At 52.7% G+C, this 70,355-nt stretch overlaps 1 protein-coding gene and 1 long non-coding RNA gene across 3 annotated transcripts; one reads left to right on the top strand and one right to left on the bottom strand.

The window, feature by feature from the left end:
* Positions 1–13,391: 13,391 nt before the first annotated feature.
* Positions 13,392–59,925, bottom strand: TSPAN15 (tetraspanin 15). The gene is made up of 8 exons (XM_002913725.4): positions 59,688–59,925; positions 35,152–35,337; positions 33,845–33,919; positions 22,822–22,917; positions 20,092–20,208; positions 16,247–16,294; positions 14,735–14,851; positions 13,392–14,212 (listed from the first exon to the last, which is right to left on the bottom strand). The coding sequence occupies exons 1-8, from the start codon at positions 59,781–59,783 to the stop codon at positions 14,063–14,065; spliced, it is 885 nt and encodes a 294-aa protein (XP_002913771.1). The 5' UTR covers positions 59,784–59,925; the 3' UTR covers positions 13,392–14,062.
* Positions 43,781–46,477, top strand: LOC105240959. 2 transcript variants are annotated; one of them, XR_004626141.1, is made up of 4 exons: positions 43,781–43,982; positions 44,753–44,951; positions 45,057–45,125; positions 46,089–46,477. It is a non-coding gene; the product is annotated as an uncharacterized LOC105240959 (long non-coding RNA). The 2 variants fall into 2 exon arrangements; XR_004626140.1 differs by lacking the exon at positions 46,089–46,477 and having other exon boundaries at positions 45,057–45,235.
* Positions 59,926–70,355: the final 10,430 nt, after the last annotated feature.

The following is a 70,355-nucleotide window of genomic DNA, read 5'->3' as shown; positions in this document are numbered from 1 at the left end:
TGGATGCAATGAAGGCAAAAAGTGTGCCGTGGGTACCAGATAGCTCAGGTCTGGGAGAGCCCGGTGTAATGGGTGGAGAGGGGGGTTCAGAGAGGCTGGGGCTTGCCCAGAAGGAGCTGGGGGGCTCCTGCACCACCCACGTGGCTCCAAAATGGAGGCCTGGCTGCCCAGAGACTCCAGGGACCCGGAACTTCCCAGGCAAATCCTCTGGCAGATCGGAATGAATTAGAAGCCCCCAGTTCTACTCTCCTGCCTGCTTACCTATCCCCCAGGCTTCCTGGGTCTGAGGGCTTTGTTTCTTCCTGGCTTGGATGGGAGCCTCCCGACACTCACACACACACACACACACACACACACACACACACAGCCCTCTCCCGAGATCTTCCCCTCCCCTTCTCTCTCTAGGCTGTGAGGCCCCTTCAGGAGCCCCTTTGTAAGGTAATTGGATTTCTCCCCTTGTTAGTTTGCAATGAAAATGTCATCTATTCCGGGCCACCGCCAGGGAGGGGCCAAGCCCCCATTCAGTGAGGCTGGCGGAGCTGTGAAGCTATTCAGGCCTCCCTGCCTCCCAGTCGGGCAGCTGGCTGCTTCCCTGACAATGCCCCCTTGCGCCCTCACCCCTACCAGTGTGCCCAGCCCCTCCCGGGAGTGGCCCTGACAGGCCAAGGGCTTGGGGGGCTAGAGTCTTAGGTTCCGAGGTCACCACCACCTGCCTCCAGCAAGTAGACCCTGGAGGTATTTGATTTTCAGAGTGTTCCCCAGCCCTAAGTGTGGGCACTTGGGAGCGGGCAGGACCAAGGGAAGGGGCTAGGCTTCCCCAGGGAGAAAATGCCGTGAGTTCTAAGATGTTAGGGCACTCGTAAGGCAGACTGAGAAAGTGCACAGGGCAGGTGCTGGGGCAGAAGGGTGGACACCGTGACCTCCCTTGGAGAGGTTCTATGTCTAGCAGAGCTGACCAATCCGAACACCGCCATGGTGTTGCTTCCTAACCTCAGCTGGACGCACGTGCACGGGGCACACTGCTCAACCCCAGGGCTCCCAGCTGGAAACACAGCAGGGGAAATGGCTCACGATTGGTCCAGGCATCTTCCAGTCCTTCCTCAAGAGCTTGTGGACAAAGTGAAAAAATGGGGGAAATAAGATGAAGGGCAGTCATATGACTCTGTAACCTGTTCCCCCAAAGGGAACCTCCCACCCTTACCAGCACTATTCAAGTGTGGAAACTGAGGTCCGCAGTGCCTTCGTACTTGCTCAAAATTGCACAGACCGCAGAGAGGGCAGAGAAAATGTCAGAGAAGGGTTTCAAATCCGCATCTGTCCCATTTTTAAGCTTACTGTTGATTTTTTTTAAAGATTTTAAGTCATCTCTACCCCAATGTGGGACTTGAACCCACGACCCAGAGATCAAGGGTCTCACGCTCTACAACTGAGCCAGCCAGGTGCCCTCTAAGCTTACTGTTGACAAGCAAACTCAATTTGGGGTGGCATCGACATTCCCTTCCCCCACTCCCAGGAGCCCCCCATCCCTTTCATGAGATCATGCCAGGACTATTGCCAGAGCTTTCTGGGTTGGGCTGAATGGTGACCGCCCAAAATTCGTATGTTGAAGTCCTCATCTAAATACCCCAAAATGTGTCCTAATTTGGAAATAGGGTCATTGCAGATGTCATTGGCTAAGATGAGGTCATACTGGAGCAGGGTGGGCCCCTAATGCAACATGACGCATGTCCTTATAAACAGGACAAGCACACAGGGAGAACACCGTGTGAAGATGAGAGGTCATGCCACGGGCCAGCAGCTACCAGCAGGGAGAAAGGCCTGGAACACATCCTCCCCTAATGTCTATGGAGGGAACATGGCCTGCCCATGCCTGGATCTCAGACTTCTTTTTTTTTTTTTTTTAAAGATTTTATTTATTTATCTGACACAGAGAGAGACAGCCAGTGAGAGAGGGAACAAAAGCAGGGGGAGTGGGAGAGGAAGAAGCAGGCTTCCAGCGGAGGATCCTGATGTGGGGCTCAATCCCAGAACGCCAGAATCACACCCTGAGCCGAAGGCAGATGCTTAACGACTGAGCCACCCAGGCGCCCCTGGATCTCAGACCTCAAGCCTCCGAAATTGTGAGACACACGTCCGTAGTTCTAAGGCACCCCGTGTTTGGTGCTTTGTCACGTCAGGCTGGCAAACAGTTATGCTCCCTAACGGGGTCCTTGCTGCCCTTGATCCGTCTCCTCACAGCTGCTGGAGGGGTGGGCAGCAGTGGAGACCTGACCTGTCACCCTCCGGCTTCCAAAGTCATCTGTAGCTCTCATTACATTCAAGTGTAGATTCCAAGGCCAGGCCTAGCCCTGCTCACCGCTCCAGCCCGGGAGCTATTCCTTCCTCCTTACATCTTATTCCTTAGCCACCAGCAAAGTCTGGAAGTGTTCTGGTGTTTCTCACTGTCTGCAAAGCTGGAGTGCTCTTCTCCTCTGTCCAGCCCACTCGTTCTCTTGAAAGATGCCTGCTCAGTGGTCTGGTGAAACTTTCCGAGACTCACCCTCTCTGGGCAATGACCTCGGAAGCTATCTGGAGTGTGATTGCCTAGTTGAAAATCCCAGTTCTGACACTTGCTAACTGTGGCTTGGGCAATTTATTTTCCCTTTCTCTATGTCACAATCTCCTCATCTGCAAAGTGGGGCTATTATCTCAAAGGGATTGTTGGAGGATCCAATGAGTTTGGTGGTGGCTGGTTTCCTAAGACAGGTGCCAATAAATGATGGTTCTAGGTAGTCTCCTGCAACATTGAACCTGGGCTGGCCTGGGACTGATAGAACATAGAAGGAGGTTTTCTGTGCCAGTTCTGCGCCTCGTCTTCAAGATGACTAGCAGCTCGTGCTCCTTCCCTTTCGGATGGCATGGCCTTGAGCTGCTAGCCTGCTGGAGGGGGAGCCATCAGAACGGGTCATTGAGGAGGAGTCCTGAGAAGGAGTGAGGACCCGCCATGCCAACATTCAAGAATTGTAGTCGAGCCTCCAAATGACCTCAGGCCCAGCTGTTACTTGACTGCATCTGCATGAGACACTCCAAGGAAGACACACAGAAGAACTGTCCGGCTGAATCTAGTCATCTCACGGAACTCTGAGGGATAATTAAGCCACTAAATTTTCGGATGGGTTGTGACACAGCGGAAAATAGCCAAAGCAGAGTTAAGCAGGTAATAGGCTAAGAACTGTATCTGGCTCACAGTAAGTGTTGGTTCACTGCCACTTGCCCTAGAATTCTGACGGCTGTCATCTACACCCAGCTCTTTGGGACCGAGGCAAGAAGCCAAAGGAGGAGAAAATCGGAATTAGGAATGGCACCCTGGGGACAGTGGTTCTTGATATGGGTTTTGTTGGAGAGCTGATGCCTCGCTGCTAGAGGCCGTACAGCTCGAGTTACTTTCTTCCAAAATGGTGTGGTGGTTGGTTTCGAGGTCACTCCCACCCTCACTGGTGACCATGATGCCCTGCGCCCCCCATATTTCCCTTACTGACCGCAGTCCCCCATACCCATGGGGGCTTAAGACTTTCTCTCCTGGGCATCTCTAGGCCTGTGGATTCTGTGGGGCATGTGCCAGCTCTGGTGCCTTGCATCCAGGGCTGGTCTCTGACGGAGGCATTTCAGACACTGAGTAGGTTAACCGGGAAAATGTTTGGGGGAGGTGGTTCTTCAGCTTGGTGTGTATTTCTAGATGTCTTTACCCTGCTTATTGAACTGCTGTGTAGTTCAGCACATGAAGGTTTACAACCGTTTCATGTTATTCACGAGGAAGGAGTTTCTCTTTTAGAAATGGGTGTTGAAATTGATCTACTGACACTGTAACTAAAGCTCGTTAAGGCATGACTCCCAAATGAAGCCGTCCTGAGCTCTGATACGTGAGCTTTGGCTCCTTAATTTTAAGTGCTGTGTAATTTTCCACCGCAGGAACGTGTCATCAGGTGTCTTCTCACTCTCTTTTGGTAAACACTTCGGAGTTTCCCCATCTTTCACTATTATAAACAGTGCTGCAAGGGGCGTCCTTGTGACCACTCCCAGGGCACCTATGTGAGCGTCTCCAGGGCCTGTTTCCTTTATTCCCTCCTCCCGCCCCTCCATGTGCGTGCGTGTGCACAGGTGCGTGTGTGTGTGTGCACGCGCACACGCACATGCGTGCATGTCCGGTGGAAGGCAGAGGATGCCCATCAGTCAGGTGAGCGTCCTGCGGCCCTCGTCCTTGTCTGTTCTCAGTACTGCTCTGTCCTTAGGCTTTTCCTTTGCATCCTGGGAACGTTTCTCCATCTGGTCCTTTGTATCTTTCATTGGAATTTCACACTTTCCGTTTTCCGTTGACTCCCTATTGCATCAAAGCCAGCCGCGGTATTTTTGTTCATCACGGTCTCCCCCCATGAATTGCCCTTACTTCATAGAAGCAGTATTCTCTTGCCCCTTATATAGAGCCTGAAGTACAAACATTCTAACTTTGCCAGTAGAATGTTGCTGAGGAGGATGGTCCTCTGGGCTAAGTGTTCAGCTGCCCTCTTCATTGAGCACCCGCTCTGTGTTTGTGAGGTGCTGGAGTGACAGTGATTACACAATGCAGCCCCAACCTTCTGGACCTTCTTTCCCCTTTGCTGCACCTTTTTCCATGGGCCCATATTTTCCTCCTGAGGACTCCTCTTCCGGTGAAGAGTTCTTTCTCTGTCCTTTGTCAAATGTGTGGATTGCCCCAGCTTCCTCATGGGACCCTCAGACCCTGATGGAATCTTCCCCCCAGATCGAAGGTGGGAGATGTTGGGGTATGTGGTACTCAGCCAGGCTCCGGCCAGTATTCTCCACAAGCTGGTTCCCCTTCTGGGCATGAGACCTTGCGCTAATCTCCAGGCAATGTCAGCTATGAGCCTTTGGATGGGATCTGTGTTCTGCTCGCACTACCCACTCTCTGATTGGGTAGCTCTCCCCACTGAAGTTGGTTCTGAGAGCCACTTTTGCTGTCACAGGGTCCACATGGTTCTGAAGGGACTTCTACTGGCTCGTTCCAGAGGCTTCCCAGCATCGCCCAGGTCAGCATCAGGACAGCTAAGCCAGTCACAAAACCCCATCCAGGTGGCCCAGCTCTCACCAGCCCCTCACTAATGGTGTCTTAGTCTGGGTCCTTGCTAGAAGCTGCTACACGATCTGCCCCAGGCACTGCCCAGTTTCTTAAGTTGATACAGATACTGTTTTTATTTGCAGCCACCCGAGTTTTTCATTAGGTATTGGAAAGGCGGGAAGCAGCCATGACACGTTTACTTTGGAGATGGAGGAAAGGACAGGGCTGCAGGAAGTGGGAGGGGACAGTGCAGCCACCTGCAGGGGGCAGGTGGGGTTAAAGAGCATCCTCACATCTGGCATGGCTACTTCCTGAGCCATTACATCTAGAAACCCTTCAATGTTCCCTCTGGAGAGGAGAGAGGAGCCCTAAGAGGGACTCAGATTTGACCAGGCTGACAGCCCTTGGCCCCCTGGAACTCACATGTGGAGTGTCCAGGGCCCACTGAGTCCTAGTGACTTGTCCAGCTCACGTGCCCTGTGCTCCTGGCCATTTCTGCTCCCTCAGGCTGCGCTGGCCGACTGGGCACCCACCAAGCACAAGGCGCCATTGGCTAAGCACCAGGGGAGAAAGCCATGCCTGGAGCAGAGCAAAATCCCGCCTGCCAGTGAAGGAGACCACAGAAACCAAAATAAGTCAGTAAAATAGGTAACACACTCAGTGACCACCATGGTACGACTGTCGCTTGTTGGCATGGCCGGCTCAGCAAGTGGCAAGGGCTTGGGTGGGGTTGGGTACCGAGCCCTCACATGGCAACAGCTCTACACACAGGGTCTCCTGTCACCCCACAGTGACCTGGCCACGTGGGAGTGATTATTCCTTTCCCGGACCAAGAAACTGCCCTCCGGAGCCCAGGTGCCCTCACTGGCTCGTTCTGACAGTTAAGCCCCTGCCACCCTCCCCAGGCTCATTCCAGGCCTTTCCGTTGGCCTTCCGGAGGCAGAGGCTTCCCTCCGGAGGTTGCCTGCTGTGCTGCCTGAGCGGGGGAGGGGTGTTGCACCTGAGGTCCTGTTTGGGGTGGGGAGGGGGAAGCACTGGAACCACCAGGTGACCCTGCTCAGACGCAGGCAGAGCGCTTCATGCCCCAGCTCCTCCTTCATTCACTGAACTGGCCTCTCTAAGCCCCGGTGTCCTCACCTGCAAACGGGAATAACGAAGCAGCGGCCTCATTGCTGTGTCCACTCAACGGGATGAAGAATAAGGTACACGAAGCGTAGTGGACGACGTAATAGTAATAACCAGTTAGTAATGATGGCATCTGGCCTCAGTTTCCTAGTCTGTAGGGTTGGAAAGAATCGTCTATGTCCAGCTTCACGGAATGGTCCCTCACTTAACGACCATTTATTGAGCGCCTACTCTATGCAGGCGCTTCTGGTATTTTAGGCTCCCTCACCGTGCAGGCTCATTCCTTGGAACGGGATGGGAGGCACGCTCCAGCTGCTGCCCCAGCGCCCCCGCGGGGCTGCCCGGGCTCTGAGGGGTGGAGACGGTGAAGTTTGAGCGCTGGGCTTCAAGTCGTGGCTGGCGGCGCCACCTGGTGGCAACATGTAGCCATGCCGCAGGACTTGTGCCTTCTGTCTCTATGGGCTCTCAGGACTGCACGTCAGGCTCCCATCAGGGGCTCACAGACTATGGGGACCCAGGACCTGGTGCCAGAGCCAGCGACCCCATATTATTTCTGGGCGCTTCCCAGACCCCAAGAGGGTGGTATGCAGAACAGGGGCTTGGCAGGAGCCAGGATCCGGGGTTGCTGGCAAAGCCTCTTGGCATACAACTTACGAAATTAGTCTGGTCTTGGTTTCCTTCAGGCTGGCACAATGTGTGGGAGCAGGGGCTGCCTGGAGTTTATCTCCCCATGGAATGTATCTTCCTAGCTCATTCTTTCCCCTCATTCAACCATTCTGAGCTGCGACTGTGTGTCAGGCACTGGGCTGGGTGCTGGGAATACAGTGGGGACCAGACACCGCTCTGCTGTATTCCATCCAGGCCTGCCTTACCTCCAGCCTGCCCTGGGGCTCCTCTGGGGCCAAGGATCTGAAATGCCTGCTTGGAACTCTAGCATACACAATCTAGCATGCAGGGGAGTTCATCCCTGAGGGGGCCTCTCTTCGCTATTGGGAGCTGATGGAGAAAGGTTTCCTGCTTTCATCCGGGGGTGGAGAGTTCATTCCCAAGCCTTTTGATGGGATCTCAAGGGAGTTGGTGACCCCACTGTGGTGGGATGCAATAATACATTCTTGTATTAGCTTTCTCTTCTTCCTTGTCTCTCTTCCCCTTATTCCTTAGTCCTGCTCCCAAATAAATTACCTGTATGAGGCATTTGTCTCAGGATCAGCTCTCAGGAGAACCCAAGCTAAAACAAGCAGTCAACAAAACACACAAACATTCCCACCTTCACTGAGTTTCACTCCAATTGGCGACAGGAAATAAACAAGGCCGATACACACAGAGCAGTTCCCTAGTGATGAGGGCTGGAAAAAAGACAAAGCCGGGCAGGGGGCAGAGAATGAAGGAAGGGGACTGCCATTTTATCAATGGTGGCCAAGGATCTCTCACCAAGCAGGCGACATTTGACCAGATGAAACTGAGAGCCAGCCGTGCTGACATCTGAGGGCAGAGCCTTCCAGGCAGAGGAAGCAGCAAATGCAGAGGCCGGGTGCGTTCCAAGAGCAGTCAGGTCTGGCTCCAAGGTCATTGGCCTAAGTAACTGGAAAGATGGAGTGGTCATTCCCTGAGATGCAGAGGGACAGCTGCAGGTATGTGAATGTATGTGTATGTGTGTCTGTATGTGTGTGTGCACATATATGTATGTGTGTGTGTATATGCACGTGTGTCTATATATGTATGTGTATGCGTATATGCATGCATGCACGTATATATGTGTATGTGTGTATATAAGTATTGTGTGTGTGTGTATGTATATGTACACACACACACACACACACACACACTTTCTCAATGAAACATTATTCAGCCATAAAAAAAGAAGGAGGGGTACCTGGCTTGCTCAGCCAGAACATATGACTCTTGATCTCGGGGTTGTGAGCTCCAGCCCCACGTGGGGTGTACAGATTACTTTTAAAAAGTTAAATCTTTAAAAAAAAAAGAAGAAGGAAAGCTTGCCACTTGCACAAACAGAGACGGACCTTGAGGGCTTTATACTAAGTGAAATAAGGAAGAGAAAGATAAATACCGTATGATCTCACTCAGATGTAGAATCATTAAAAAAACAGCCTGAATTTATAGAAACGGAGAACAGATTGGTGGTTGACAAAGGTGAGGGTGGGAGTGGCAGAAGGAATGAAGGGATCAAATGTACAGACTCCAGTTAAAATAAGTCAGTCCAGGACAATGAACTGTACAGCACGGTGACTGGTTAGTGGCACGGTGTTGCGTATTTGAACGGTGCTAAGAGAGTAGATCCTAAAAGTTCTCATTACAAAAAAAAATGTAATCACGTGTTGTGATGGATGTTAACTAGACTTACTGAGTTGCTCATTTTGCAATATATACAAATAGCAAAGGATCTCCTACCTCTGAAAATAATGTTATATATTGCTATATATATGGAATATAATGCTAATATAATATTATATGTCAATTCTATCTCAATTTTTTAAAAAAGATAAGTAAGTGAGATGATGGATGTGTTAGTTAACTCAATGGTGGGGATCCTTTCATAGTGTTTATCAGATCATCACCGTGTGCACTTTAAACATATTAGAATTTTATTTGTCGATTACACTTCAATACAGTTAGAAAGTAAAGTTATTAATAGAATGAAGAAATAAATAAGTGAATCTGAAAAAAAAATGAATGAGAGGCGAGGAATGAGACAGAGTATGGACACTCTTTCAAAGTGGCTGTGGTGGAGGGAAGGCCAGAAATCGAGGGGTGGCTTTGGGGAAAGTGAGATCACGAGAGGTTTGCTTGTTTGTTTCCAGATAGGACTAGCATAGCTTGCTTGTACACTCATGAGAATGATCCAGCTGGTTCTTTGAGAAGATCAATAAAATTGATAGACCCCTGGCCAGACTCATTAGAGAAAAGAGAGAAAAGTCAAAGTACCAATATCAGAAATAAGAAAAATGTGATCAGTACGTATTCTGCAGATATTAAAAGGAAAATAAGGGAAAGTTCTGAACAATTTTATGCCAATAAATTTGATATCTTAGATTAAATGGACAAATTCCTTGATGGACTAAACTGCCAAGCTCTTAAAAAAGAAAGAAAGAAAAAGAAGAAAGAAAGAAAGAAAGAAAGAAAGAAAGAAAGAAAGAAAGAAAAAGTAAAGAGCCAAAATAACCTGATATCCATTAAAGAAATTGGAATTACTACTTTTTTAAAGATTTTATTTTTAAGTAATCTCTACACCCAACATAGGGCTCAAACTCATGACCCTGAGATCAAGAGTTGCTTGCTCTGCAGACTGAGCCAGCCAGGTGCCTCAAGAAATTGGAATTATTGTGTAAAATCTTCCTACAAAGAAAGCTCCAAGTCCAAGCTTCACTGGTGAATCCTATCAAACTTTTAAGGAAAAAATAACACCAACTCCACACAAACTCTCCCCGGAAATTGAAAAGGAAGGAATACTTCCTGACGAATTCTATGAAGCCAGCATTCCTTTGATACTAAAACCAAAGACATTACAGGAAAATTACAGCCCAACATCCCTCCTTAACACTGGCGCAAAAATCCTAAACAAAATTCTAGCAAATCAAACTCAGCAATTATTAAACAGTGGGTGGAACTTATTTGAGGAATGCGAGGTTGATTTAACATTTGAAAATCAATCGATGTAATTCACCATGTTAAGAAACTTTAAAAGATGCAGCAAAAGCATTTAACAAAATCCAACATCCATTCTCAATTAAAAAAAAATTCTCAGTAACCTAGAAATAAACAGAACTTCCTCAACCTGATAAAGGACATCCATGAAAAACCCACATCTAACATTATATTTAATGATGAAAGACTGAACGCTTTCCCCATAAGATCAGGAGTAAGACAAAGACATCTATTCTCACACGTTCTATTCAGCAATGAATGAAACAGAACAGAGAATCCCGAGCAAACTCACACGTGTGGACAGCTGACTTTCAGCAAAGGTGCAAAGGCAAGTTGGGGGAGAGAGGACCGCCTCTCAACAAATGGTGCCAGAGCACCGGATGTTCATCTGTCAAATAGATGAATTTTGATCCAAAGCTCTCACTATATAAAAAATTAAGTTAAAATGGGCCATTGACCTAAATGGAAGAGTTTTACATAATTACAAAACCTCTCAAAGAAAATATAAAAGAAAACCCTTGTGACCCTGGGTTTGGCAAAGATTTCTTAGATGTGATACCAAAAACACAACGCACAAAAGAAAAAAAGTTAATAAATTGGATTTCGTCAAGTTGAAAATGTCTCCTTTTTGAAAGCCACTGTTCCGAGAATGCAAAGATAAGCCATAGATGGGGAGAAAATACTTGCCAATTGTCAATCTGCTAAAGACCTCGTATCTAGAATATAGAAAGAATTCTCAAACAATACAATTTCTAAAGAAAGATTTGAACAGATAGATCAAAGAAATTAGTGGATGGTGAATACAAACCCATGAAAAGATACTCAATATGATTAATTATTGAGGAAATGCAAACTGAAACCGCAATGAGGTATCACCACACACCCACACCAAATACCGGCCAGGCCATGAAGGAGCTGGGACTCCCCACGGCTGGGGGAGGTATAAAATCACGCAACCACTTGGGAAAATACTTTGCCAGTTTCTTACAAAGCTAAACAATACACTTACCATAGGACCCAGCTAGTCCACTCCCAGATATTTACCCAAGAGAAATGAAAGCCCATGTCTATATGAAGACGTGTATCCGAATGTTCATAGCAGCCTTATTTGTAATAACAACAACACAAACCTGGAAGCCACACAATGCCCATCAATAGGCCGATAGACAAACTGTGGCACGTCCATTCAATGGAATATCGCTGAGGGATAAAAAGGAATGTACCACAGACACGTGCTACAAAACAAGCAAACCTCAAAATAATTGTGTTGCGTGCAAGAAGACCAACACATGGAAGAGTAGGCAATGTATAAACCCACTGGTATAAAATGTTAGAATATACAAAATAATGTACAGAAATGGAAAGCAGATCCATGATTGCCTCAGGGACGCGGTGGGGAGGGCTGTAAAGGAGGGATTCCCAAGGGGCAAGAGGGAATTTTTTTTAGTGTGATGGGAATGTTCATTATCCTGATTGTGGTGATGGTTTCCTTAATGATACCTTTGTCGCTTTACACACGTGCGGTTTATTTAATGTTGAGTACACCTCAATAAACTGTTTGAAAAAATCAGTTTGGGGAATACTGTATTTGGAATTTTTATTCAAAGCCAGACTTCCTGAATGTATTTGATTGTTTTGTTTTTCTTATAATTATATAACAACAGAAAAGTCCAAAATTAAAGCCTACACATCCCCTCCAGCTCCCCGACTGTCGTGGGCTGCAACAACATGGCCATTTTCTGTATGCGCTGGGGCGAGGGAAAAGGATTCGTCCTCAAGGTCAGTCTTCCGTTCTTGTGAGATGAGGGGTCAGGAGGGTGTTGGCTCTGAGCTCCAGGAGAGCGCAATAGGAGAAGCATCCCAACCACAGGACTGAAAAAGTCCTCTCTGTGTGTCCCGTTTTGCTTTCTAGAGAGGTGAGTGGCCGAGGTTTGGAAGAAAGAGAGCAAAGTGTTGGCTGGAGCTCAGCCATCTGTGACCACCCACCCGTGACCTCTGCCCCACGACAGCAGCAGCGTCAGGGAGAAGGGTGTCTGCACTGAGGTGGCGGAAAGAGGGAGGACAGGTGACCAGAGGTGTTCAGGTTACAGGGTCATATGACTTCTGATCAACACACTCAGCACAGTCCCAAAGCTGTTCAGTGCCTCTGCCATCTTGCCACCCCAAAAGCAATTGCCCCCCCCCACTCTGTGCCCAGAGAGAAACCTGAGATTTAGCCTGAGCCAGACAGCCAGGAGGCCACCAACCAGAAGCAGAGTGCGACCTGGCCTTGCATGCATAGGTCAAAATGGGGACCAGGTGGCAGTTCCAGCAGGAGCTGCAGTGGCCACGACATGCACGGGGACAGCTGCGCTGGCAGCCATCGGTGATTTGCACACCCAGTTGCACACCTGTGTCCACACCAGGCGACAGAGGCAGTAGGACAGAGGGACTGAACGCCAGGGAGATTCCACCTGGGTTCCCATCATGGCTTTGTCGCCTGCCAGCCAGGTGCTTTGGGCAAGTCTCTTAACATGCCTCCATCTCTCCAGCAATAAAATGGACACAACAAGAGGGATACCCCCACACGGTTGTGAGACTTAAAGGAGCTGCTAGCTGTGAAATGTATACACGAGCTCCCAACACAGAGCTCGCTCGGGGATGTGCTTGCTATTGTGACATTAGTCTGCACTTCGACAAACCCCTCTCCTGCCCTTTCCCACGCCCATCAGACGACTCAGGCCCCTACACTCGCAGAGCAAGCATCCGACCACTTAGCTTCTGGGCGTGATGGCAGCTCTCTAACACCCTCAAACTGAGCTCTTCAGGTCTGGGGGCTCGTGCTGTTTATTTCCATTGCTCTGACTGCTAAGAACCTCACAGGAAATCTGGAGCCCTAGCCTTGGGGCAGGGAGGCTTGGGTGGGCTGACCTATGCAGGTCCCGCCATGTCCAGCAGGGGGCGATGGGCACCAAGCTTTGCCGGGCACTGAGCTTTCTTCCTCCCCTTCCAGAACCAGGAACACCCCGGGGCTTACTGTTGCAGGGAGAGCATTTCAGGTTCCAAGGCTGCAGGTGGGCTTGTGGGCACAGCTCTCTCCCAGACCCCTGACTTTCCTAGTTCCTGTCTGCCCCACTTCCCGAGGGAGGAGCCTCCTGCCATTGGTGGCTTTGCCTCAGTTTCCCAGTGTATAAAATAGGTATGGTCATCTCTGCCTTCTCCACAGATTTCCCACAGGTGAATCCCTACCAGAAAGGGCAGGCTGGGGGACGGCAGTCCAGCCCACAAGCATAGCTGGGAAAAGCCATTTCTGTCAGAAGCAACACCAAAGAATGGGAGAGGCCGTTCCAAACCCGGAGCAGGCAGCCCCCACCAGCTGCCCATCCTCCTGGGCCGTGGGGTCCCAAGCCACCCCAGGTCTTGGCCCCAGCGTACCTCCTTCAATCCTTGCACCAATGAACGGCTTCTGGGCCCAAGCGGAGGACTTCCCCACCCCCTGCTGACCCAAACAACACAAATGAAACACCAAAAAAAAAAAAAAAATCATGTCTTTATTGTTTGATTAATAAACTGGCTTAGAGGGGCAAGAGTGGGGCATGTGGGGAAACACCCAGCTTTGATTAGTCGGAAACTCCTGTTAACTGTGTACAAAATAAATGCTATAAAAATCAAGTAGAAAACAGGGCCAGCAAAGCAGCAGCCTTGGGGAGGGCTCAAGGTCCCTGGGAGGGTGTGAAATGGGCCCAACCTGGCCTCTGGAGCGTGGCTGAGGGACTCCAGGGGGGCCCTGGGGGCCACACACTTTGCTCCCCATCACGGCACACACCGTCTCCCCCATCCTCGCTTACAAATCAGTACAAAATTGCCCTCAAAGGGGCATAAACACCACAGTCCATGGCATTGCCAGAAATGAATGCACCCTGAGCGGAGCGCTGAGCACCCCCTTCCCCTGCGGCCCCAGCCTGGAGAAGGGGCACCCTTGTTCCCCACGCGGAGGAGTGTGGGCAGGCACAGGACCCCAGAGCTGGGGAGGGGCTCTGCTCCCCAGGGAGGCAGTGGCCGTGGGAGGCCTGAACAGGCCACCAGAGCAAACACAGCCAGGGTTTTGGTCAGTGCCAAGTGTGGGGAGAGGATCCACAGTCCTGTCGCGCCTCCGTGGTGTGGCCTGAGCGGCGCAGTCCCGGCACGGTCCAGACGGGGGCGCTAATTGGGATAGCACATGCAGCATCCGGTGCCTGCCGCCTCCACGCTGGGCTTGGAGCCGGGCCCCAAGAGTCCGTCCGTGACAGAGTGCTCCATGATGATGTCCTCTACCCGGGTGATGTACAGGAATGTCAGCAGCACCCCCAGGAACTGAGGAGCAAGGGCAGGGTGGGTGAGGGGATCTGGGTGGCTCTCTCTGGCAGCTGGCAACCCGGGCCCTTGTCTACCCCTCCCAGGAAATCCCAGGGACCCTCCCTGTGCCCCATCAGCAAAGGCCCCTCCATTCTGGGACTCCTGTCTCCACCCCAGCTATGCCACTCACTATCGAGGGGACCTTGGGCAAGTCACTTAACCTTGCCAAGCCTCAGTTTCCAATCCTGCGTAAAATGGGCATGATAATAGTGTCTACCTCACAGGATTGAAGATGGCCGTGCCTGTGAAGCACTCGAAAGAGCTTTACAAGCAAAGCTCTTGCCATTCGCCTTCTCCTTCTGGCCCTGCAGCCCTCCAAGGGTGAGCCCAGACTGATGGTACGAGAACCTTCTTCACCCCACCCCTCTGTACCTTTTCTGCCCTCTGTAATCACCAAGCCACCTCTCTGAACTGACACCTTGCCCACCATTCCACTTCCAGTTCCGCTCCCTGGGAGATGCCGGGGGGGGGGCAGCCCACCTGGGGGAGCAGGATGCCCAGCAGGAGGCCCGCCATGCTGGTGTAGTTGTCCATGAACCAGATGAGCACGGCGTTGGTGCAGCCCCGCACGTAGATGACGTCCTGCACGCTGAGGCGCTGCACAGGGAGGAGCCTGGCTGACCCCTCGCCTGGCAGAGCCCCCGTTCCCAACTCTGCTGCTCGCTCGGGGTCCAGGCCAGTCCTCAACCTCTCTGAGCCTCAGTTTCTCACATGCGATAGGAGCAGATGGCTCTAGACCACCCGGTCTCCGTGGGCGGCAGTGTCCCCTAGAGCGCACTGAGGACATTGTGGTGGCATTTCTGGTGGTCGCAGCAGCTGGGTTTGGGGACTGAGGGGCTGCAGAGCTAAGAGCGACCCTACTCCACAAACAGCTATCTTGTCTACCCGCCTCTCAGAAGTCCCCCGGGACACCTAGACGGCTAAAAACCCAGCCAGAATTACCTGAGCCAAAAGGCCAACTCCAGGGACTCATAAAAACCGAAGTGTTTTCTGCGTGGTTCTACTAGGCGCAGATACACAGCACACACGTGTGTGTTATACACTGTGTATCATTTTGCAGAAATACTACTGAATTAAGAATGTAAATTCAAGAAGGATTATATTGTATTTTGTTTGGAATTTTATCAAGAATTGTCCATTTTTAAAGACCACGTCCACGGCAAAGATAATGCCCATGGTATTCACATTACCAGCACAACCCCGCCTCCCATGTGTGCGGCAAACACCTGACTGCTTTGTTGTGTCTTCTGTGGTGTCTCATGCCAAGCATTTCCATGCGAAACAGGCTATATGACTGTAAGTTGTTCTATTTCTCCTTTTATCTCAGATCTGTCACTTGTTCTGAATTGAGGTGTGCCGGTAGATTATATTATCTGTGAATTTCATTTCGAGATACTAACTAGCATATTACCAGATGATTATGATAAAACCCGGCCATTGGGTCCGATGGCTTGAGAACCTCTGCTGGCCCATGGCTCTCCAACTGAAACATGTGTCAGAAGCACCTGCTGGGCCCCACCCCCGGAATGTGCATTGCTAGCAAGTTCCCAGGGGTGCTGTCACTGCTGGTCCAGGGACCTCACTTCGAGAACCACTACTCACAGGCATCTCAAGTTGTCATGAATTTTAGCTCCCTTCTCAGCACCACCCCAGTGTCACTCTTAGCCCAGCGGAGTTGCAAAACAGGCCGGTGCTGGGCACAGCTGGGCACACGGGCATGCGGGGTGGTGGGGGGTACAGGCAAGGGCTCGGTGGTCTAACACGGACAAGCCCACAGTAAGTGCTCAGCAAACACAGGCAGGCAGGCTCTCCCAGCCTGGGGGATTCTTGGCTCCCTGAGTCCTTTCGTGTGTGGGCCCAGGTGGAAAACCCTGGCAGTCCCTGACTCCTGTTCCGAGCCAAGAGCCCCACCCCTGGGAACCCTTCCCATCACTCTGGGGATGGGACAGGAAGAGCAACCGTTCTCAAGGAAAGAGATTGCAAAGACATTACCTCCTTGTCAATGGTTTTGTAGCCGCACATGGTGTTGACCACTTCTGTCTGAAACAGAAATGGGTATTAGCTGCCACTTCCATCGCGCCTACTGCGAAGGACTATTGTCCCCTTTTCCCTGACAAAAGCGTCGAGGCACAGAGTGGCACCGTCAGGATGGATGGCACTGAGACTCCCACCCAGGCAGTCTGGCTGGAGTCTGCCCCTTAACCTCCCTCCTCCACCCCCCCGCGCCCCACTCAAGAAATGCCCAGGAGCTAGTTCTGAGATGTTTGGGTGGAAGGAGCACTCCCTGCTCCTGGGAGCGGCCCAGGAACCCCGAGAGAAGCGTGCCTTCCCAGGCTCCCCTGCTGTAGCCGCCCCAGGGCTGCGGCTCTGCCGACAGGCTGATGCTGACATCGTGGTCTCAGGGGTCGGGGCCGGCCGTTCTTGCTCCGCATGCTCTTACGGAGGAAAACCTCAGACCACAGCCAGGGCCCCGGCACGCTGCGGTTTACCTGAGGACCAGCCTGGGGCCCCGGACCACACTTCCCTGCCCCTGCAGACGGCCATCCCACCGGTCCACGTGCCACGCACAAGCCTCTCCGGGAAGAGCATTGCTCTCGGGAGCCCCCGGCTGCCGATTCCCCCAGGAGCAGGGAAAGCTGTGGTGGGCCCCGGACGCCACCAAATCCCCTCCCAGCAGGCCCCAGCCAGAGGGCGGCCCGGGGCACAGGCCCTCACTGCCCAGGCCCTGTGCCGTCTCCTCTTCCTCCTGCCAAGTGAGAGGAAGCCAGTGCCCCGGCCCCAGCCTTCTCCACGTGCCTGGAAGCCGCCGTGGGGTCAGGGGGCCCGGGCGCAGGCAGCCAGGCAGGAGCCGTGGGGTGGCCAGCGCGGCCTCTGGCGTCCCGTGGTGGCCCAGATCCTGCTTTGCTCCCCGGGAGCTCTGCGGCCAGTCTTAGATGTGCCGTCACAGGGCGGAACATGGGGGCGCTGGGTGTTTGTTGAGTGAATGCACGCATGCGTGAACGAAGGGATGCATAGGTTCCTCGGTCTCACCCATAAAGCAGTGGTGCTCAGTGACCCCACGTCATGGGACTGTTTTGAACACAAAGTGAGGGGTACCCATCAGGGGCTTATCTCGGGGCTGGACGCATGGACGAACCCAGGGGCGCTGGCTGGAGTGACTTTGGACAGGATCCCAGGCCCTGGAAGGCCAGGAAGGCTGTCTGCTCTCCTTCCACAAGAGTGGGCTGCCCCTCAGGCCTTATCTCAGATGTCAGGACCTGGTTTGCTGGCAAAATCACCTCCTTCAGTCTAGACTGTACCCCGGGTGCCCTCAGAGCCAAATCCGCCCAGCATCCACTTAACGTCGCTCAGCTTTCGTGGCTCCTCTGGACGGTGCACGCGACCCCCGCAGAGGCCAGGCCCGGGAAGCAGGTGCTGATATAATGACGGGAACGGTGTTTTCTACCTTACGGGTACGTTCTTTCATTCACTCACTGAGCAAGTATAACTGGGCACCCGTTATGTACCCATCACTGTTCTAGGTGTTGGGGATGTCGAAGGACCAAAGAAAGTCTCTGCTTCGTGGCGCTTCTGTTCTAGAAAGGGACACAGTGAACGCAGTGAGTGAGTGAACAATGTGTCAGACAAGGGGACAAGGGTAACCACTTGGCCCTGTGCTTCCAGCCCTGGAGGCAGCGCGCCCGCCCTCAGGCAGCAGACGTGCCACTGGCAGAGGCCTCCTTGCACCCAGAGCCCAGACCCCTCCTCCGGACTCGCCTCCCCCGCCAGGAGAGCCCCCTTCAAGGAGGGGGATAAGAGGCATGCGTGGTCTTTCCACAGGTAAAGCCTGCCTGGGTCTGACCACAGAACCGATATTCTCCAGAGGCTCTGCGGAAGGTTACAGGCCCCGAGAGCAGCTCTGCTCTGAGGCTGTTCTGTGGCCTCTTCCGTCTGGGACGGGAGGGAGGTCAGGAAGGGGACTCCTGAGCAGCCCAAAGAGGGACACAGCGAGGTTCACAAGGGTTCTTCGTGGTGCTTCCTCTCACTCTGGCCCAGGACTGATGAGCTGGGTTATCTGAGGTCTGAGAAGTGAGTGGGAAGGCTAAGAGAGAGGCCGGGAGGGACAGGCCCCCAAAGGGTAGCCAAAAATGAGAGTGGAGAGCTAGGCCAATTGGACACAAGAGCTCAACAGGCACAGCTGTCGGAGGTCCTGCAGAGCTTGCTCGCTAACCAGAATCTCAGAGCCTGCTCCCCCGACAGCCTGACCTGACACGATCCGCTGCACCAGCTCCTAACCAGACCCCCCACATCCACCTCTGCCCCCCACAGCAGTCAGAGTGACCCTGGTAAAGCTTAAGTCAGAGCTGCCATTCAGCTACCAAAGCCCCTCATTTGACTCCTCGTCACTCATGGGAATACCGAAGTCCTGACCATGGCCTTCAGGGTACCCGGGACCTCCCTGACTTTATCGCTACTATTCTCCCCCACGCTCACTCTGCTCCAGCCGCATTGGTCTCTGTGCCATTTCTCAAACACACCAGGGCAATTCCCACCTCAGGGCCTTTGCACTTGCTGGTTTCTTTGCCAGGAATGCCCATCCCCCAGATATACATGGCCTACCCCTTTGCTTCCTTCAGGGTTTTACTGAGAACCTGTCTTCTCAGTATCTGAAGTTGCAATCCTCCACGCCCCTGCTTTTTCTCCTTAGCATTTAGCGCCTTCGAGCATTCTGTCACTTGTTTATCTTATCAGTCCTGACTAGAGTGTCAGCTCCATGCAGGCAGACAGTTCATGTGTTTTCCCTACCCCCAGAACCTAGAATCACATCTGGCACATAGTAGGCCTCAACAAATCTCTGTTGAATGAATGCATACACGTAGGGCTTGACCTGGACAGCTTGCCTTGGACATTCAGGTGCCACTGCCCCAGGTGATGAAGCTCACGATCACCCCCAGGGCTTCTCTGAAAACGCTGGGCTCTTCCCCAGCACTCCCCCTTCCCGGAAAGCTACCCTAAAATGGCAGCTAAAATTTCCAAACAAGCCTTCCCTACCAGCCCAGGCTCTTTTAGGCCTGACGCACTTGGCACTGGCTCCCTGACTCATGGGGGAGGCCCCCACCCCCATCGGCAGCTGCTTGGTTTATAGAATCCAGGAGTGGGCACAGAATGGTAGAGATGTTCGAAAAGAAATTTTCCATGACTCTTCAGGGCATGAGTAATTGCAAAGCTCGCCACCTCATTCCAATCCAGAAACCAGGCAGTTTTTGGACACATTAGTCAAACACAGGACTGACGAAGCCCCGCATTGGTAAGCGGTGACTACAGAGGACAGCCTCCCAAGTGGCCATGGAGGGGACAAACGCTGAGCGGGGGTCCTGCCGGGGAGAGGCAGTGGCTGGCATTACGTCACCACACCCCTTCCCAGGTGCCCTCCAGTGAAGGCTGCAGAGCCGGCCGCCCCTCTATGCCCCCCGTGTAGGAGTCCAGGGCGCAGTTCCCACGCTGGCAGCCTGCATTTCATTCCAACCCCGCCAGCCCTGGGCAAGGCAGGCACCTAATGCTTTGCTGCCCCACTTCTTCATCTGTGCAGTGGGTAAAATAACAGGACAGACCCCACGGTGCTGCGGAAAGAGCTGTACGAGTTCCCGCAGCTAGAGAGCCTAGAACAGGCCTGCGCATGGCAAGTGTTAGCCACTAGTCACGACAGTTACTAGCAAAAACGACCTTCCCCGCCCCCACCCCCAGATGCACCCCTTCCCGCGGCCCTGGAGATTCAGAACGCCTTGGCAAAGACCACCGCCTCCCGCCCGCCCCCCTTCCTGAAAGACGAGAGGCGTCTGGTGGGCTGGGGTGGGTACCTTGTTTCTGACGCAGCAGGTGTAGGGCACCCCGCAGGCCAGGGGTCCGGGCGCGTTGCAGTCGTGGTACTGGTTTTTGCTCCAATCCCGGTAGTCTTCCCCGCCACAGCACTTGAACTGAGAGGAAGGCAAGCAGGGAAGGGCTGCTGTCACCGCTGAGGCCCCAGGTGCACGCCGGGAAGGGGCCCCGCCAGGATTTATGAGCGGGTCACCTGGGAGGGGGCAATGGAGGCTGTGGTTATCAGCCAGTTGCCCAGGAGGTAGGGAGCACCCCATCCCTGGAGAGGCATGCAAGGCAAGGCTGGACAGCCTCTCGGAGGGTTACGGTGGGGGGCTGATGACTAGATGCTAGAGGAAAAGTCCTTCCTTGACGTCCCCATCTTCACGTTCCAGGGCAGCTGCTCAACCCTTGAAGGTCCCAGAGACTAGGACTCTATGGACGACGCCTCCACAGCCCCGTGGCCCCCACAGCCCGTGGCCCCCACGCCACAGCCTCCCCAGCTCTGCCTGTCAGCCCTTAGCACAGGGGCACCCACACCTCACGTCCTGCCTCGGGCTCAGGACCCAAGGGGTGGCAAGTGGGCCTCATTTTCCCCTTAGCTTAGCTTATCCCCACATCTCCCCCTGCTTGCTGCCGGCACCCAGGGGAGTAGTGACTCCACTGAGGGGCTGATGTGTGTCGGGCGTGGTGGCGTGCCCTGGAGTGACCAGGGTGAGCCAAAGTGACACAGCGCGGGGGACAGGCTCCGCTGGGAAGACAGGGAATAACCCCTACATGGAAAGGTCAGTGGGGTGGTGCTGTGTGCCAGAGGCATGGGAAAGGAGGAGAAGGGGGTTGGGGGGTGGCTGTACGTTGGAAGGTCAGGAGAGGCCCCTCTGAAGAGGCAACTTTTTTTTTTTTTTAAGATTTTATTTATTTACTTGACAGAGATAGAGACAGCCAGCGAGAGAGGGAACACAAGCAGGGGGAGTGGGAGAGGAAGAAGCAGGCTCATAGCAGAGGAGTCTGATGTGGGGCTCGATCTGACAACGCCGGGATCACGCCCTGAGCCAAAGGCAGACGCTTAACCGCTGTGCCACCCAGACGCCCCTGAAGAGGCGACATTTAATCCGAAACATGAACAGCAGGAGAAAGCCAGGCAACAGGCCCCACGCAGGATGAGCGAGCTGTAGGGGGCAGCAGGCTCAGAGGGCCCTGTGTCTGCAGCAGGGCGAGCAAGAGGGGAGGGATGAGATGGAGAGGCCGGCCTAGGACACAGCCCGCAAAGCCTAGTCAGCCAGAACAAGTAGGGAGCTGGGGTCATATTCGGAGTGATGAGGAGTCCCTGCAGGGTTAACTAGGGGAGTGATAGGGTCAAAGGTCCCAGCAGAAACACAAAGGTGTCCCCACAGAGCCCTTGCAGCTGTCAGCTCTCAGGACCTGGAAGCGCCTCCCCAGGGTGCAGGTCAAAGGGCATTTGCCTTGAGTTTAAGAGTCCAAGAGACCAGAGTTCAAATCCTCATCCTACCGTTCCTCGCTGTGTGACTTTGGGCAAGCTGACCAGCCTCTCTGGGCCTCAGATCCCCATCTGCCAAGCAGGATGAGCGAGGCCAGCTTTGCACAGCTGAGCCGAGGATTACAAAGTCAGGCCATGCACGAAGCCTGGGGTCTGGCACCAAGCATGAACCACCTCCCCCATCCCAGCCCAGGAGAAATGAAATCCCTGAGCCAGGGGAAGGCTGGCTCCAATGAAAACATCATGCTTCGCCCGACGGCCACAGCTGGCCGACACACCCCTGGCAGAGAGGGGCCTCCCGGAGGCTGCACCTGTTGTGACTACAGAGAAGGCCTGAGCCAAGGGAGTGGCCACTGCGGGTGGCCGTGGGTGCAGGGAGGTTTGGTTCTCGCCAAGGGCTAGCCCCCGGGAAGCAGGCCAGCTGAAGCCCCCCCTGGACCATGTCCCAGGGAGCGCTGCCAGGGCTGAGTCTCGCCCAGGAGCACATGGCAGCAGTGCTCACCACAGTCAAGAGGTAGGGGCCACCGGAGCCCCCCACCGCCGATGAGAACCTAAGGCTCAGAACTAAGTGAGACGGAGGAGCAGAAGCCGCCAAGGGCAGCACTGGCCTGCCGCTGCTCTTACCATAACACTGACAGACGCGGGGGACCTTGGGGGCAGGGACAGTGTCCCCAAATGATAATCATTGCATGGAAAGAAGTGTTATGGAGGAAAAGGAGAAGTCGTGTTCTGTTCCCCAATGCAAGGGGAAGTGGAATCAGGGAAGAGCGCTCTCTACTTCAGGGCTGTCCCTGCTTACTGGAGGTGAGCCCCCCATCGCTGAAGGGTCTTGGCAGAAAGGTCTCTGAACTGGGCAACTGGGAGGTCTACCTCTCTCACCTCAAGGAAGTAGGACCTTTGCCCATTGGAGAGGGTACCCTGGGACCCTGCAAAGTGGCTTGTAGCTATAGCTGACCTTATTATTTTTTCTGATGGGGGGATATCTATGTAAATAAAGAGAGACAGGGAGAGTAGGACATTATGGGCCAGGCACGTGGGCAGAGGAATGGTTGAGAAGGTCAGGCCCCACCGTTGGTGCCCATCTACGGCCCCGCCACTGCCTCCCAACTTGGCCAGCACCTGCTTTGGGAATGGATAAGCCACTGCTCCCTCGTCCTCGCCCTCTTGAGCGGGATCCCGAGCCAGGGGCAAAGGGCACGGCAGGTGCATCTCTGACCCAGAGCGCCTGGCTCACCTCCTTCTGAACAAAGTCCATGATGTTTTTGAAGTCCAGATCGTCATAGTAGTTCTCAATTCCTCTTCGAATGTTGTCATTCAGAAAGTCGATGGTCTATTTAGACAGAAACATTACAAAAGAAACAGACAACTCCCCACCCCCTCAAAGTCCCACCCAAGAACTCCCAGAACTCGGGACTGGAGCAGAGTGCCCACAAGCCCAGGTAGCCCCAACCCCACCTGCACTACCTCCCTGCCCACACACCCTCTCTGCGCCCTGGTGCCCATCTGATGCCTGAGTCCCTTTGCCATGTCTGAGCAGGAGTAATTCACCCCCTTTCCTATACAGATCAGAGAGCCCAGGCCCCAGATGGGGAAGCAGCCACACCGGGCTGGGACTTCATTGGCCCGGGTCCTAGCCTGGTGCCATTTCCATTGCCCAAAGACAGGCCCGAACTGAGTCTTTGTCCTCCAGACCTCCTCTCCACTCTTTTCTGCTATCCAAGCTCTTATGTTATGGATAAGGAAACTGAGGCCCAGAGTGAGGACCTGACTCTCCTGGGGCACAGAGCAGGCTGGGTAGGGGGCTGGCCAGGACTGGAAATCGGCTGTCCTGACTTCCCCAGTGGGCCACTCTTCCTTGCTGCAGGGCTCTGGGCTGAAGGACAGGGCCCACCTCCTGGCTCGGGCAGGGACAATCCCCACCGGGAGGAGCGCTGGCACGTCGCCCTCTCCCGGTCACGCCAGGCCTTCTGGATCAACAGCCCGGCTGTTGTGCTGAAATCCAGGAGCACAAAAGGCCCCACAGCGGGAAGGGGTGGGGGCGGGAGTGTGGGCAGCCCAACCCCACGCTCCTAGTGACAATCAGGGCTCTCAGTGCAGGGAGGCCCGCGGATCAGCAGACATTGTGCTGGCACAAAGGGGGCATTCTTGGCTCTGGAGCCAGACGATCCCCAGGGGAGGCGCCTGCGGGCGCCACTGGGAAAACAGGGCCCTGGGTTCCAGGCCTGGTCCTGCCTCTGCAGGTCCCACCACAGCAACCTTCCCTCTCTGAGCCTCAGTTTCCCACCTGTGAACCAAACCTGCAGGCCCATCTTTGAGATAACTGCCAGCTCTGAGGAGCAGAGATGAGGCTAAGAGGGGCCATCAAGCCTCATGGGCAAGAACAGTTCCAGCAGCCACCCGGGCCTCAGACACCTCATTTAGCCGCCAAGCCTCCACTTCCTTACCTGCCAAATGAGGAGGACAACCTCTGCTTTGGAGAGATTTGAGTTTAGAGAAACTAAAGCTGCAAATGTGCTTAGCAAGAGGCCAGGCACATGGTAGGCCATGGTATTATTATAGATCTTTCTCTCCTTTTCCGGGAGACATATACCCTACAGTACTGCTTTGTACCCATCATATCATCAGTGGAAAATGGCCAATCCCAAGGGAAACCGAGGCCTCAAGTCTTGTCCAAAAGGCCTCCTGAGGTGGAAACAGCCTCCCAAGCCAGAGCCAGCCACTAGCCTCAGACCCCTCACAAGTACCCTGCAGCCCAGAGAGGCAATTGGACCTAGGTCGCCCCACTGGTCGCTGGCAGAGAGATGCTAGGAGCAAGGGGGCAAACTCCCAGCCTGATAACACTTTGAGAAGCCAAAATAAGAACTCAAGGTTCAGTGTGGGGTCATCTCCCTGAACCATCTCCAGTAGCAGGAAGAGAGGAACAAAGGGTACATCAGCCTCCTCCTTCCCGACACTCACCCTGCTCAGAGTCAAGGCAACAAAGGAGACCGGCTCAGGGAAACCCATCTCTGTGGCCAGAAGGAAAACCCTCTGCTGATGGAGATCAGTCGCTCAGAAACAGACTGGGGAGCCGACAACCTGACAGCAGCCTGGGGGGCGCGGGGGCAGGGGGCAGGCCCTCTCCCATGTGAAAGACCACGCACTCGCCAGCCCTCAGTCCTGCACTGACCCCAGGGCAGGAGCCTGCTGGTCACACAACCTGGGCAGAGCAGGGACCCCACGACCTCAGGCCCACCCTTCTCGGAGACCCCCAGGTCATGAAGCCTTTCCAATCTGGGGTGCTTACTCCTCTAGCAGATGAAGGGACAGGTCAGCCAGTGGGGGCATGGTCGGGGGCATCTAAGAAACAGGACACAAGGGTGGGGTTAGTCCACCACCCAGGGTAGGGCAAGGGAACTCGCTCATGGCATTGAATGGCATGCGGGAGGGGGCCCTTGGCTGCACAGAGGAGCGAGACGGAGGCTGGGGGGATGCCAGGGTCAGGGCCACATGCACAGGGGCATGTCAGCTTGTTGTAGCTGACTCTCGGGGCATTGCATACACAGTCCTGGCCCTCCACGTCCCTCTGCACTACCCCAGCCCACTAGTCACCTCCAGGCCCCTCCCCTGGGTCACAGATTGTCTGGACTCCCCCGGAGCTGGAGACGGGGGTGGGCAGGGGATGAGGGCAGGAAGCCCCGGGGAGGGTCCGCAGAGGGGATGCCCAGGGACCCAATGGGGAAAGGCTCTCCCTCCCTCTTCAGTAAGCAGCTCTGACCTTTCTCGCCAGAACAACTCAGTCTCTGGGTACTTTCCAAACATGCTGACTCCAAAAAGGCCTCTGTGAAAATCAGGCCTCCCATCTGGTAAGTTGAGCTGGGCCCCACAGGGAAGGGAGACCCCGCTGGAGACCCCTCCGAATGGACAGGAGGAACAGATGGCCCCAGGCTCCATGGGCAGCAGCTGCCCCAGCTCCCTCAGGGACCTCTTTGGATCAGGCTTTCTCTTGTGCTTTCATGAGTGTGTACATTTGTGTGTGTGTGTGTGCGTGTGCGCGTGCACACACACGTGTGCATGCATATACCAGAGATGTGAGGATACTTAGGTGGTCCTTGTGCCATGATGGGGCTGGGGATGGATGAGAAACTCTAGCGAGACAAGCAAGCTGTCCAGCTCATGAATTTAACTGCAAAGTGCTCGGCTGTGTTCAGCTACATTCTGCAGGACTGGGGGAGCCACTCAGAGGATGCGCTTTGTGGGGCGTGGCAGGGAATCCTGGCTCCTCTGCTGCTCCCACTCCCGGAGACCAAACCCCCAGTGCCACCCCCGGCCTGCTCGAAACCAGCTCCAACTAGGGCGAGAAAACCACCTTTCCCCGCCAGGCTGACGAGGCCTCAGGGGCCACATGGCCCGGGCTAAACTAAGCAAAGCCTAACCAAACATCAAAGGTCACAGGATTTTCAGAGCACACGGTTTAAACCAGCAGTGGCAAGCTACAAAGAACTGTCCTTTCTAGTTTTTTTCTTTTAAATCTAATTTTAAAGCTATCCAAAGCCTCTGCAGCCCAGCTTCCTGGAGAGGTGCTTGGAGTTTTTAAGTGAATGAGGCATCAAGGGGGTGGGGCATGTGGCGGCGGCTCTGCCACGCTGGGAGGCTGAGGAGCAGGGGGAGGAGGGAGGAGTGGAAGGGCTGCCACAGGAGCTCCTGGCCTCCAGGGATGGAACTTCACACCCTGAGACCCAAGGCTGCAGAGGTCCCACTGACACCAATACCAGCCCAGTTCTCACCATGTGGGGGAGGTGGTGCTCAGCCTAGAACATCCTTCCTTCCCTTGCACATGGGCCGAACCCACATCTCTGGGCTTCTCTCCATGCCCCAGACTGTGGGGACACGTCCTCTTGCCTCCAGTAATGAGACGGACTCAATCTAACAACCAAGGCCTGAAGAGAACCCAGGGAGCAAGAAGAAAGGAGGAAAGAGGGCTACAGGGTTCCTTGGAATATTTGCCAGATCCTTCCTCCAACCTGTCCAGAGGTCACAGGTTTAATCTGGGGTGGGGCCGGAGGAGAAGAGGTCCTGCTTCAGCTTCGCAGGGAGCAGGTCTCACTCCCACACACTGTCCACAGTGGGGCACAGTAGCTGTGAGAGTCTGGCCAGACCTCAGTGCAGAACCTTTGCTCTGGGTAGGCAGGATATATATGTGTTCATGTGCTCCGTCAAGCGGGCCGCATGTCATCTCCTTTTTCCCTCCCCCTGGCTTCAAGGGCGTGTCTAGAGCCAGGCAGTGCTGGAGCCACGATAAAACAAACAGGCCGGGGCCTGTCCGCTGTTCCCTGCCCCGGTGTTGGGTGTGACCCCAGTACCCTCTGATCAAGGCTAGGAAAGAGTCCATTCCTCACCCCTGCCTTGGCAGTAGAGGGAAGGTAGAGGCCAGGAGGCCTAGGCTGGGGGTACAGATGTACCAGCTACAGCCCAGCCCCTTCTGGGAGTCCCACACAGCTCTGCCTAACTGGGGACACATGGGCAGGAGCTGCCCTCTTCTGACACCCCCGCACCCTCAAGAGAGGCCCTGGAACAAGCTGAAGTACTGGTCGGTGAAGGTGAGACCCAGACAGTTGTGGAGCTCACTCAGATTCTCCTCGCACTAGCTGGGGTCAGGACACCGCACTACTGATGCCTGGGCCCTTGGGGCTCTGTGGCCAGCTCCCCAGGGCCCAGCCACTACACTCCGTACAAACAGAGAAGCCTCTTGAGTCTGACCATCAGGTCGTGCTCAATAGCAGAAACCCCACCCAGGATCAGGGATGGAGAGTCTCATCTTCATACCCAGGTATCTGTTGATATTTTGCTGCCAGCGGTGGCCATGGCCTGTGCCCCTTCCTGAGACCTGAGCGTGAGGTCATTAGCCTAATTTGTCCTCATCTGACACCACGAGTGGATGCTTAGATTTAGCAGGTAGCCCGTGGGGCCAGACTTGTTACAGGAGGGCTCAGAGAAATGTTTCCTCTCTTGGTGAGGAGAAAATGGAACTGGGGACTCACCTCCTCCCGGCAGCTGACCTTCACTGTTCCCCACCTTTCCTCTCCACCTTACACAGCCCCTTCCTGGTTCCGTCAACAGCCATCCTCAGCATTGGCCAGTCTCGTATTTTACGTTAGAGTTAGAAAGGACATTATTTTTCTGTATATGGTATTTTCCCCTATGGTTATAAGAAAAAGAAAATTTGGGAGCCAGGGGAAAAAATATCAAAGAGAAAATAAAAATTACCCTAGCCCCACCCCTCAGAGGAAATAAGAGTTAATATGTAAGAGTTCTATTTTCTTCCAGATTTTTCCAGGCCTATTTTTTTCATGGTGGAGATCTTACTGCATTTATAGTTGTATGTCTCGTTTTTCAGTTATTTTGAATTATGTATCACAGGCATACGAGAACACGGCTCACGATGAGCATCCAAAGAGCCGAGAGCCCTGACAGTGAGGGTCCTTCCTGCGCTGCACACAGAGATCCTCCCCTGACAGAACCCAGTGAGGGAACACCCCGTCCAATCCTCAGGCTTTGGGCATAATGAGATACTGAGAAATTCTCAGCCCCGACCTCGGCCCATGGCACCCTCCACTGTGAGGACTAGAGAGCTCAGGCCCCCGGCTGGAAGGAGCGGTGGGTGTCATGGCCGCTACTGACCCATAGGGGACTAGACAATGACAAATCAGCCTGCCTTTGTGAGAGCACACTGGAAACCAGAACTGCTGCTCATTTAGGGGATTGTTTACTAAAACAATCGATGCTGCTGACCACAACCTGGACCTGGGCTCCAGCTGGGAAAGCACTAATCCAAAACCTCTGGAAAGCCATAGGCTGGCTGGGAGCCCAATGACTGCACAGAAACGCATCCCCACGGACATATGAAATAAACACTTCTCTCCCCTCGGGCTGTGGAGACGTGAACCAATACCCTGATCTTCCAGCTCAGAGAGGATGGTCTGAAAGGCAGAAAAGGGGAAAAGGGAGGAGCAGGTAGTGACGCTAGATTGAAAAGACAACTATGGGACAAAGAAAAAGGGAAATAAAAGAATATTTTGAGACAAATGAAAATGGAAACAACATACCAAACTTTGGGGATGCAGCAAAAGCAAAAACAAAAACCTTAGTTCTTAGAAGAAAGTTTATAGCAGTAAACATTCACCTTAAGAAAAAAGAGAAAGACCTTGAATGAAAAATCTCACTTTACACCTCAAGAAAGCAGAAAGAGAAGAGCAAACTGAGCCCCAAGTTAGTAGAGGGAAGGTAATAACAAAGATTTGAGCAGATATAAATGAAATAGAGACTAGAAAGACAACAGAAAATATCTACAAAATTAAGAGTTGATTTTTTTAAAACATAGATAAAATTGACAACCTTTAGCTAGACTAGGAAAAAAAGAGAAAATTCCAATAAATAAAAGCAGATATGAAAGAGGAGACATCATAACTGACACCACAGAAATACAAACGATCATAAGAGACTACGATGAACAATTATCTACCAACAAAGTGGGTAACTGAAAAGAAACGGATAAATTCCTAGAAACATACAACCTACCAAGGATGAGTCATGGAGAAACAGAAAATCAGAACAGACCAATAACAGGTCAGGAACTGGTAAACTAGTAAAACTCTAGGGTCAAATGGCTTCGCTGGTGAATTCTACCAAATATTTAAGGAATAATTAATACTAACGTTTCTCAAATTCTTCCAAGATATTGAAGAGAAGGAAACATTTCCAAAGTCAATACAAAGCCAGCACTCCTCTGATACCAAAGCCAAACAAAGACAATACAGGAGAAGAAAATTATAGGCTAATATCTCTGATAAACATAGCTGTAAAAATCCTCAACAAAATATTAGCAAACCAAATTCAACAGCACATTAAAAGCATCATAGCCATGATCAAGTGGGATTTATCCCTGGAATGCAAGGATGGTTCAACAGCTGCAAATCAATCAATGTGATACACCACAATAACAACAAAGGACAAAAATCATATGATCATTTCAATAGATGCAGAAAAAGCATTTGATAAAATTCAATTATCCTTTTCTGACAAAAATGATCAACAAATTAGGTATAGAAAGAATGTATTTCAATATCATAAAAGCCATACATAATAAACCTGCAACTGACATCATACTCAAAGGTAAAAAAAAGTGAAAGCTTTTCCTTTAAGATCAGGAAGAGACAAGTATCCACTTTCACTACTTCTATTCAACATAGTCCTGAAATCCCAAGCCAGAGCAAGGAACTTATGCAAGAAAAAGAAATAAAAGTCATCCAAATCATAAAGGAAGTAAAATTTTCTTGATCTTATATATAGAACATAATCTTATATATATAAATCTTAAAGACCCCAGGGTTGCCTGGGTGGTTCAGTCGGCTGAGCGTCTGACTCTTGACCTCAGCTCAGGTCTTGATCTCAGGGTCGTGAATTCAAGCCCCCTGTTGGGCTCCAAGCTGGGCATGGACCCTACTTTTAAAAAAAAAGAAAGAAAGAAATTTTAAAGATTCCAACAAAAATATGTTAAAACTGATAAATGAATTTAGTAAAGCTGCAGAATACAAAAATCACCATACAAAAATCACTTGCATTTCTATACACTAACAACGAACTATCCAAAAAATAAATTAACAAACCCACTTACAATAGCAACAGATAGAATAAATTATTTAGGGATAAATTTAACCAAAGAAGTGAAAGATCTATATACTGAAAATCACAAAACACTGATGAAAGAAATTGAAGACAACACAAATAAAAGGAAAGATATCCCTTGTTCTTTGAAAGAATTAATATTACTGAACTGTTCCTACTACCCAAAGTGATCTACAGATTTAATGTAATACCTATCAAAATTCCAGTAACATTTTTTCACAGAAATAGAAAAAAAAATCTTAAAATTTGTAAGGAACCACAATAGATCCCAAAAAAGCTAAAGCAGTCTTGAGCACAAAAAGCAAGGCTGGAGACATCACACTTTCTGATTTCAAACTATATTATAAAGCTATAGTTATCAAAATAGTATGGTATTGACCAAAAAAAAAATACCCCTAACATATAGATCAATAGAACAGGATAGAGATCCTAGAAGTAAACCCAGTCATACCCACTGATTTTCTATAAAAATGCCAAGAATACACAATGGGAAAAGGATAGTCTCTTAAATGGTGCTAGGAAAACTGGATATCCACATGCAAAAGAATAAATCGGATTATTATCTTACACCATACACAAAACCAACTCAAAATGGATAAAAGACTTAAAGACCTGAAATTGTAAAACTCTTAAAAGAAAGCATAGGGGGAACAAATCCCCAACATTGGTCATGGCAATGATTTTTTGGATACGACACCAAAAGCACAGGCAACAAAGGCAAAAATAAACCAGTGGGACTACATGAAACTGAAAAGTTTCTGCACAGCAAAGGAAAGAAACAAAAAAATGAAGAGGCAACCTACAGAATGAGAGTAAATATTTGTAAACCATGTATCTTTTAAGAAGTGAATATGCAGGGGCGCCTGGGTAGCGCAGGGGTTAAGCATCTGCCTTCGGCTCAGGGCGTGATCCCGGCGTTATGGGATCGAGCCCCACATCAGGCTCCTCCGCTATGAAGCCTGCTTCTTCCTCTCCCACTCCTCCTGCTTGTGTTCCCTCTCTCGCTGGCTGTCTCTCTCTGTCAAATAAATAAAATCTTTAAAAAAAAAAAAAAGAAGTGAATATGCAAAACGTATATGGAAAAAATGTATAAGGAAACCTTACGACTGAGTAGCAAGAGACAATGACAACAAATAACCTGATGAAAAATGGGCAGAGGAGCTAAACAGATATTTTTCCAAAGGAGACATCCAGATGGCCAACAGGTGCATGAGAAGACACTCAACATCACTCATTATTAGGGAAATGCAAACCAAATCCACCACGAGCTATCCCCTAATGCCTGTTTGAATGGCTATTACCAAAAAGACAAGAGAGAACAAATATTAGTGGGGAGAAAAGGAAACCTTTGTACACTGTTGGTGGGGATATAAATTGGTACGACCATTATGGAAAACACTAAGAAAGTTCCTCCAAAATTTCAAAATAGAACTATACCATACGATCCAGCAATTCCATCTGTGGGAATATATACAAAGGATAGGCTACCTCGTTACCGTAGGTGAGATATGGACACAACCTAAGTGTCCGTTGACAGATGATTGGATAAAGAAATGGAAAAATATATGTACTTATTTATTTAACGTATTTACATATTTTATTTTTATATTGTATTGTATATATATCCATTGCATACACACACAATGGAATATTATTTAGCCATAAACAAAGAAGGAAATCCCTGCCATTTGTGACAACATGGATGAATCCTGAGGGCATTATGCTGAGTGAAATAAGCCAGACAGAGAAAGACAAACACTGCAGGGTATCACTTGTCTGTGGAATCTAAAAAAAAAGGAGTCAATCCCATAGAACCAGAGAGTAGAGGGGTGGCTACCAGAGGCTAGGGATGGGAAATAGGGAGATGTGGGCCAAGGGTACAAACTCTCAGTTAGAAGGCAAGTAAGTTCTGAGGATCTACCGTATGGCATTGTGACTCTAGCTAATAATACTGTATTGTGTACTTGAAATTTGCTGAGAACAGATCTGGAGCATTCTCACTAAAAGAAAATTTCCCATGTGAGGTGATGGACGCGTTATTCAACTTGATTGTGGTAATCATTTCACAATGTATATGTCTATCGAAGTATTACATTGTACAGTTTAAATACGCTACAATTTTACTTGTCCATTACACCTCAGTAAAGCTGGGGGGAGGAAAAAAGAACTAAAACCCAAGACCGAGCTGCCTCTGTCTTGCTGTGTGCTCTGGGGAGGGCTTCCTAACCTCTCTGTGCTTCACTGACTCCACTGATATGGTGGGAATCTCCCTACCCCTCTCCTGCAGTTCATAAAATGGGAAGAAGACCCCTGGATTCCAGGGGTGTAGATGGGCCTGTGTTTAAGGAGCTTCCCTGCTGCCACCGGGCCGGGATCCAGCTGCTCCCAGGAGGAGTTTGGCAGGCGTCAAACACCAGGTCATTGCAGGGCTCTGTCCACCCCTGTGTCTGGGATAGCGACGGCCGCCTGGGCTCAGCCTCCGACAAGAGAGGAACTGGGGCCACAGCCCTCAAGCCCCGGCTCAGCAGCGATACCCAAGAGCACCAGGCGCCGAGCTGTCCAGGCGGGGCGGGGCGCAGGCAGGGGAGCGGACAGACCAAACAGAACTTACGCAAACTCACGCTGCTCCCCAAGTCCTACCTCCAACACCAAAGCTGGGATGAAGGCAAAGGAATCAGATTATGGGAGAAATGACAGAGACTTGGGTTGGAAGTCAAGCCCACACAGCCACTAGCTCCTTCTGGGACCACCGGGGGCCATAACCACGCCGGGTCCTTCACATGAATTCTCTCATCAAATCCCCACCCAAAACCCATGAGCTAGGTATTGTAATCCCCTGGGAACCTGAGGATCCGAGAGGCTAAATGACTTGTCCAAGGTCACACAGCCAGTCTGAGGCACACACAGCCTGCAGGAGGAGGACTGGAGAACAGAAGCCCTGACAACTTTGTCAGCTCGAAGGGACCCTGATTCTGCCAACCCCCCCCAAGGCCAAGCCAGCATCCCCTCCGCCCTGGACCACTGCCACAGCCTCCCGCTGGCCTCCTCACATCCCCCTGCCTCCCTACTGTCCATTCTCCACTCACTAGTGAGCAAACTGTAAATCAGATCACATCCCTTCCCCGTAAAACTCTCCAAGGCTTCCTACTACCTTTAGAAAAAATTCTGAGCCCCCCAACCATGGCCTACGAGGACCTACGAGATCTGCCCTGGTGGCCCTTCTGACTTCACCTTCTGTCCCTCCCTGCCACTCACCCGCTTCAGCCCAACAGCCTGAACACCAGTCCGTAGACCTGCCAAGCTCCTTTCTGCCTCAGTGGTTCCCTCTGCCTGGACCTCCGTCCCCCCTGAGCCTCACCTGATAGGTTCCTTTTCATTCTTTCCTCATTCCCTCCTCTGCCCCAGTCACTCACCTGTCACCTGTTGTGTGTTATTGTTCTCTGGTCTACCTGTTCAGTGCCCATCTCCCCAGCAGAATGACGTTCCACAAGGAATTATCTACCCTGCTCTCTGCACACCCCTAGTTTATAGCCCAAGGCACGCACGGTGGGAGCTCAGCACACGTATGGCTGACACCTGCGCCAGAGGCCCACCTGGTTCCGGAAGATCAAGGCCACCACGCCACCAATGAGCTCAATTATGAGGCAAATCCCAAGGATGTACATAAACTGAAAAACAAAATTCAGAGATTCACCTAGAGGGGCAAGAGAAGCGCCATTTGCTCCGAGGTCAAGTCTGCGGGAGCTCTTCCTGGCTCCTGGGCCTTCTGCTCCTTCTTCCTGTGAGGACACAGGATGCGGGCAGATATTCCCCGGGAAAGCCCATCTCTGGAGCCAGTCAGTGGTCAGGAAGGGTGACTCAGCTGTCCGGGCCAGACTGCCGTTGAGGTTTGTCTCAGGAGCCCTCAGCAGAGTCTGGGTAGAAAAACACCCCCTCCCACACTGGCACCGCCGCGACGAGAGCGGGTCCTCACAGCAGCTGACCCAGAGGCAGGCCGGGCCTGATGGGCAGGCTGGGGCAGCATCTCCAGCTCTGCCCGCAGAGCCCCTCAGAAGCGACTTCCCAGACCCCCAGAGTGGGTGACGTGATGTCTGAGGCTTGAGGAATATACACCCCCTCCCCTGCCCCTTATCACAGGGCAGCCATTGTCCAAACTGATGCCAGCAACTTCCAGCCTCAGGCAGCACCAATACCCTGCTTGTACGGGCTTTTAGGAGCTTCCCACGTGAGGGGTCACGGGGAGGGCAAACACACACGTGGGTGCAGAGTGAGCGGACCTGCCAACCCCATCCCCCCAGCTTTGGGGAGCCAGTCCTCACTTCACGGAAAGGGGGCCAGGTGGGGTTGACCCCAGGGCAGGCACTTGGCCCGAGAAGGCCCATCGGAGTCATGGGGCTTTGGCCAGAGGTTACCAGGAAAGATTCCCTGGATCCGGAGCTGTAAAGACTCACTTGGCCTGAGGCTGCTGGTGACCATTGCAAAGACAGCGTGAGGACTAGGAGGTGGCAAAAGATAGAGAGCCCAAGGGTGCCATCTAAACCCCTGGTCCCAGTGTGGGTTTGCTGCTTATGTGAGCCAGTGACTCACTGCCCATGTTTTTGGGGTTTGCTTGCTCTCATTCCAGTGGGGTTTCTCCCCCTGTACTGAGAGGCCAGACCAACACAGGGTTCAAATAAGCACAGTATTCAAATCAGCCTTGACAGGCAAAAGTGGAGGTGGCTTGGGGTCTCCTGGCCCAACGTGAACAGGTAGGCTGATCCAGGAACCCTCTAGAACGTCTGGTTTGAAGCAAGGACTGAAAAAAATGGGTTGCCAAGGGCCCCAGGGTCCGCCTCCCCAGCTCTCTGGGGGACTCCAAGGATGCCCCCCCCCGGCCGAGGGGTACGTGGGGCCCACTCACCGCTTGGAGGAGGCACAGGTTGTCTCGGAGGGAAGCCAGCACGCCAACGAAGGAGACGATGAACATGATGACCCCCAGGAGGATGAGGATGATGGCTGGGGCCAGAAAGGCACTTTCGAGGGTTTTATATTTCTGCCGCTCCACCTCTGCGTAGATCCCCACCGACAAGACCAGGGCTCCAATCAGCTGCAGCAAGAAAGCAGGGAGTGAGAGAGAGGAAGGACTGACAGCCACTTGATTATCCTACAAAGAGTTCATCCAGGGGCTACGGCGCCTGCCGTGGGGGGGGCTCGCTGTACATGATAGAACCTGCCATGGGCTGCATGGTGCTCCCCCAAAGTTCGTACGCTGCACTCCTGACCCCCCCACCCCCAGAACCTCAGATCGTGACTATATTTGGCAACAGAGTCTTTAAAGCGGTAATTAAGTGAAAATGAGGTCATATGGGTGGGCCTGACTCCAATAGGACTAGTGTCCTTATAAGAAGAAGAGATTAGGCCACAGACACACACAGAGGGGAGAGCACGTGAGGACACAGGGAGAAGGAGCCCATCTACACACCAAGGACAGAGGCCTCCGGAGAAGCCAACCCTGCCAGACCTTAGTCTTGGACTTCTAGCCCCCAGAGCTGTGAGGAAGTGAATTTCTGTGGTTGAGGCCACACGGGCTGTGGCACTTGGCTCCGGCAGCCCGAGAAAACTGGCACAGACCCTGTTTAGAGGAAAGCACCGGTGAGCCTGGGGCCACTGTGAGGCCTGCTATGTGGGCAGATCAGCCCGGGGACATTTCAGAGGTGCCGTGTGCAGTACCCTAACCGTGGACCGTATTTGCTAGAGGACCCTCAGGAAGGTGGAAGGTTGGCGCGGGAGGAATTTTGAGGGGATTTTTAAGTCAAATTCCTTGTTAATCAACTTTCCCAACAGTGGAAAGATGACTGAGTAGCACTGTGTCAGGAAAAACCAGGTCATAAAGCCCTTGGAGGGCCCCTCTGTCTCTCAGCCTTAAAGTCTCCTACTAAATTTTCGGGGAGTTTTATCAGCTGACACCACTCCCAAGCCTCAGACACTGGGGCTACACTGCCGCCCTGGGATCCCACTGGAGTGTCCTGACTGGCTCCCTTCGGTCCATTCTCCACACCAGAGTGACCAGGCAAACCCTAATTAGAGCAGGCTGGTTCTCTGTGCGCCGAGAATGAAAGCCACAACCCTAACCACAGACGACAGGCCCACACGACCTGTCTGAGTTCCCCTCTCACTTCCTTCCCTTCCTCACTCAGCTTTTGCAGCACTGGGCTCCTTATGCTGGAGGAACACACTAAGTGCGCCACCCCAGGGCCTTTGCACAGGCTGTTCCCACTCCCTAGAATGCTTTTCCTTCTGACATCCACATGGCTCACTCCCTCACCTCCCTCTTGTCTTTGCTCAGTTGTCATCTGCTTTGCGAGGCCTTCCCAGGCCATCTGATTTAAAAGTAGAAAACCTTTCCCCCTGAAACTCCCGATCCCATTCCCCATTTTATTTTTCTCCTTTGCCCTGACCAGTATTTAACATGCAGCTTTTTTCTTTTACTTTGTAATTGTTTGTCTTCCTCCATGAGGCTCTAAGCTCCACGTTAGGAGGGATTTTCCGACTGTTTGGGGCATCCCCAGCAACCATGACAGTCCTGACATTTAGGAAGTACAGTCAGTGCTTACAATCATTGTGTATTGAATGGACGCACGCCGGACTTCCCTTGGGTTGGAGTCTGACGCTGTGTACCCCATCTCCTGCCTGTCCAAGGATTCTGAGTTTCCAGGCCATACCTTCCTGAGGGCAAGGACACATCATTAGATAGGCTGGGCTTCCCCACCAAGGAGGAGGTGGTGTGAGAGAGTAACCAGAGCCACGCACGGTGCAGCCAGCTGTGGTCCTAGCAAAGGAAGTGAGGGATAATACAGACAGGGTGCTGGTGAGATGCCCTAGAGTCAACAGCCAGAACGCAGAGGAGCCAGCCTCTCCAGTTCCTCACTGGCCTTAAATTGGCTCTAATGTGCCCTCGAAGTAAATCCCCTTGACATCCTTCTGGAGAGTACTAAGACCATCCTGGGTAAAGGGAAGTGCCTGCTTTCTCTGACGCTTGGCAAGTGGCCAGGATGCCGAAAGTCAAACAGAACGAGCTTACATAGAACACCGGATGACAGAGGATGGCCAGGAAGCTGTGCCCCTGGGACAAGTTGACCATATCAGGAAAACCATGCATGAAATGATGTCATCAAAAGTACCCACTTGGGTGAATGTTTAAATTTATAAGGCAGAAACACACACACACACACACACACACACACACAAACGATATTTTCTACGGGAAGATGGTGATCCCAGGAAGTAAAATCTACCTTTGACAGAGCGACATCAGCCTGAGGCTATGTGGTTAGTTCACACTCCTAACCCCAGAACAAGGTGAGATCATTGTTCAAGGTGGGCCTAAGCCCTGTGGGTCCCCTAGAGCAAGAGCAAAGCAACTTGTAAAAAAGCCCCATCCCCCCCTGAATTACCAGACTTCTAAGGAATCACTCGCTCAACCCCAACCCTGGACCGGATGCAGAGCCCAGAGATCCCTCCACCCCAAAGCTGAAGATCATGGTTCAAAAAGACCCCACACGGACAGACAGACGGACAGCCGGAAGCCTTGAGAGCCCAGGCAGGGACTGAATTAAGTATGCAAGGACACAGCGTACATGAGGGCGACAGAGGTGGGGTTTTATCCTCTGTCTTGATGAAAAATGTCTTTCTTATGCTGTCGCTGACCCAACAAGATAACATCTTAATATTTTCAGAATTGATTCCGTATACTTCTAAGAATTTTGTGTTTCCTGTTTTAAAGAATAAAAAGGTCTTCTGGGCAGCAGGGCCCAGGGCCCTGACAACTTCTCCCGGCCCCTAGCTCATGCCTGCCCGAGGCTATGCTTCTGGGCTAAGGTAGCCTGCTTTGGAAACCATCTCCAAAACACCAGAGCAGACCTGACCCCAGCCCTCTCCATAAAGGCATAAAGTGGCTTCTTCTATTTTTACAAGCTCCCTAGAGCCCCAGGACCCACTCCAGGATGGCCTTGCTGGCAGGAAACACTTCCTTTGGTGTGCCCTCCCTCCTGGGGCAAAGCATCGCATTTTCCTCGCTGATCAGCCTTGCAACATTCCCAGACCACTGAAGCCATAGAAAAACTCCCGTGGCAAACGCAAAACCCAAGCGTCTCGACTCCCCCCACCGCACTGTGTAAACGGAGCCGTCACACACCCGCTTCTCCTGGTCCAACCCAACAAGCCCTGAGGGGGCTCCCGCACAGCACAGGGTGCTCTGGGCTCCTCACTCAAGGGCTCGAGGGGCGGTGGGCACGGGAGAGGCAGCCATACCCCTCCCAGGAACTTCAAGATTTCCGATGATATTTACATCTCCGATGACCTCAGTTTATGTTTGCATCTGACTATAAAATTAACTGTTAGGGCGAGCATGCAATCCCATCCAGAACTCTCTGCTAATTATAGCCTTTCCCCAAAGCTGCGGGCGACCACTCCAGCCCCAGCCAGAAGCAAATGGCCCATTTGTCATGCAGCTTCAGCTAGACAGGGCTGGGGGTGGGGGCACATGGCCATGCCCATCTGGGGCCAAAGAGGGGATGCCACTGGCAGCCCCCAGACCAGGCCCAAAGCCCCAGGCTTTGAAGCCCTGTGCCATCTTCAACAAGCTGCTGGGGAGCCCTGTGGCCCAGCATAAACCAGCGCGTAGGATCCTGGGGAGCCCAGCAGCTTGGAACCAGCTTCCTCATCTGCACAGAGAGGCCCAGCTTCATATGGATCCTGGAAACAGGAGGCCCTGGGAAGCGTTCCAGCACCTGTGTCTCCTCCTTCGGGAAGCATCTGACCACCCATCTGCTGGCTCATCCCCAGCTGGGGCAGTCTCACAGCAGACCTGCAAGACCCATTTTCACCCTAAAAGGCACATACAAGGCACCTATTATGTTCCAGGCCCGGAGGTCACAGGAGTCACAAGACTAGGTGGGGTAAGACTGGCATAAGAAAGGGGTCAGAGAGGCTGGAAATGACCTCTACAGTCTGGCGGAAGGAATTCAGTGGGTCTTTGAACTAGAGATGGAGAAAAAAGTCATATCTTTACTTTTGCTAATCTCTAGCTGAAATGTTTCTGGCACAAAAAAGGTGAAGATTTCCTGGTCTGTAAGAAGCAAGCTGTAGTTCCTACCATGGAGAGGTGCAGAGGGTGCTGGGGATTCAAACAAAAGTATGGGTCGGGGAGGGAACGTGAGTAAATCAGGATGGGCTTCCTGGAGGAGTCAGTGTTTCCCGGAAGGTCCCAAGAACTGCTTCATTCTGGAACTATCTCATGAGGCACTTGAGTTCTCTGTTGGGCCCAAATAAAGCACTTTTCCTGAGTTTCTAGCTTTGAAAGGATGTAGGGAGTAGCTAAACTGTAAGGCCCAGGTGAGATTCTAAATAAGATGGGGTTGGCAGGACCCCTGCATCTGGACCTCACATCCATCAGCCCATCTGCCCCAGGCCAACCCTGCCTGTGCCTGGGCAGACAGTCACCTTCTCCTCAGCATGCTCGTACCAGCTTGTCCCCTGTGCGGAAGAGGCAGCAGAGGTGAGACAAGAGACAGGAGCCGGCATTCTGGGCCTCTGTTATCAGCTCGGGGCTCCCGGCCATGTCCCGCCTCCTCTTTGGGCCTCATTTGTCACCTGTCAAATAATAAAGCCCGCTACCATTTACAGAGTGATGATGCCACGCAGGAGCCCGCAAATGCTAGACCTGCATCCCCTCCCATAACCTTCGCAACCCCTCACACGTCCGAGAAAGGACCAGTCTCACGTCCCAGGCCAGGGCCTTGGCTAAACCAAATGAGAGTGTAGGAGAGGTGGAGTCAGGATTCCCCACCGAGGCCTGTCTGTCTGACCTGCCGCTAAGGCTTCCGGACAGGCCTTTCGAGAAGACCTGGAGAGAACTGGTCCAAAATGTCCTAGCAAAGCACAAAGGCACCACGAGGAGAGCAGGGCTGCCCAGGGCAGGTTCTATGATGACGCTACCGTCCAGTCCGGCAGCCACTTGCCATGTGCAGCTAGCCAGCTCTTGAAATGTGACTTGTGTGCCCAAGGAACTACATTTTTTATTTTATTTCTCTGTGATTGATTTAAACGTGACCACAGGTAGCTAGGGGGCCACCGTGTTGGACGGCACAACTCTAGAGTGTCCCCCATTGGCTGCTGTCCCTCATCGCTCTCCACAACGCTCCTTTCTGAAGTCACAGCGACCACCCTTATTTAGAAACCATGGGCGCTAATCATCCAGCCACTAGCTAGAGAGGGTTCGATTCATCTTCACTGACCTCATTCGGCAGAAAACAGTCTCTTCTCCTGGTTGTTCCAAGAAAGCTCACTTCATGTTGTCCCACTCCTCTTGCCCCCAAGGAAAGCAGGTCAGGCCAGACCCAGAAGGCCCTGGCGGTGCCCCCAACCCAGACTGATAGAGGGTCCATTCTGTCTCCTCCAGAAGAATGCCAGACCCCCCTCTAAGACCATGGGGCAGTTCCAAGCTCTCGGGTCCTGGAGCCCAGGGCCCCCACCCTGGCCCCAGCCCTGCCACAGGCAGCCCCTGCTTGCAGAGTGGGGCTCCTCCCAACCCCAAATCAAAGCCAGCCCCTTGGGAAAGCAGCAGCTGCTCTCTCCTGCTGCCAGCGGAGGAGCCAGTCTCTGGCCTTTGTCACTGGCATTGCTGTCAACTCTGCCTTGACCCTGGACAGGATATCTTTCTTTTAACCAAATCCAGACATCGAGGGCAGAGAACCTGGTTAATTGCAGTCCTTGGTCCATGACACTCTCTGACACAGCCCGCTTTCGCTTGTGATGTAATAAGCACCATTGACTACCCAGTTCTGCCCCCGCTGATGTGGCGTGACCCCACAGTCATACACTGAGGTCCCACATAGGCTTAGGTCTGTGGCTTCGTATCCTTCCCTCGGTCGATCTAGTTATCCCCAAACAAACCTCCCCATCATAGCAACGACAGCTTTATAACACGTCTGGGCATCTGGAAGGCCAACTCCCTTCCTGTCTTCTTTCAAAGTTGCTAGATAGCCTTAGACCCTGATTCTCCCGGATACATTTTAGAGTCACCTAATCAAATTCCAAGAAAAAACCTACTGAGGTTCGACTGGATCACGTTGAATCTCTAGACCCCTTTGGGGAGGACTGACATCTTTATCAGGGCTTCCTGCCCGCGAGCAGGCTTTATTGCTTCTTTGTGTCTTCTTTATTGTGACTTCTCTATGAACAGTGCTCTCCATCCCCTTCGAGCTTTTCGGGCAGAAATGGGGAAAGGCCTCTGGAAGGCCGGAGGGCCCCCCCAGCTAGGTCCAGGGGTGGAAAACACGGCCTTCGGAAAACAAAGCTCTAGGAAGCAAGGCGGGTACCCCAATCTGTTTTGCTTCCCCTCCTGTGGCCAACAGTTAGAGAAGCTTGATTTCGAAGACTCCTACACGCACACAGCACATTCCAGGCTACAAGATAGCTGAGCTGGGACGTTCGGCAGCCCCAGCTATTCGACCCAGCCAGGGCGGAGAGCGGAATTTCTACTCAAGAACCCCCCCCCCGCATGTACCGAGCACATGTACCGGGAGCTGACCCAGCTGGGACTCTCCTTAGGAAAAGTCTGGGGGCACACAGGTGGGAAGCGGTAAAACAGACAACCGATAAGGATATTCTGAGACAAGAGGCAGAATTACTTCCTCCTGGGAAATCAGAGAAGGCCCACGGGAGCCAAGCCTTGAAGGGTACAAGGGAGTCTGACTTCCCACCACTGGCTCCTCCACGGTGCAGGGACCACTGGCCCCATGTTCCTGTTGGAGGAGTGAATCTGAGAAATGATATTGCTTCAGATGCCCATAAGCCCAAAGAAGAAACTCTGGTGATCACATTCCAGAACACAGCTTGCCAAGGCCTACAGATCAGAGTGACTTGTGGTTCATCTGAAAACCAGGGAAAGAGCCAAGGGAAAAAGGAGAGTCAAGAGCAAATCACCTCCACCCAACCCACTCCTCTCCCTGTTTTCTTTTCCCTCTATCTCAGGCCTCTCTCTCTCCCCAACCCCTTCGCTGTGTTGGGTGGCCGGACCCAGCAGCACACATCCCATCTTTGACCTCCACAACTTCAAAGTTCACAAATGTGTTAGTTCCACAAGTTCACAGGACGTCTGGTGGCTTAGCTCCCAGACCACACTCTCCCCACAGAAGCCATATGAAAAGTGCTCCGGGCCCAGGCTGGTCCCCAGTGGCCTGCTGAACCATACTGTCCCCAAAGCAGGATGCCATGCAAAGTTGCTGGTGTTCAAGACATGTTATTCCTCCTCCCCCAGTAAAGATAGAGATACTGTTCTAACACCAACGCCTCCAAATTAGATGCCAGAAACCATTTCCCCTTTTATTTTTTTTTAAAGATTTATTTATTTATTTGACAGAGATAGAGAGAGCCAGCGAGAGAGGGAACACAAGCAGGGGGAGTGGGAGAGGAAGAAGCAGGCTCCCAGTGGAGGAGCCTGATCTGGGGCTTGATCCTGGAACGCCAGGATCACACCCTGAGCCAAAGGCAGACGCTTAACAACTGCGCCACCCAGGCACCCCTCATTTCCCCTTTTAGAGGCACTTTGCTCCAAGGATAATTCAGGGAAAGGGGAGTCCCTGTTCTGAATTCCAAGGCAGCATTCACTGATTCAACATACATTTATTAAATACCTACTATGTACCAGGCACTGGGCATAAAAAGATAAGACCTAGTTCCTGCCCTCAAGGAACTCAATCTGGTAGGACACCCCTGTACACCAGCAAATGCCGCAGAATTAGGGAACCGCTGGGGCAGAGTGTGCAGACGGGCCAGAGAAGAGCAGATGCTAACTCACAGGCAAGACCGGTGAAATCTGAGAGGGCCTCCTGGAGAAGGTAATGCTTGAACGGAGTCCATTTAATGCATGGGATAAACAGCAAAGATTTCTGAAGTGGACGAGCAGTTTTGGATGCCCATGAAGGTGCCAGGGGGACAGCAGGTCTGCACGGCTGGAGCCAAGCACAGGTGGCTGGAGGAGGGGAGGAGGCCAGGCAGGCCCACAGAGGCCAGACCACCAAGGCCAGGCCTCTCAGATTAAACCAAAATGTTCATTCCCGAGCTTTACATTTTTGCAAACACCATGTGGCTGATAGGAAGATGGCTGTGGTCTCCTGGCTGCTCCTCGCTCTGCCTGCTGCCATAATCACCGCCCTGTGCCCCGGAATACGCCACTGAACACGCAGGAGGATGACAGTGGGGAAGGCAAGCAATATCTCCGTATCACTATAAAAATGGTTTTGACTTCAGGGACCCCTTGAAAGGGTCCCCCCAGGGATGGCTGGAGCACTCTCTGACAGCAGCTAGTTGGAGAACGAGCTATTTGGGAGGGGGGGGTGCAGTGGACACAGCTATAGCAGCGAACCAAACACACAAGTCCCAGCTTTGGGGGAGTTCACGTTCTAGCTGGGGAGAGACAAACAAGAAAAACACAGTATGTCATGGTTATAAGTGCTCTGAAGGAAATAAACAGGAAAGGAGGCTGGGGAGGCTGGGGGAGGAGACTGTCATTTTAAATGGCTTAGTCAGGGAAAGTGACATTTGAGCAAAGGCTTGAAGTCGGGGAGGGCTCTCTGACATCCACTCGATGGATGGTCGAATGCTCAAGCATCTACCAAGAGCTTGGAATGTGCTCCTGTGCTCACAGAAGAGCATCTGGGGCTGACAGAGGGGGACCATGGAGGAGATGAGGTCAGAGGGCATGGGGGCGGGGCAAAGCAGGTCAGGTAGAGTTTTGGAAGCCACTGAAAGGACTCGGATTTGCTCTGAGTGCGGGGGAGGCCCACAGGTTTACAGAGGAACCTCTGACCGACCCTGATTTTCAAAAGAGTTCCGAGGACTGAGTGCTGTGCTGAGTACAGACTGGGGGTGGGGGGTGGAGGCACAGAGGGAAAGCAGTCAGGAGTCTCCTGCGGTCACCCTGATGCCAGGTGGCAGTGGCCTGGACCAGGGTAGGCATGGGGAGGGGGCAAGAAGTAGGCAGACCTGAGATACATTTTGAAGTCACAATAGGGAAATAGCTGAAATAATTTAAGCAGGGAGTCACACGCTCAGATTTGCTTTCAAAAGTTCTTTCGTGGGGCGCCTGGGTGGCTCAGTTGGTTAAGTGTCTGCCTTGGCTCAGGTTATGATCTTGGGATCCTGGGATCGAGCCCCCGCATCAGACTCCCTGCTCAGCAGGGAGTCTCCCTCTCCCACTGCGCCTGCCCCCTGCTCATGCTCTCTCTCGCTCTCATTCTCTCTCAAATAAATAAATAAAATCCTTAAAAAAAAAAAAAGCGCTTTCATCAAAGAGAATATTCACATAGCCCAAAGAGTCATCCCACAGCTTATCTGTCATCAAGGGGAAATGCCTGTTGACGATGGAGGGGGCTGGGTGCTGGCTTGCCACAGCCAGCAGTGGGGTGGCTGGACCTCGTTCGCCTCCAAATGAACGTAGCATCCCGGACCTCCCACCACAGCCCCCGTGCAGCGCTTGTACCGGAAACGAGTGGCCTGAGCCCAGGGACAAGGAAACCGAGAAGCGAATCCCGAGAGCCGGTGTCTGCTGGTCACCGGCCCGGAGCCATCAAAGGAATCACGGGCAGTGACTAGACTGGGCGATTCCAGAGATGCATCCCAGCCCAGCCAGTGTGTGAACCTCGGGCACATCCTGGTCGAGTAAAAGATCCACCCCAAAGGACACCTGGGGAAAAACTGGGGAAATTTGCGGAGAGGAACTGCATATAAGATGAGGCTTTATTTTATGGAGATTTTTTTTTTCAGATGGACAATGACAGCATGTGGGAGAAAGCCTTTTTTGGAAAGCCAAACTGAACGCTGGAGTATCTGAGGGTGAGATCAGACTGCCTGCAGCTTTCTTTCGGCTCAGCTTGCAAAGAAGTATTGTATTGACAGAGACAGAGAGAGAGAGATGTTAAGATGAGATGTTAACAATCGGTAACCAAAGGCAAGCAGGTGTTCTTTAAACTCTTCTTTCAACTTTTCTGTGGGTTTAAAAAAAATTTTTTTTTTCAAGCTCATTCCCCCTCTCACAACTTGGTTTCGGAGCTACTGATTCGAGGCTTCTCCGGCAACCAGGGTTCTCCAGCTTGCAAGAGAGAAAGGGCCTCTCCTGCCCCACCCGACCCACCCCGAAGCATCCCAATCAGGGAAACAAAGACCACGTCCCACCTATCCGTGGGCACACAGACTCCCCAAAAACCTGCTCGTACACACGGGCTGTTTGCAGAGCATCCCCGATCCAGTGACACCAGGGCTTGTGGGCTTCCGGCCCTGGCCTGTGCAGCTCCCTCCGGCACCTCCCCCAGGGCCTGGCACAGGGCCCAGCATGTGCGGCTGGTGGTTAGGACGGACACTCAGGGAGTCCCCGGTCTGGGGACCCCCGCCACCTCCGCATCACATCAATACCCAGGCACAGCAAGGCCCTCCTATCCACTTGGTGAACTTCCCTAAGCAAGCAGAGGGCAAGGCACCAGTAGGTCTTGGTGGATCAGGCAAGGGCAAGGCAGGGGACACACAGTCGTCCTCCTAGGCCTCCAGAACACATAACGTTCAGGGACACAGAGGTATTTCCACTCATGTTTCAGATGCTCTGGGACCTTTTTTGTCCAAATGAGATTCAAGGCAATGCAGGAACTCTCCAGCATTGGAGATCTCTCCAGATTTTTTTTTTTTAATGCACTCTGAGAAATATTTTAGGGAGGACTGGAGAAATTTTAATATGGACTTTGTATTTCCCTAGGCATGATAATGGTGGTTATAGCCAAGAATGTTCTTTTTTTTTCTCTTCTTTAGGAGATGCACCCTGGGCTATTTGGAGTGAACTGTCATAATGTCTGCAACTTACTTTGACATGGCCAAACGTCTCCATTCTGGTCGATGGGCATCTGAGTGTCCCTTGTGCCTCTCCTTCACCTTCTCTCTCTGTTTTAATCTTTTTACAATAAAAAGTTGAGAAAGCCGGCAAGATCCAAGTTCCATTTTTTCCCCCAGGGGAAGCCTGTTTACAGGTCTGAGTTCCCCTTTGGCCTGGGAAGTCTCGGTGGCCACAGCCAGGGGCCGGTCACCAGAGGCCGGGGCCAGGCAGCTTCCTGTGGCCTAGAATCAATGCCCTCACCAGATGTCTCGCTAACTGCTAACCAGGGCTAAATATAGGTTAGAGTAGGAACCTACCAATTATACATCCAAGAAAGCCTACTAGAAAACAGAGCCCTGAGGCTTCAGGACACGCTCCTCCCTGTGCACGGGAGAGAGGGAAGGCAGAAGGGGGTCACTCTACACCCTCAATTTTCTCCTCCTCTGCTTTAAGAAAATCAGGACGAGAGCACACACACACCGCAAACCAGCACCACGCAGCCCCGGTACCAAGTGCCAGCAGTGAGAGGAGGTGGGAGCCGCCTGACCGGCCACTCCCTGAGGCTGGGCTGGTGTGACCTGGCAAAGAGCGCTCGTTGGCCATTTAGCCCTCCGCCATTTAGGAGCTGTGTGACCTTAGACAGGCCACTTGCCTCTCTGAGCATTGGTGGCCTCTGCCATTAACCAGGAATGCTAACGCCTGCCCGATGGTCATTCAGAGGACCCCGGGAGACAGGAAAACTCCTTTGAAAACTGTAAGGTGCTCTAACACGTAGTGAAAATCCCCATTTTTTCCTTAAAAGTCAACAGATAAAAGACCGTGTTAAGGGCTTACAGCTGACCAGGGGGTGCCATTATGTTTCTTTAAATTGGCTTTTTCTTAGTAAAACAAACATGATCCTGACCTAACCTATCAATACCTATGAAATCAGAGATTTGGGACAGTAATTCTTTTCTTCCGCACATATCACGCTTCATGCATATCTATGACATTTTAAACTGTTGCCCCAGGGACTGCCTAAAAGCTTCTTGTGAACCACCAGGAATAAGCAGATGGACGCTGCCCTGGCCCAACCCCCTTAGTCTGCAGATGGGAATGTGAGACCCAGAGAGAGGCTGTCACTCCCATGAGGTCACACAGCATCTTGGCCATCGGACAGCAGCTGTGACCTGGGTCTCCAGACGCCCAGGCCAGTGCTCCCGCCACCACAAGCTGTCCTCCCTCATCAGGAACAAGAGTTCTCACGCCCTGGCATGCCCTCTCCTGACGGAAAAATTAAAAGGGCAGTGATGGACACTGAGGACAGGGATGCCAGCTCCCTTTCTGTCTTCCTGCCGTTCCAGAGAGCCCAATGTAGAGCTGGGCCCCGGGGCCTTGTGCTGCTTCGGGCCATTCCCTCCTGTCCCACAAGGGGCGGCATCAGCCCACCTCCCTGCGGGAATCCTGGGAAGCTGCTCCCCACGCGCCAGGGCCCCTGCTCCTCTGACAGAGCCTCGGGGAGAACTGGAGGGCCTCCAAGTGCCTCGGAAACATTAGATGGCTACCTCAGTAACCTAGCCAATGAACCAACAACCCCCTCAAACAGCCCAAGTCTCCAAAAAGGAAATGTTCTTCCAAGGAAAAGCCCCTGAGACAGAAAGGAACCAAGGAGAGTGAGGCTGGGCATTTCCTTGCAAGTTCCCTAACCTCTCTGGGCCTCTCTTTACCTCAGTGTAGAGCGGGGCAGTGATAATGTTGCCTATTACGGTGGCTGGCCAAGTAAATGAGAGAATGTCTAGCAAACAGAGGGGGGCTCATCGATTGTTAGCTTTAAAAGGACAAAACTGGAGCATCCAGAAGGCACGAGCAGACTGGACAGAGGGGAGAATGGAGGGCTTCTCGACTGCAAAAACGAAAAGTTCAGTTCTAAGAGAGGCCAGCCCCAGAGGAGTCCACAGGGGAGAAAGAAGATGGGGACAAACAGGCCCCACTCCTGTCACAGGGACTGGGGGTCCCTTCACAACTCCTGTCCTCCTCTTATTTCTGCTCTGATCATGAGTTCCCTCTTCCTGGAGAGGCAAAGAGTCAAGTGGCCACTGCCACGCCTACAGGAGCCCAGAGCCCAGCTGTCCGTCTACTGCTGACTCAGTGTCCCCGCCAGAGCCTCCTGGGAGCCACTGACTGGCCCCGCCCCCATCACAATGTCTGCAGCTGCCCTGAGCTCTCTGCTAGCACTCAGGGAGTGACAGCCTCTCCAGGGACAGGGACAGGGACAGGGACAGGGCTGGCTTCTCTCTCTCTTCAGCCCAGCACGAGGCCAGGCAAACAGTGGTCCAAAGGCAGAGGTTGGGCAGAACCAAGCCAGAGGCCCGAGTTCCAAGCTCCTGCCCGAGTTCTCTGTGGCCCTGCAGGGAGCATCCTTCCTGGCTGCACAGAAGGCCCCACGGCAGGCCTCTGTCCCCGGGCACGGCAGGAGTCCCGTTTAGAGTGTGGGTCCCATCTCCCAGATGGAAAGGCTAATCCGGGGGGAAATCACGAGGTGGTGCTCCTCATCCCCTCTGAACGATGGACGTGGTTCTACTGGCCAGAGTTTGAGAACCAGAGGCAGCTGCTGGAGGGTCTGGCGGATTTCCTCCCCTCTGAAAGGGAGGGGCTGCAACAGGTGCCCTCCGCGGCCCTTGGGAGTCAACGGGGGGCATTTGTCCAGCTCTTGGCTAGGCCTGGGCCAGAGGGGGAACAGAGAAGATGAAGGTGTCATTCCCCCACCTAGAGGGTCAGCCCGTGAGGAGGATGGAAGCTAACGTGGGCAGCAGCTGCCAGAAGTCATGTGCGGTTTCCTGGCCCGCTGGGCGGCCTGGATTATAGACGAGCATCAGGGACGACTTGGAAGAGGTGGGAAGGGGGCTTGAAGGACGAGAAGGCCTGGCAGAGAGGAGCGCACAGGAGCCTCAAGAGAGGGCGGTCACAGCAGAGGGGCGATGGCTGGACACAGAGGTCAGACGCACCCCCGGGGAAGGCTGTGCCTGGAGGCCACGGAGAGCTGGCTCCCTTGGGTAGCAGATCAGGGGAAGATCACTTGGGTGATGGGTGAGGCGTGAGACTGATGGGCTGCGTGACCATGGACAGGTCAGCCACAACTCTCCGGGCCTCGGTTTCCTTATCCATGGGAAGGGGAGAACTTTGTACGTCCCACGGGGGCCAGGCAGACGGGGCGGTGCCTGCAGCAGGCATCACCAGAGTGCCAGAAGCTGGCATCACCGGGCAGGAGCCCTGCGCCCCAGGGGTGTTGGTCAGGGGCTGCCGGAGGGCACGGGAGGGACGCCATCGGGTGCTTGCCTCACCAGCACTGTTCCAGCTCTTTGGATCCTCAGAACAACCGTGTGAGCCAGGCAGACGCACTGTTCCATTTTACCACTGAGGAGACTGAGATCCCTATGGGGGAAGCAACTGGCACAACCCATCATTTGCATCCATCTGGAGACCAGAGCTATTCACTGTGGAAAGTGCCTGCTGTGTTGTATTTACTTTTTTCCAAAGGGGACTTTCTCACCCAGGGAGGCATTTGCATCTTGGCCTGCAGGGAAGTAAATATTTGCATGGAGGGGAAGAAGGGTAACAGCTTTGGCCTGGTCAGGACTCAGGGTCTCAGAGCCCCCCCTCCTTCCTGCTGGGAGAGCTAGAACCAGCTACTCTCAGGGCTGCTGGAAGCCCCTCCCAGGATACTGTGCATGGCCTGGGACAGTCACATGGGCTTTCTGTGCTGTTTCCGGTCTCTTACCAGAATATGGGCTGTGCCGGGTGCAGCATGGTGGGACCACGGTGGTGCTTGAGGCCAGGCACTCAGTCCCTGTGCACCCACAGCAGGCCAGGTGCTGCGCTGGGCTCCGTGTGCTTGGCAGAGGGCAGAGGGCAGAGGCCAGCCCCCAGGACCACCCCATTGCAGAGTGGGGCCAAGTCCCCTCGCTGGAGTGGAGTGGGATGCTGGCTTCTGGGGCTGGTGCCAAATTCTGAGTCTGGGTCACTTCCTGGGGTCAAAAGGACTTTCTAGATCAGTGGACCTCGACTGTGGCTTCAGGCTTCTGGCCCTGGAGGATTTTGCAAGTACACACCAGGCCCCAACTTCGGAGTTGATACAGTGAGTATGGGGTGGGACCGAGGCAGCTCTACTTTTTAAACGTCCCAGTGATTCTCATGGGCAGCCTGGAGTGGAAGCGCAGCTCTGGTGGTGCCTGTGAGGGAGCTCGGACCCGACTGGCCGGGTTTCCAAGCCTTTCTCTCCGTGTGAATCCAGAGTGAGGCACTGAAGCTTCCCCAGTGACCTGGACCATCTGGACAGTGTCTGTGCGCTGGGAGTCAGTGCACCGTTTGGAAGAGGCTTGCTGCTGGTGCTGGTCCAGGACAGGACAGCGGGGCTAGCTGGGGTTGGAGGAGGGGCACGGGGGAGTCGGCGGGCTCAGCCCGGGTGAGAAGGGCCGGTGGAGGCCTGGGGAGACCACCAGCCTGGGCGTGAGGGAGATCGCTCAGGAGGCTGCGCCTCTCCAGGGGACCGGGATGTACCTGGGGAGTGGCGGGTGGTCCTCGAGTTCTAGAATTTGGCTTTCCTTTTGGTTATCTTTACAAACATTCTTTCACCTGTTCTAATGGTAACACTTCTCTGTAGTTAACTCTGTAACTTAAGAAGTTTCTCTTCAACCAGAGGACTGTTTTTGTGAGTCAGGGATTCACACTCAGGAGTTGACTTCGGTGCCTCCCCCCTTAGATTATGTCTTTAGCTTGACAACTACTGATACATGGGCATCGTGTTTGGAATGTTGGTTGGGATCTCAGCGATCTGCAGTTCTGCCCCCTGCAGGAGACACATGGCCAGTGGTTGTCTAGCCCCCATTTCCCAGATGGGAAAACAGTTCCAGACAGGTGAGATGGATTTGTCTGGGGTCGTGATGAGCTAGTGACCAGTTGGTGGAAGGATGGGAACTCGATTTCTGACTGCTGAGCTCTGCGGTGGATTGGTGGTCCCACACCCCACCCCACCCTCCCACCAAAATAACAGGTATGTCCATGTTTGCTACTGTGACCAATTGGAAAGGGGTCTTGGCAGATAGAATTAGGTTCTGAATCTCGTGATGAAAGCTTCCTGACCACCTGGGTGTGCCTTAAATCAAAGGCCAAGTGTCCTTATAAGAAAAGGCAGGGGAAGCTTTGGGCCAAGACACAGACACAGAGGGAAAGGCCACAGGGAGGCGGAGGCAGAGGCAGGGAAAGATTTCCCCTGAGCCGCTGGAGGTCCAGGAGCCTTATGACACCTCAGTTTCAGACTTCAGATCTCCAGACCGGCTGTTGCCCTAAGCCACCCAGCTGTTACGGGGCAGCCCCCAGGAAACTTGGGATTTCTGGAGGCAGCTTCAGGAAAGAAACGCAAGCCCTCTCTGCTCCACCAGGCTGTCTCAGTAGAGCGAGCCCAGCTGAGCAGGGAGAATCGCTTTCCCTTCTTGGGGGCTGTGCTGAAGACTGCGGAGACCCGGATGGGGCTACCGTCCGGCCCTGCCCTCGCCCTCCCAGCCCCTGTCGCCCCCTCCCAGCCCCTGCCGCCCTCCAGGCCCACGGTTGTGCTCTCCGGGGCTTTCTGCAAGGAAAGCCTGATAGAAGGAGGGTAAAATGGGAGGGGATTGTGAGCTGGCTCTCAGGAAGGACTTCCTGGTTCTAAAAGCAGTTTCATAGAAACTGCTTGCCAAGCGGGGCTGTAAAACATTTAGGCTTCTCTTAAAGCCTTTCAGAACAGGAATGTCACCTGTTACCTGGCACAGGCAGAATATGATTGGGACTTCCGGCTGGGCCAAACTTCCAAGGGCAGCGGAGGGCACCTGTTGCAACCCCTTCCTTTCAGAGGGGAGGAAATCCGCCAGACCCTCCAGCAGCTGCCTCTGGTTCTCAAACTCTGGCCAGTGGAACCATGTCCATCGTTCAGAGGGGATGAGGAGCACCACTCGGTGATTTCCCCCCGGATTAGCCTTTCCATCTGGGGAATGGGGGTCCACACTGTAAACGGGACTGCCCCCGTGCCCAGGGACAGAGGCCTGCCGTGGGGCCTTCTGTGCAGCCAGGAAGGATGCTCCCTGCAGGGCCACAGAGAACTCAGGCAGGAGCTTGGAACTCAGGCTTCTGGCTTGGTTCTGCCCAACCTCTGCCCCAGGACCACTGTTTGCCTGGCCTCGTGCTGGGCTGAAGAGAGAAGCCAGCCCTGTCCCTGTCCCTGTCCCTGGAGAGGCTGTCACTCCCTGAGTGCTAGCAGAGAGCTCAGGGCAGCTGCAGACATTGTGATGGGGGCGGGGCCAGTCAGTGGCTCCCAGGAGGCTCTGGTGGGGACACTGAGTCAGCAGTAGACAGACAGTTGGGCTCTGGGCTCCTGTAGGCGTGGCAGTGGCCACTTGACTCTTTGCATCTCCAAGAAGGGGGAACTCATGATCAGAGCAGAAATAAGAGGAGGACAGGAGTTGTTCAGGGACAACTTCATTAAATCCTAGCTAGTTACTGTGGGTGATGTAGGCTGTGACCTTGAGTTCTGTCTGCCGCCTGTCTGACACTCCCTGGCCTAGGTATCCTCTGGCCCGAGCTCCCGGAAGTGCTTCTCCCAACCCCACCTCCCCAGATGCTGGGAACAGTGCTTAGCCTTGTAGGACACTTCTAGGGCGCCTCTGCCTGGACACTCACGCCCCTCATGTGGCACACAGCTTCTGCTGGGGCACCACTAAAGTCCAGGAACTAAGGGGTGGGAAGGACCCAGCCCCCAAAAAAGGCCACATGCATGCCCCCAGGCTTCTCAGCCATAGTCGTCTGCTCTAGGCCAACAGAGCATCCCCGGCAGAAAGTAGCCTCCTCTAATAAGACAGACTCCAGAAGTTCTCACATCTTAAGTCCCAGCCCCGCTGAGCTCTGCAAGGGCCCCAGGGACACTGGGCCCTGTAGGGTGCTTCGTGCCTTTGCATCTCTCCTCTTGCAGAAGCCTCCCCAAGGCCTCTAGTGTATCCATAGAGGAGAAGTGTCAGAGGCTCAGAGAGGTGGTCCTTTACCCACGGTCACACAGCAGAAGCAGCCCTTGATCTATGTCTCCAGCTGCCATCAGGTCCCGAAAATTAAACCTCCACTTTCAGTCACTCGGACCCCATACTCCTCATACGACCAGGCCCCTGCCACCCTCTCCACCCACAGCTTGGCCCTTCTTAGGCTTCCCTATCTGCTTCAGCCATGCTGGCCTACCTCAGGGCCTTTGTACTGACTACTCCCTCTGAGATGCTCTCTACCGACCTTTCTTATGGCTGGTGCCTTCTCATTCCTTGGACCGCAGCTGAAACGTCAGCTCCTCATAGAGTCCTTCCTTGACGACACCATGAAAGTAGGAACTTTCATCTCCTACCCTTGCTCCCAAATTTCCTCTTTAGCACCGATCACAAGCTACGTTTACTTACTGGTGTGTCTGTCTTCCAAGGCCTGGCCTGAGTCTGTCTTGTTCATAGCTATTTCCCAGTAAACATCACAGTGCCTGGCATACACACTAGGCATCAAATAATTATTTGTTGACCAGATGAGCAAAGAACCACCTCCACCCTGGAGAGCATGGCAGTTCAGGACTAGACTCCCTGCCTTCTGCTAAGATGCAGTTCAACCCGACTCCCATCCACAGGTTCTCTCTGGACAAGTTTAATCTCAATGTCCTGTGTTCTGGGCTAACCCCGAAGACCTCTCTCCCCTCTGCACATGGAGCCAGCCGGTACAGAAATCTCATTATCGGTCTCTTATCTGGTTTACTCTGAGCCCCACCCCAGGCTGGCATTGTGAGTCACCTGGAGAGGTGAGGCACCAGCCCGGGTAAGAAGGAGGACAGGTTTTTACTCCTGCGTGCTGGGAACAAACAGCCAAAGACGGGGCGGTCCCCTTCTATTCCCACAATTTAAAACAACGCCTCTCTTACAGGAAGAGAAGGGCTCAGGCTCAGAAGCCTAAGCTCAGGGCAAAGAAACTTCCTTGAGGCCTTAGTTTGCTCATCTGTGAAATGAATACATTGGAAGATTCTCCAAGTGACTTCCAGGTCTGCCTTCTTGATTCTCCGGATTTTTAAGGCCTCTCGACCAGGCTGGGAGAGGGGACCCTAGTCCCAGCCCGTTAGGCCTGGTGGCTACTTCTCCAGGATGAAGTCACTTTCTGCTTGAATGCCACTATTTTCCCTTTGAAATGCTTGCCTAGAGCAAGAGGAAAAGGCACCTGCCAGAGGACTCAAGCACAATAATAATTTTTAAAATTCAGAAAATAAAGTATGTGCCTATAGGGACAAGGAGATGTCCAGATGTGCATTTATCAGCGTGTAACAGTGGTGCTCACCCAGGGCGGGAACAAAGGCGATGTCTACTGTCCTCAGTGTACTTACCTGAATTGCCTGAAAGGCTTTTAACTAAGCACACGTATTATGTTCACAAAAACAATAAAGCTCTTTTCAAAAGTTAGAAATTCCTGCTGGAAACTGAATCTACTTTCTTTTTTGTTTGGCTTCGTCTAGTGTTTGGGAAGCCAGGGACATGGCTCCTTGCAGAAATGCTATCTTCCACCCACGCCTTGGGCCCTGACAGCAGGGGGAGACCACGGGGGTAGGGGGCAGGGGGAGGGCTGCTGAAGGTCATGGTGACCCAATGCAGTCAGGCCTTGTGGGTCCTGCTCTTGGTCTGTCCAAATTTGCTGTGGGGTCTAGAGCAACTCGCTTCCTCTCTCCAGGCCTGTTTTCCTCGGTAAAACGAAAAGGTCACTCCAGAGGTGCCTTAAGGACCCTTCTCATTCTCAATCTATGGATCTTGAGCTCCTAGAAAAATAGAGAGGAGGGTGGGAAAAGATTGGCCAACCCTTAAGCAGTTGATGCAGTGTTTACGCTAACGTGCCAGGCATTCCTGTAAGTTCTTCCGTATATTCATCCATTTCAGGGTCTCGGCAACCCTCTAGTATCAACCACTTTACAGAGAAGGCAATTGAGGCGCACAGAAGTCAGTACCTAACTCACTCATCTTGTAAATACCAGAGTTGGGATTTGAACCCATGCAGCCTGGTACAGGGTCCACACTCTTAAACATTAAACTATAGGAAAATGTAAAGAATCACAGGCCAAGCTATGATAACGGGGTCCAACCTCGGAGAAGGCGAGGAAGGATTAATACAGCCTCTGGCATTTACTACCTCCCCCACGTGCCCATGCCCACTTCTTTCCCACTCACCTCCCCCACCCCAAGTCCTTTTCTTCCTGATTAGTCAACATCGCCCAGCCCCGACACTCTTTTGTACCCAACTGGAAATCCTACCCCATTGTCAAGGCAACAGGCTGATGCTTTCTAGAGGGCCAGTGCCTCCGTGATCAGCCCAGGCCACTCTGCAAATTCAAGGCCTCAGCGAATCTGACCACTGCTGGCTACACACCCAACTCAGGCCCTGATCCAGAGGCCCCCAGCCCTGATCCTTGCTCACAAGACACAGGGTGGGACTTGACCAGCCCAGCGCAACAAGCTTCCCCTGAGCACACTCTGTGCCCAGCCCCAAGCCCAGCACTTGGAAGAGGACAGGAAGGAGCTACACCCCTGACCTCCAGGAGCCCACAGTCTAGCACGGAAACACAGTCGTGTAAACGGATCTCTAGGATACCCTGTGGTCAGTTCTAAAATTAGAGGTGTGTCCCCAGTGGGCTGAGGGCACATGTGTCAGAATGATTCACGCTGCATGGTGGGAAGGGGAGGCTCCAATGCCTCCGGGTGAGCTCATGCCTCATGGAAACACCCTCAGAGACCTACCAGAAGGAGCACTGAACAGGGGCTGAGGAGTGACCCTGAAACATGCCCTGAGCCCTGCAGTCCCCCGCTGAAAACGAGAGGGCCCCCAGGTATGGGACAGGAGATCATGTGAGGGGTTCAGGGTCACATTTATACTGACTCATAGACTGAGAAAAAGTTTTCATTACTCACTTCCCTTCCCATCCTTCCATTGCATCCGGGAGCAAATCTGTTTTGGTGTCAGTTTGTCCTACAGCCTCTCAAACACTTACCAGCCTGCCTTTTGAACACAGAGCTCAGGTCCCCAGCCCGCATCACCCACAGTGTCTAGCCAGGATTTAATAACATTTTGTTTTCCAACTTCACTACTTAGTGTTACAATTCTATGCTCTTGTCAGTGCTGGGTATGGGTTTCCCATTGGAGTGGTGATATAAAGCCTCCTTTTAAAAAATAATTTAAGATTAAAAAGTGAGTCAGTTTAAAGTAATAGAATAAATAATACTATAATTGGTAAAACTCTACATAGGGCAATTTAACAAACATCAAAATTTTAAACACACATACAAAACCAGGCAAAGCGGTTCTATGCTATTAGACATTCCAACTGTGATTACCGCTGGAGGGAGGGGCTGGTGACCGGAAACGGGTGCAAGGGGGGGCTTCTGGCTTCTGCTCTCCATTCTAGTGGTTGACCTGGGGGCTGATTATACATGTGTGTTCGCTTTGTAAAAATCCATGAGGCTGTATAAGCTTACGATCGGTGCATTTCTGCACATATATTATACATTCACCTATCCTTTAAACCCACCACTTCTCCTTCTAAAAATTACCCTGCAGATATACACACACATGTGCAAAATGACACATTCAAAGCTGCTTGCTGCACTGCTGCTTGCAGTCACCGAAGATCGGAAACAACCCGAGCTCCCCAGCTGGGGACTGACTGAATACTTTGGGCTTAGCCTGCAGTGAGCTCTACGCAGGCATCAGACAGAATGAGGCGGCCACTACCAGAGCTCTGAAATTCACATGGACTTCAGTGTAAGTGAAAAGGTAAGGGCAGAACTGTGTATCATGTGCTCCCTTATATGGAAAAAAAAAAGATTATATAATGCATGCACATGTCCGCACCTAGGGCAGGCTATCGCTTGGATGCTGTCTTCAAAGTGAATGATAAGAAACTGATCAGAGATGTCCCCTCTGGACAGGGTGAGCCAGGGGAGAGGGCCAGGTGGGAGGCTTGTCACTGATGACGACTCTTTGGTACTTTAAAATTTTGTACAGTGTCCTTGCATTTCATATTCGATAATAAGATTGAAAGCAGAAAGTCTTACAGAAGGTGCTTGACTATGGTAAAACTTCTGGCCCCTTTCAGACCTAAGTCTGAGATGAAGAGACATCTTAGTACTTTGGGCTTATAAAGCAAGTAACCCTTGGCCCCACTCCTCACCCCAAGGGATGGTACCAGAGATAATGGGCCTTCCTGTAATGGGTTCCCAATTAGCAGCAAAGCTGCTAGAACACATTACTTCCTCACGCTGGGTCTCCACCCTGCAGTGAAAAGCTGGCACCTACAGCTGCCCTGTCAGGGGTGGCAGGTGGCTGAGTTCTTGGCATGGGTGGGGAGGTTTTCAAGCAGAAATACTTCCAGCAATGGGAAATCAAGGATTTGCTAAGGCAAGCTCAGTTGGCTGGAGAGGAAAGATTCCAAGTTCTGAGTCCCACCCTGGCCCAAGAGAAGCAAAGCAAGGACCATCGAGTATCTCCCTCCAGGCCACAGGGGACAGCGACAGAACAACGCCTTGACAATTCGAGTTCAGTTGTAACCGTATAACTCTCTTTTGTATAGCACCAGTCTCACCCACATGTCACCATATCCCCATATCACTTATCCTAAAAACAATCCAATGAGGTGTGGGGCAGGGTATCATTTACCCATTTTACAGATGGGAAAATGGAGGTGCAAGGGGGTTAAGAGACTGGTCAGGGATTACACATGGAGAGAAGGGGTGAAGCCAGAAACATAGCCCCCACCTTCTGACTCCTGGTCTTCCCTTATCTTCCTACCTACGCTTCACCCTCAACAACCTTAGCCTTCCCTCCTTCAACTGTGACCTCCAGAGACAAGAGCTCCTGCAGCCAGGCAAGCAAGGGGCAGGCAAAGAATCCGAGAATCTGAACCAAGGGGTCTGTGAGACCATCAGGCCCAGCAGGTTACAACCCTGACTACAAACTAGAATCACCTGGGGGGCTTAAATAAATATCAATGCCAGGGCCCAGGGCTCTGCAGTGTTTTCTAAAGTCTCTGGTTGATCCTGGTGCAACTTTGGGAGAGAATCACCCCCACTCCAATCCCAAATAGAACCTTCTGCCTCCCTGAGGCCTCCACCATCCTCTAGAGGCACCAGCCTTGTTCTCTAGAGAGGCAAGTCACTTAACAGCTCTGAGGTCCCAAACAAGGAAGTGACTTGCCTAAGATCTCCCAGTGGGTCAAAAACAGAACAAGACAAGAATCTGGATCTCCTGCCCCCCGGGCAAGGTTATATCCATAGAGGGGTCAAATGGAAAGACCTGTTATCAGGCAGACCTAGCTGTTCCTGCTAACAGAAGAGATCCAAGGAGGGTCTAAAGAGGAGAATACGGTGTGCATATGTTTCAGGAGGGATCTCCCCTCCAGTCCCCAGGCAAGTCTGCCCTGTGGCTACTGGGCAGGAAACTATTCTGGAGTGGCCTATAGAAAGATGTCCTCATTTCTAGACCGGGGTCCAGCCTAGTCGGAAATCTTCATAAAGAAATGAGTCTCTCGTGACAGCTTACCAGGTAGGCCCAGCTTCCCAGTCTATAATAATAATAATAATAATAATAATAATAATAATAATAATAATAGATCGCACTCCTTAAGCTCTTCACTGGTCCCTGTGCTGAGCACTGTACTTGGCCTACTTCATTCAACCTCCACACCCACCCCTACAGTTGAGTATAATTACTGTTTCTATTTGCAAATGAAGAAACTACCGCCTAGAGAGTTTAAGTAACTTCCTCAAGATCACTCAGCTAGAAAGTGGTAGCGGCAGGATTCGAAGCCTAGTTCATGTCCAACCGCTAACAGCCTGCCGCCCAGCAATAGACAAGAAGAGGTAAAGCTCAGTGGCTGTGGAAGTTATCCAACATCCAGGAGCTGCTGGAGACCCACGCGATCTGGTGGAATCCTCCCAACTACTCCGCGGACAAGGCACGCCCATCTTCCTTTCACCAAAGAGGAAACTGAGGCATGGTAGGGAAGCATCTCGCTCTGGGACGTCTGCAAGTAGCTAGTGGGAGTCCAGGTTTCCCCGCCCAATCCTGACCACAGAGCCGAACCACTGCTTCCCCACAAGCTGATGGGGAGGCAAACTCTGTAACACCCAGCCGGCCTGTGGGCGCGTACAATGCAGTAACCACCGCCTGGCCCAACAGCCGATGCGCTGCAGACGCGGAAAACCAACGCTCTGGGCAGGTGCCCACAGGTGAGCCACCGAGCGCTCCTTCGTCGTAGTCAACGGGCTCTAACGCTCCGCACCCAACCGCCGCTGAAATTCAGGCTGAGCCGGGGCGCCAGAATTTCCTGCTTCCCTGGGAGAGCGGGACGAGGAACCAGGCGTGCACTCCCCGCGCCCTCCCTGCAGCAGCCAAGTCTAGACCCTACCCCGGTACGGCGTAGGGCGGTCCAGAGAGTGTCGGCACCACACCCCCCAACTCAGGTTCCCCCGGGGGTCACTTACCCAGAACACCGTGGAGTAGATGACCAGCGAGAACTTGAGCCAGAGGTAGGAGAGGCGCGCGCAGTAGCGCACCTGCTCGGAGTCCCCGCGGGGCATCCTGGGCACTCTCCGCGGGGCTGCGGGGCTGCGGGGCTCCCGGGCTAGGTCCCTCGCCGTGAGCAGCCCCACCTGCGGCTGCCGGCCGGGCCGCGCGCCGCGCCACCCGCGTTCGCTCCGGGACTGACATCGGCGGGCCGCAATCACAGCCCCGGCCGGGACCAGTCCGCCCAGCGGCCAATGGGCGCGAGGCCGCGGCCCAGCCTCTGGAAGGGGGCGGGCAGGGGGCGGGGCCGTGGCCCCGGACCCTCCGGAGGCGCAGGGAGGGGAGGGGGCGAGGGTTATGCAAACGAGGTCCGGGGCGGCTCTGGAGGGCCTGTGCTAAGGGCGCCGAGTGGGGCGTGGGAGAGTGTGCACAAAGGAGCGCTGGGGAGAAAGCAGGCGTACCTAATCGGGGGTACGTAGAGATGCGTGCTTTCCACTGTTGTCAAGAGGGCAGACTGCAGGAAGAGGGCAGGAATTAACCGCTAAGATGTTAGAAGCGTGCGAATGAATGTGCAAGACGGGAATGGGATACGGAGGTGGAGCTGCTCAGCCTGAGGGGGTGGAGGACCGACTTTAGCTAGGAAGGTGTGGCAAACCCGGTGGGGCTAAGGGGTCCCTTGGAGCTGGGGCCTCGAGTTTACTTCTGTCACAGATCCCCAACTAGCCTTTTCCCCGACGAGTCTCAGGGAATCCCCTTCTCGGAGGCTGGTGGAGATCCCACCCAACCCTGCCCCCAGGGCCCCTTCCTCTGGGAAGCCCTCCCACCGCCCATCCTCAGGCCCGGTCAGTGGCCCTGGCCCTTGCTGCACACAGCCCAGGTCTGACCCAGCCTCTCCTCTCCCAGCATTTCCTCTGCCTGGGGTCAGAGTCTGTCTCCCTTGGCACCCCTGCACGCACCCAGCCCAGGTGTGACCCAGTCTCTCCTCTCCCAGGGTTTCCTCTGCCTGGGGTCAGAGTCTGTCTTCCATTGCCCCAACTTGACTCCTGTGCTGTTTCAGGCCGAGCTCAGCCTGGGGCTTGGGAGTCAAGCAGTTGTTTGTGGTGTTGTTAATTGTGTGGCCCAGAGGTCGAATTCAAGGCAGTGCTGGAACGGGGTCCCTGGTGGTGACTGCAGGAATGGCACCCTAGTCCTTGTCCCCTGCCCTGGGCTCCCAAGCCTCCCAGAGAGAGACAGACGCCAAGACAGACCCGGGCCCGCTCCAGCCTTCAGGGTTCTGCCCTAGAAGGAAGGAAGGAAGGTTGGGATACGGAGTGTTGGAGAGCAAGAGTGTACTGTCCCCTTCAAGCTCCTTCTAACAGACTAAGAATCAAATTGACATTAGACAGATTAACAGGAGAAAATCAAATTTAATAGAATACATATGAGGAATCCACATAGATGTGAAAATTCCAAAGGCAGGCAAAATGAGATACATATGTCATTCTGAACTAAGGAGAAAGGGATAGGGGTCTGGGACCTCAAGGAGGAAATGCAATTCATAGGAAAATGAAAAAGAGTAAATGTTTGATAAACAAATGTTTGCTGGCCTCCCCCCCAACCCAGGAACAATGGGACATGGAGGACTTGGCTCGGACAGGCCTTGCTAGTTTCCTCCCTTTCTACCATACCTACTTTATTATTATTATTATTATTATTATTATTATTACTACTATTATTATTATTATTTTGGGGGGGGCAGAGGGAGAAGAAGAGAGTAAATCTTAAGCAGTCTCGACGCCCAGCGCAGAGCCTGATGTGGGGCTCGATTTCAGCACCCTGAGATCATGACCTGAGCCGAAGAGTTGGAGACTCAACTGCCTGAGCCCCCCAGGCTCCCCTACCATACCTACTTTATATCATAATGTAGTTATCTGTGTCTTCCTGGAGCGGATTCTCCATCTAAATTCTTTTTAGGCAGTTGAGGGGGAGGTAAAGAGCTTTTCCTGAATCTGCTGGGCTTTGTTGCTTTTCAATTCAAAATAATCTTCATGCCAAAGTGGCCCATCTTGGGGCAGCCAGACCTTGGCCCCTGCAGCTGGAAGGCAATGCCTTGCCCAGAGAAGCAAAAGGAATTCAGTTTCCTGGTACAAAGGGAGTCCTGCCTGGGTGTTTGTGTTGGGTAGGGACGGGGAACATTTCCTGAAAGGAGTAGCCGAGGGCTGCAAAGACATCTTACCACAGTGTTAAAAGTTGTCCTTTGAGGAGGACACTACTCTTTACCCTTCTTTGGGAGACTAGCTTCCCTCCCCCAGCCCTGCAGAGCTCACCCTACACCCTCTCTTGGAGGTACTGGCCTCATTCCCTTGCCCCCCTCCCCAGGGGCTGTCCATCTCCCTCTCCCTGGGGGTGAGCCTCCCCACTGGGGTTTTCTTTCCAGTTGCCCTTGGCCTTGGTTCTGGCCTCTAGCTAGCTGCACTTTCTCTTCTATTTCAAGTCTTCCCTGGCGCCATACCCATCTGGAGCAGCCCCTCGGGGCTCTCCCTGAGCCCCTATAAGTAGTGCCCCAGTGGAGGAGGCTGTGACAGTCCTGCCTAAAGCCTGGAACTCTTCAGGACTAGCACACCCCTCCCTGGGCTCCTGAGCGCCTTTGTTGCCCTCCCCACCCCAGCCTGACCCCAAGTACTGTGGGCTGCCCCCAGCCACCTTTGCAAACACTGAGACCTCAGAAGAAGTGACACACCTTATTTTGAACTTCTCCCTCTTTTTGCCAGGAGCCGGGGCTCGGGGTCAGCAGGCCTAGGGCTAATCCTGGTTTTGCTGTGAACGTTTTGAGAAACCGTTAGAATGCGTGGCATAGATAGTGTGACATACACGTGTGAGTGTGGCCCCGGCTGCAGTTCACAACCACCTAGTGCGTTTCAAATGTATGCTGAGGGGCGCCTGGCTGGCTCAGTTGGCGAGCTTCTGCCTCGTGGTTTCCCCTCAGGTTGTGATCTCAGGGTCGTAGGATCGAGCCCTACATCAGGCTCTGCGTTCAGCACGGAGTCTGCTTGTCCCTCTCCCTCCCCCTGTTTGCTTATGCTTTCTCTCTCTCTCTCTCTCTCAAAAACATAGATAAGTTAAATCTTTTTAAAAAAATAAATAAATGGATGCTGATATCCAGGCCCCACCCTAGTTCAGTGAAGTCAGAATCACTACAAAGAGGGACCTGGGAATCAGTATTATCTTAAAGGTCCCAAGTAATTTCTAAAATGCAGCCAGGACAGAGTCTCCCCAGTCCAGAGGTAATCCTGCGGGGGAGGTGGTCGTTTCATCAGAGAGGCCACACTCCAGAGGTCACCCAGATAGCCAGTGGCATGCTGGTGAAGGTTTAATGACTGCCTCTCCGTGGGTGGGGAGTGGATGGGAGGGCTCCTGTTGCTGGTTTCCAGAGTAGGAATGCTTCCGTCTGTGGTCCCTGGGTGTTAAGAAGAGATGTAATCACACCAACAGCTCCCCATGCCTCTGCAACTCTCCTTCTCTCAGTCCACCCCTGCAGCTTTACCGATTAGCCCAGAGAACCCGGTACACCATGACTGAATGTGTCCATGAAATTCACCGCTCCTCAGTTAGCATAACAGTTATTTTTTTTTTAAGATTTTATTTATTACTTTGACAGAGAGAGAGAACACGAGTACAAGTAGGGAAAACCGCAGACGGAGAGGGAGAAGCAGGCTCCCCATGGAGCAGGGAGCCTTATGTGGGGCTCAATCCCAGGACCCTGGGATCGTGACCTGAGCTGAAGGCAGACGCTTAACGACTGAGCCACCCAGGTGCCCCAGCATAACGGGTATTAGAAATGGGCTCCCCTTTGCTGAAATCAGTAGTATTCCAGGTATGCAGATTGTCTAAAATGAGACCCCACCCCTTTCTTGTTCAGAGTAGAAGAATGTCACTTAGAGACGATACGTGGGGCTCAATCCTTGAGGATCCCACGTTCCAAGGTACCCGGTGGCCTGACACAACCAGCAGTCTCTAGAATGCTGCGTCTTCCTGAGCGGACACTTCATGAGAGATAGCAGAGCGCCTAAAAGCAGAGACCTGGCCCTTCGCTGACTGTACAGAACAGATTGTAGGAACTGGTTTTGCAGCTAGTTGCCAATAAATGTTTGTTTTATAGATATTTTTATGGATGTCACAATTTGTTCTGAGATCTGTTTTCATGATAACCTGGCAGGCAGATTGTAGGAGGAAATAACTAACTGCCACTCTTAGCAGCTCCTACGGCTTATGAGAAAGAATCTGAGGATGTGCGGGACCGACCTGGCTCGTGTGAGTTTGCCCTCACGCTGCTCGGCAAAAGGCTGTCTGTGCCTCTGTTTCCCCATCTGGGAAACCATGAGGTTGGACACTTTCCCTTCTAGCTCTAACAGCCTTAGCTATAGTCCTCATGGTCAAATCAGTGAGCGAGTGTACGCTGAGCTTTTCCTGTGAATCAGGCCCTGCCCCAGGCTCTGGATACATCCGTAAGCAAGCTAGCCAAGTCTCTGCTGTCTTCTATTGGGCAGGGAGTTGTGGGGACATAGAACACATGTGAAAACAAACACAAGAAAGGGAAATTTCAGACACTGATATGTGCTAACGATCTGGAAGAAGAGCTTCCTGATGGAAAAGACAGCAAGGGCGAAAACGAGGAGAGAGGGACAGGCTTGGAGAGCCCCGGGGGGCTCATGCAAAGGACTGCATGAGGGTAGAGGGGGTGACTTCGGACCTAGGAAGGAGCCTCGTAGCTTTGGCAAGTGGTTTAGACTTATTTCCAGTTCCAGTGAGGGCCATGTGGAGGTTTTCAGCAGGGATGTGATACAAAATGGGGTTTATGCTTCAGAAGGGCTGCTGCACCCAGCAAGGATGGAAGGGTGCCGGCGTTGGCAGGGAGGGAGGCTGGGGAGAAAGTTAATCCCAGAGCAAGAAGGCTGGGCTGGGCTGGGGCACAGCACTGGAGATGCACTTGGACGTAGAGCCAGCAGGACTTCCTGGCAGATTGGATGTGGAATGCGAGGAAAAGAGAATTCAAGGATGATCCCAAGGGTTTTTGCCTTGAGCAACTAGGTAAATGTCGCTGTCCTTTACAAAGGTGAGGAAGTTCAGGGAGAGGTTGAAAAATCAATTACTTTGGCCATTTAATTTTTTGAGATATCTTTTCAAAATCCAGGTGGAGTTGTCCAGGGAACTCAGAGGGGAGGTTTGGGCTGATTGATATAAATTTGAGAGTCATCAGGTCAAATTAAACCACGGGTCTCTGTGAAATCATCTAGGGAGAAGACGTAGCAAGAGATGAGAGACAAAGACAGACCCCGGAGCCCTCCAACACGGAGAGCAAGAGGGGCTGGCAAAGGAAAGAGAGAAAGTACAGCCCTTGAGGAGAAGGAATAAGAGGCCAGTAAGGTGACGGGGAAACCTGGAGAGGAAAGAGCTTCAAGAAATTAAAAGAGGGGTGCCGCGGGAGTTAGTGTCCTGGGAACTTTCCTTAATACACTGAGGATTCATCTACACCTCAGAGGTCAAGCAGGGACAGAGCAGAGAACTGACCATCAGCTTTGCAAGATGTAGGTTATTGGTGACTTTGATAAGATCTCTTTCAACCGAGCAATGGGGCCAAAAGTCCAGAGAGAGGAAGGGGAAGGAACGGAGGAGGCCAGGACAGACAACACAGGGCAGTATACACTCCCAGACAGGTGTAAGAACCCATTTTCCCAGGAATGTACACTTGGAACTCTTCCCAGTCCACCAAATAGCCTCCCAGGCCAAGGACACAAGAGTTGGCCTCTATTTGGGAAAATCTGAATGGCCATCATTGATTCTTTGCAGCTTCTCCATCAAGAGGTAGAATCGATTTCCTTACCTCCTGAATCTATGCCAGCTTCTGACCTGCTTTCACCAACAAAACGTGGCAGCAGGAAGGCTGCTTGAATTGTACGTCTTGGAATCAAGAGGCCTTGCAGCTCCTGCTTTGGCCCCTCTCAGAATGCTCCTGCCATGAGAACAAGTCGGATTTAATCTGCTGGAGAGACCACAGGAGCTGGAACCCCAGTTCCTGGCTGACAGCCACCAGCGACCAGACATGTGAGTGACAGCATCCTAGACCATCCGGACCATCACCCGAACAGCTGACTACACCCGTGTGCGTGAGTCCAGCCCAAATGCGCCAACCTAGAGAATCATGAACTAATATGTGATTGTTGTTTTAAGACACTAAACTCTAGGCTGGTTTGTTATACAGCAAAAGCTAACTGGTACATTCTTAGAGTCAAAAAGTTTTATTTTTTTTATTTTAAAGATTTTTATGTATTTACTAAAGAGAGAGAGCACAAGCACGAGAGGGGGCAGAGGGAGAAGGAGAAGCAGACTCCCCGCTGAGCAGGGAGCCCAACGTGGGGCTCGATCCCAGGACCCTGAGATCATGACCTGAGTGGAAGTTAGACCCTTAACCGACTTGAGCCACCCAGGTACCCTGAGTCAAAAATTCTTAAAAACACAAACTCAAATACCCATCTCTTTCTTTCTCTCTCTTCCTTTCATTCTTGTCCCAAAGTACTGCACTTTTGAGTATATGTTTATTCTCAAAAAGCCTTTCCTTGCCTGTTTTCGGTGCCACCGCCCGCTCAGACCTTAGGCCACGTCTCCTCCTTCACATCCCATTTGAAGTCGAGGTTCTCTATTTATTCTCTACCAATTATTTGTTTAGCATCAGGCACTGAGCTGTGGGCTTTCACACTCTCAGCGCTAAAGTCCTCAAAATCCATGGGATTTGATATGATAGATCCCACTTTACAAAGGAGGAAACAGAAGTTCAGAGAAGCAAACTGACTTTTCTCCATTAGGAAGTTCAAGTGTTTTGTGCCTCAGCAAGAAATGCACCTTCTACGCTAATGTGATTAGCCCCCAGCTATGCTGGAGAGAAATGAGTTAACTCTGTGGCTTATTAGCGATTAGCCCCCCAGCTATGCTAGAGAGAAATGAGTTAACTCTGTGGCTTACAAAGCAACTGGGAACAAACCACTCAGCTCAAATATTGAGAGTTCGATACTGATGAGGGTGGAAACTTCATGTAGAGTTTCCTGAGATTTTAAGCGTTTTGTAAAGAAGAATCTACCAAGTTAAGTCTGGGAATGCTGCGGACTTCAGAGCCTTTACCACGGGAACTGGGGCTGTGTGTCTCTGGGAGGAGAGAGGGGTATGTGGCCTTTCTCAGCTGTCCCTGATTGCATGACTCGGTTTCCCCCAGACACCAGCCATTGCTCAAAGAACCAGTATCCTTCAGAATATACTTTGGGAAATGCTGTCCTGTGGGACTGGTTCCTAATACTTTTAAAGTTGGAAATGACCTCCTCAAAGTTACATTTAAGAGGAAAATCAGAAACAGATTATTTCTGTTTTGTGCTTGACCTTGCGAAATTATACAACTTCCTTTGCTGTGACTGTCACACAACCAGATCCATTTGTGGTCATACCTCTTAGGGCCCTGCATGGGGTGAGGGACACATACTCCATTGATGACCTTGGGGACCAGGTGAATTCCGGACAAGAACCTCCAAGGAAAGCCAGATGCTCGTGCTCTTAGGGGCTCAGGTCACTCCAGCCGTTTCCCATTTTGTAAATCCCTGAAGAGCTGCCTCTGAAAGCACGCTCCTTCTGTCCCCAAGGAAGGCTGACTGCCCCAGAGCCCCACTCCTTTGCATCCCACAGCCTCTCTCCTGCCCGTGTCTGCTGGACACCCCTTCTTACAGCTCTACCCCCAGACTGCTTCTAAGGCCTTCAAAAGCCTCAGGGGACTCAAAAGCCTCCTTCTGGGCAGAGGGAACCAAACCACCTGTCCTAGAGGCCCACTCTGGTCCCAGAGGCCCACTGTGCTATGCCCCTCCCCACCCGTCCTTCTAGAGACAGGATCCTGGACCGGTTATGCAAATGTTTCCTCCCACGGAGGTCGGTCCAGGCCCTCCTTCCTGCTGTCCCCTGTTGTCCCCACAGCAAGGCTGCTCCTGACCAGCCAGCTAGAGCCAATGTCCTCAGGAGCAGCTGTGGGTGTGTGTGCAAGTAGCAGGGGGGTGGGGGAGAGAGATGTTAGCCTAACTGGCTGGTCATGGGGAACCCTTACTGAATGATGGCACAGCCGTGCCGGGGAGCCCTGTGCAGACTTTGGGAGTGATGTGGAAAGGCTTGAGTGTGGTGGGAACTGCTCCTCGTACTCTGAAACTCTGCCTGTTCGGGAGTGGGGCTGGGGTCCGAGTTTCAACACAGCTTTCTGGAGCTCTGCTCCCAGTGACGGGTGGGGGAAGAGAGCCGTGGTGTCACAGGAGGGCTGGGCCTATGGAGGAACTGTTGTCAGCCTTCAGATGGGGCATCTCTGGAGTCCTAAGGGGAGTGGCCCTGGCTAGAACCCAGAGAACCAAGCAGGAGGATCCCGGATCTGGCAAGTGGGTGGGTCTACAGGGAACGGGGTGGGTCCAGGCTGACATCCCAGGAGCTGGCTACAGAGGCTCATGAGCCTTCTGGGGAGGGGACAGGCTCTGAATGCATACTGCTTCTGGCTTATGGATGGATGCATAATTTCAGGGCAGCCCAGGGGAGCATTCGATGTTGGGGTGCTGGGCTCCAGGTGGGGAGGGCCTGTGTGAACCAGAAGGCCTTTCTCAGGACTCGTTTTGCAAGGGGGAAGTGGGGGGGGCAGGTGGAGGAAGCAAAGTACCCAAAGGTAAGTTCAAGATGATCATAGCTTTTCCCCAAAACGTACCGCCCCTCGAGGTGCAGTGTGAGGTCTCACCTATACGAAAAGGGGGCTCTGTTTTAAGAAGAAGGTAGGAGGGCTTCTCTTGAATTGAGAGGCCAGCAAGTGTCCAGTCCTTTCCTATACAACTTGGCTTCCCAGCCTGGGCCCCGGGTGTGTCTGCACAGCCTTTGGGACTGCACTCCTCAGCAGGTGACAGGGTACACGTTCTGAGGATGGTGGGAGGCTCTCCACCTGCAGTGATCCCAGCAGCCCCGACGGATGGCCTACGGGAGCCTCCGCTCCAGCAACGCAGAGGCAGCCAGGCCCTGGCCCCACACTTGGCTCCCCGGGTACCTGGGGGGCGGGGATCCTCACCCCGGACCAGTGGCCAGACACCGACGGCGTGCGGGCTTCCTTCCTTCCCGATCTCTCCCCGTCTGGATTCCTCAGGGGGGAGAAATGGATGCCCTGGCAAGATCTGTTTCCTTTCTCTGTCCTTTTTTTTCTGGGATCATCAACCATCCTGAAGGGGTTTCGGGGCATGTGGTATGTTCAGTTGGAAAAACCGGAACAGTGCCTAGAAGCCATAACCGCTTGCCTGGAACTGAGGGGTTTCCTGGGGTGCAGGACTTTGGTGCTAACACCAGAAAAGTCCTGTGCAAAAGCAGGACAAGTTGGTCCCCCGACTTCTTTCCAGGCTTCCCAGCACCTCGTACAAGTTCAGAGAAGGAATAGCCGGTGGTGAGAGAGCCTTGGGCCTCAGCACGCACCCCCCTCCCCCCCGCCAGGCCCAAGACATCATAGGAGTGGGAGGGAAGACCAGCGGGGACCAGTGTCTTCAGTTCGCTCAAGGCTGCCCTGGGGGAAACGAAGGAACTCCTTCAAGGGACCTCTGAGGTGGGGAGCAAGACCTATGGGATACATGGAGGGTGAGTTGGGCGCCCAGAAGCGGTACAGGGGGTAGAAAATGTTTGATCTGGAGTCAGCAGAGGGGGTCACATGCCAGCCCTGCCACATGCAAGCCAACTCTGAAGACCTGGGACTGTGAGTTACCCTCCCAGCACGACAATGCATCTGTGAAATGGGACCTTTCGAGGCACCCGGATGAAATGATCAAGCCCAGAGCCTAGGACAAAGCAGGCACTGAACAAGCAGGAGTCAAATCTCCCCAGAGCCCACGTGCCTCAGCCAGTCCAGCGGGTGGGGGCGGCAGAGGGCCACTGGACGTGGAGAGGGCAAGACGTGAGAGACCCCTCGAGCCAGCCGCGCAGCCCGGGCGCCGGCCCATGCCTGGCACCCACCTCCGGCTGGCTGGCTTTCTCCTTTGAAACATTTTGGAGCTGCCTGTCAACCCTGAGGCCGTGGGTAGATTCTTGCACACCCGACTAGGAACGAGGAAAGAGAGAGGTTAGGACATTTTCCCCAGGGAACTATATTCCCCCGGGGGAATTAGCAATAAAGCAGAACTGACAAGGGCGGTTCGGGAGGTGGCAGAACTGGGAGGCTCTTTGGACATCGGTCCAACCCTTTTGTGAACAGACAGAAATTCAGCTGAAAGAGGGTTAGCGCCCTGCTCACGGCTGTGTATTTACGCCTTGCCTACGTGTGTGCTGTTTTGCACAATAAAACATTTTTTTTGAAAAGGCAAATGTTCGCTTATTTTAATTTGCATTTCTCTGATAATTAGTAAGGTCGAGTGTATTTTTATATGTTGATTAGCCATTTGTAGCTCTATAAATTTCCTGTTTTTCTCCTTTGCACATTTTCCAATTAAGTAATAGCTTCTTTGAAGCAGGCGATGCGAAGGGCTGACTGGCTAAGAAAATGCCATTCCCACCCCCTTCTCCCCATGGTGAGGGCCCCTCGAGTTGAGGAGACCTGGCTGGTCTCCTGGCACTTGGCGCACGGGGGAAGGGGCTTC

Source organism: Ailuropoda melanoleuca, chromosome 6 (assembly GCF_002007445.2).
Source record: "Ailuropoda melanoleuca isolate Jingjing chromosome 6, ASM200744v2, whole genome shotgun sequence".
Classification (NCBI taxonomy): domain Eukaryota; kingdom Metazoa; phylum Chordata; class Mammalia; order Carnivora; family Ursidae; genus Ailuropoda; species Ailuropoda melanoleuca.
The sequence above is the reverse complement of the archived record's forward strand: the minus strand, read 5'-3'. Positions and strand labels throughout refer to the sequence as shown.

What these genes read in the sequence shown, in the direction of transcription:
- TSPAN15 (XM_002913725.4), bottom strand. Translation starts at nt 59,783, where the DNA reads ATGCCCCGCGGGGACTCCGAGCAGGTGCGCTACTGCGCGCGCCTCTCC. An exon ending in TGGACTTTGTTCAGAAGGAG is followed by an intron (nt 20,209 to 22,821) that starts GTGAGCCAGGCG and finishes CCTTCCTCTCAG; the next exon opens with TTCAAGTGCTGTGGCGGGGA. An exon ending in ACAAAACCATTGACAAGGAG is followed by an intron (nt 14,852 to 16,246) that starts GTAATGTCTTTG and finishes CTCCCTGTGCAG; the next exon opens with CGCCTCAGCGTGCAGGACGT.